Source organism: Trichomycterus rosablanca, chromosome 20, assembly GCF_030014385.1.
Source record: "Trichomycterus rosablanca isolate fTriRos1 chromosome 20, fTriRos1.hap1, whole genome shotgun sequence".
In the NCBI taxonomy this organism is placed as follows: domain Eukaryota; kingdom Metazoa; phylum Chordata; class Actinopteri; order Siluriformes; family Trichomycteridae; genus Trichomycterus; species Trichomycterus rosablanca.
In genome coordinates this window covers 8445656-8497720 of record NC_086007.1, presented here as the reverse complement: position 1 = coordinate 8497720, position 52065 = coordinate 8445656, and the positions used below count along the sequence as shown (strand labels likewise).

The window sequence follows — 52065 nt, the reverse complement described above, 5'->3', positions numbered from 1 at the left end:
TAGTACATTCCTAACAGAATATCTGCTTATTCTACACTGTAGACACCAATAGATTAAGACGTATATTTTTAATTCACAAGTACTGTTTATTTTAAACACGGTTTATGCTTCACATGCTGAGGGAGAGGTGCACACACAGGCCTTCAGAGGCCTCATTCTTATATTTACTGTCATTTTTTTAACCACAGTTTGGAAATTCAGGATTCTGTACCGCACTGATCATTCCTGTCACGAGCAAGTGTTCTCCAGTGCCGGTATGCTTTCGTGCATGAAAGGAGTCCTACATTTATGTCTCCAGAAGTTTAGCGTCTCTCATGGCTCCGGGTTTTCTGTGCTTTCACTGAGGGAGTCCACTGTAAATCTTACTCTGGAGCGCAGCGGACTCTGGAGGCACCACACTCTCTAAACGAAAAGAGAGACCATCACGAGCCGTGTTCTTCACCGCCGCCCTGCCGAAACGACATCGCAGGAGCGCACGCACATGCCTGAAGATGGACTTGCGGAAAATGATGAAGACCCAGGGGTCCACCACTGGGTTTAAGGCAGAGAAACGAAATGCCAGGAGGTTCTGCTGGTCGTTTCCCACATGACTGAAGGCATTTACAAAGCCAAAGATCTGAAAGAAAGAAGAGAGGAAGATGATGATAATGCATGCAAGGTCAGAAATAAAGAATGACATTTTTATGTGGTTGTTTTGATAAAATTTACTTTCCACAGGATTTAGAAGTGCGTCTGTTAAAATTCTGAGAAAGTAGGACTGAGATTTGGTAACTCTTTTAAACAAAAGTACTAAGAAAAGATTTCCAATGTCTTCACTGACTGACTTCATTGTATTTTATAAAGAAATGCAGAATTTGATGCCTACAACACACTTAAAAAAAGTTGGGACATGGGCATGTTTACACTTTTGCACTTTTTAATCGTTTGGACAGTGAAGATACAACAATTGCCAAGCATGTTAAGTACCAAGAGCCAGTGAAAGGCCAGACAGCCTTTATGATCTGACAGACCAGTTTAACTATGAACAGAACTCACACGAGATGGGTACTGTCAGACAAAACAAATTAAAGAGACAAATAACTGTTATTATAGTAGGATCACTGGCAGGATGTACAGCACGTAGCACTGAGCAAATGTGTTTGTGAGTTGGACAACATCTTTGGTTTAAAAGTACAGGACACAACAGACATGCACATGTGATCGTCTAGGAATATTAGTACATGATGAACTTGTTTGTTAAATCATCAGAGTATTAAGTATAATGGTGCAAACGTGTCTACGTGGTTGGGCTTTGGTATAAAGCTGCAGAACCATCTCACTTCACTCACGGGTTTTTCCCAATCATATGTTCATCAAACAATAAACACTGGCTGACACGACAATCCCAATACAGAGACTGAAACATTGCACAAAGTAAGCAAAGGAAGCTGAAGACAAACATTACAGTAGGATGTGGGCTTGTCATGTGAAACCCGGAAAGTCTTTTTGTTTCCAAATGGAATAATACAGCATTTGTATGGGCAGGGGTAGCACAACGGTTAAGCTACTGGACTGTTAATCAAAAGGTTGCTGGTTGAAGCCCTACTACAGCAGAGTCGCCAATGTTGAGCTCTTGAGCAAGACCTTAAACACTCAATTGTGTGAATTGTTTTCAGTCACATGTAAATTTGTAGCAGCAACTATGCAAATTTTTTTTTTTTTTACAAATTTGCCTTTTCTTAATGAAAGTTCAGTTGTAGTTGTTGGTGCATTTAGTCAAAGTCAAAGTCTGCTTTATTGTCAATACTGAAATATGTACAGGACATACAGAGGATTGACATTACGTTACTCTCAGACCCATGGTGCAACAATGAACATTAAATAAACACTAAACCTAAAATACATGAAAAATATAATAATTGAATAAATACACTAAAACACACTGTTTATTTACACTGTCATAAAATATGAAAAATATAGTTCCCGATATTAACAACCGAGACAGTAAAGTGACATTATGCAGATTAAATAAAATGAATGAAACCCTGATCAAGCAGAATGAACTAAAAAAAGAACACTAACCACAAATAGTAGTATGTAGATCATTTACTGCTGCATCACGAGAGCACCAGAATCAGTATTATCTACCATAATAATGAATACCGTGACTGATAAAATCACTATGTAACGAATCAGGCATATTCCTGATTACCAATCTGCACCAAAATATTAACCAGACCACAATTATTCATTTTGCTTTAGTTTGTAAAAAGGACCCTTAAATGTTTATCGATGGATACAAGCGTCTTTAGAATTTTATTATGTATGAGCTTAAAAGAAGCAGATTTTTAATTCCTTTCTGAGATGTGTTGAAATTATCGTCTACTATGCTTGTTTGTGTGATTCATCTGTGGTGAATAGGGACTAGATTGTTTTAAGGTCTTCTTTGTCGGGCACAAGGTCCCTAAGGGCTGCAAATATCCTTCCACATATGCGGTATTAAGGGAAATTAATTCAATCTGCTCTACACAGACTGGAAACAATTTAGATTGCACTAAATATTAGCTAATCCTATTTAAATAGAGGTCATTGTCCAGACATGAGCCGACCTCTTGCTCGAAGAGTGCATCAGTGTGTTCTTTACTGCCTGTGAGCTACATAGAATAATGACTAAGTTCTTCAGGCCCCACCACCTGTGAATGCGGTTTGTTTTGTTTATTCAAACTCGTACACAATTCAACTAAACCCATCAAGAGCTGGTCTTAATGTGGTCTGCAGTAGTGCAAATGCTGAGACTCATCAAGCTGTCTGGATGCTCTGCCTGGCTCTGCTCTGCTCTTTATTTACTAACCAGCGCCTTGCATACACAGTGGCAATTTAAAGTGCTTTACATAAAGAAATATAAAGGCATTAGAACATAAAATTAAAACAAATGACATGCATTTGCAATCAAAATGATTCAACCTCCATTGCAAATTAGGTTTATTAGCAAAACTTTCTAACTTTCAGCTGTTTGCAGTAAACCAAACAGGAACAATTTAAATAGCTTGGTGGTTGAACAAGTAGTTTTCCTACTGCAGTTTCAGAATTATTCAAACCCCTTCATGACAAGCATTTTTAGTACTTTGTAGAACAAAATTGTGCGGTTATGACCTGCTGCAAACGTTATGCATAGCCATACACCAGCTTCTGGCAGCATTCCTCAGAAACTGTAACTCATTCCTCATGGGCAATGGCTTCCAGTTCACCAATATTCCCTGGTTTGTGTGCTGCCTTCTTCAAATCCAACCAAATATTTTATATAGGGTTTAAGTCAGGCAACTGTGACACACACTCCAGAATCTTCCAGGACTTGGTGAACATTTGGAAGGTCCAATGATGCACAAGCTTCAGCTTCCTCACAGAAGGCATACGACGATTTAATCTTAGTATTTTCCGATACTTGATTGAATCCATCTTGCCCTCCACACACTGCAGGTTTCCAGTTCTAGCAGAAGCAAACCAGCTCCAAATCCTCACAGATCCACCACCAAGCTTCACTTTAGGCTGGGTGTTTAGTAAGCTTCATTCTTCCTCATAAAGGCATACCGTTCTTGCACTTTGCCTTACTGTGCAAACTGAAAACCTGAGTGCCTACAGTTACTCCTCAGCTGCCCACTTTCTGCAACATCCAGATAATGTAGCCAGTGTTCCTGTTACTTTGAACTTGTGTCATTTTCTTTCACAATTACCGGCCATATTGTAATGCTAGACAGGGTCAGACACATTCTAGACATTCTAGACATATTTATTTAAGAAAACTGACAATATATATTCACAGTAACAATGACAGTTGGGGTAAACAAACAGGAAACAAGACTTAAAGGCTTACAGAATAAACAAAGGCTGAAACTAACCATATTCGAAGCTAGACTAAAGCTAACGTCAATTTTAATGCTACTGACTGAAAAACAAAGAGCAGGACACTAAAGTGTCCTAACCAAAATTGGATCGAAACAAAACATACTATACCTTATGCTTACAGCTAATGCTAATCTAAGCTAGCTAGACAATACAGCACATATCAGAACAAGGACAGGAGCACAGACAGGAGCAAGAACAGATAACTAGCAAAAACTCAAACCACACTATATCCACACAATGACCAACAAGCGAGGAGTGAATACAAGGGGTTATACATAAACAGGCTAATCATAGACACAATGGCAAACAGCTGGGGAGCATAAACCAAGGGGTGAATCAAAACAAATAACACTGAATCCATGTGTTTCAGAAAGGGGCTGACATCTTGACACGTTCTGACAAGATGTTCTAACTGCGCTCGGATGGCACAGTGAGATATTGCCACACTGCCATTTGGGTCCAGAATTTGTGGATAAAGTGACCAAATCATGAAAATGTAATGAAATTAAAAGATTTTCTAGGCCTTTGGAAAAAAAATCTTCCAAAGCATCAGAGATTCTTCAGCATAGCTAATATAGTTGGGATTTAAATATATTATTATAGATTTATCATGTTTCACTCACAAACCCACATTAAGTGTTTGTTGCCAACAATTTTTCTCTCATATGTGCCAGTTTTTTTTTTTTTTTTTTTTTGCATTTTCTCCCCATTTTCCTCCCGTTTTAGCGCAGTCGATTTGTCTTCCGCTGCTGAGAGATACCCGATTGCATCCGAGGAGAGCATGTCGCTGTACACGCCTCTTCTGACACATGCACAGCCCTCCTCTTCTCACCCCTGCATTCTGCACAGGCGTCTCTTCCGCCAATCAGGGTCCTTACACAGCAGATGAAGATCCCACCCACACATAGTCCAGCCCGCACCCTGCAGATGAGATGGCCAATTAGTATCTGCTGCAGGCACTGCCAATTATGCCCGCCAGATGACGCCCAGCCGACCGGTACCAGTTAAAGATTTAATAGCATTTAACAAACTAGAGGGGTTTACAGTCGTGGTAGGATGAAAGAAAAGCCATTCTTCTGGCAAGCTTTCCAAATAGTTCACATAACGTTGTGTCTAATTTGGTTACCCAGTAACCCTAAAATGCTACCATGATTTGCAAATCTCTAACTGTTATCCTTGCCACTTCAACCACGCAACTTGCCAGTCGTGCAAGAACCATACACTTTTACTGCCCGCACAGTGAATATGAGCATGTTCAGGCATGTAACTCATCTATAGCAATTACCTTGTTTAGGAAGGTCCTCTTACCTTGAGTCATTTTATTTATGTATTTTTTAATCTTATCTTTATTCTTATTATTGTCTTGCATGGTCCCCCTTTTCCTCCCAATCTCGTCATATGCCAAACACAGACCACTTTTATTCACCAGCCAGATACTGGGCCTCACAGACAGCAGTCGGAGGCTTTTTTAAAAAAATATGAGCACCTATGGCAAAACACCCCCAGTTGTTATTTTTGATTCTCACTAACTGCTCTTTGAGTTGTGTGTTCAGACTTCTAGAAGGCATCTGACCTTTCTTTGACTCCAAGTATTCTCGTAACTCATTGTTGGCAGTTACAAAAGAGAGTGTCATTTTCTTTTTACAACATGCACCATCAGTTCACCTAGCCCATAATGCATAGCCTAGCCTGCACTGACTATAATTGGTCTGGAAAACATTAGATGTTCAAATGAACAATAGATCAGTTGGCACAAAACCATGAGCCCCTATTTTTTTCACCTGTCTGATTTGTACCAAGGCATTGGTGGATTGTTTGGACTTGCTAAGACAAATTGCCATTAATATGCCATGTTAATGCAGTTCTGTAAAATGTACATTACACTAAACGTGTAAATATTAGATACAGTTTACACTATTGTAGACCTATAAGCTATAAATTTGGGCTTTTCATATTTTGGGGCTGGCTATTTTGAGGAACACAAAAGCACAGCTGGGCAAATAAACATTTTGGGTTATTAACAAAAGAGCATGCGTACAGTGTATAAGGTTTGTAAAAGAAGAAAGAACTTTTTTACCACTCATATACTCCCATAGCTGTTCAAACAGGTTGAGATTTGTTGACTGTAAAAGCCATAAGAAATTATTTCCACATTGTTTTATACTCCTAATGCCGCTCAGTGACGGCTTCCCTTGTGCATTGAGGATAAAGTTACTGTTATCCTGGAAAGACCACTAAAGCAAACAATGAAAAACAAAGCCACAAAACCCCAAAACCCTAAAAGATTTAAGCATTTAGACCAGTATCGTTTTCTGGGTATACACATTCTTTTGCCCATTTGTCAAGAAAATGGTTTTGGTTTTGAAATGCAAAAACGGGGAAAAATGACAAACAATATTTCATGTGATAAATCTGATCATATCACATTTTTATATATTTGTAAACCACTACCTATTTTTGTGCCTCTCTTTTTGCTTTTCAAGTTCACATTACACCGATCAGCCATAACATTAAAACCATGTCCTTGTTTCTACACTCACTGTCCATTTTTTCAGCTCCACTTACCATATAGAAGCACTTTGTAGCTCTACAATTACTGACTGTAGTCCATCTGTTTCTCTGCATGCTTTGTTACCCCCCTTTCACCCTGTTCTTCAATGGTCAGGACTCTCCCAGGACCACCACAGAGCAGGTATTATTTAGGTGGTGGATCATTCTCAGCACTGCAATGACACTGACATGGTGGTGGTGTGTTAGTGTGTGTTGTGCTGGTATGAGTGGATAAGACACAGCAGCGCTGATGGAGAATAGTTCACTAACCAAAAATATCCTGCCAACAGCGCCCCATAGGCAGTGTCCTGCGACCACTGATGAAGGTCTAGAAGATGACCAACTCAAACAACAGCAATAGATGAGCGATCGTCTCTGACTTTACATGGAGGACCAACTCGGTAGGAGTATCTAATAGAGTGGACAGTGAGTGGACACGGTATTTAAAAACTCCAGCAGTGCTGCTGTGTCTAATCCACTCATACCAGTACAACACACACTAACACACCACCACCATGTCAGTGTCACTGCAGTGCTGAGAATCATCCACCACCTAAATAATACCTGCTCTGTGGTGGTCCTGTGGGGGTCCTGACCATTGAAGTACAGGGTAAAAGGTATGTAGAGAAGACTACAGTCAGTAATTGTAGAACTACAAAGTGCTTCTATATGGTAAGTGGAGCTGATAAAATGGACAATGAGTGTAGAAACAAGGAGGTGGTTTTAATGTTATGGCTGATCAGTGTATATTTGTGTGTGTTTGTGGACGGGGGTGTGGTTGTACCAGATGTTGAATGCCACTGTACTACAAGTTATTAATCATGCTGTCAGTGAGATGTCTTACCATCTGGATATATGATTTAGTCCAATTCTGGATTGTCTAGTATGCACCACCTTTGTATAACAATAAAACAAGCGCATTTGTCGTTGTCGCACGTTGTCAAAACAACTCCAGCAAACATGCCTTACTGCATTCCCCTACCTATCCTGCAAGCCTCATATGGTCCTCAGGCACAGACTCTATGCTGTGGTGGCCCACTAATCAAGTTCTGACATAACCGCCTTGGCACCAACCTTGGTACTTCCAGGCTCTCTTTACACGAGGATGTATTGATGAGCTGACTGCGGTTGCTCATGAAAAGAGCCCTTCACAGGTGAACAGGTAACCACAAGTCTGCAAACATACACCCACAATATAGGCTGTCACACACAAAGGACACAGAACGCATCCTAGTCACAAACCAAGCTTCTGCATTTCAGTTGACAAAGAAAACGTTTATAAACACAGGCTGCTGATTCTGCCCTCAATGGTATTCTACAGAGCTGAGTGCTTCTAGGTTTGTAATTATTTGGAAACAACCCTTTCAGTTTAATATGGAAATCCCTCCATGCACAAAGCAAGTAAGGTCTATAATAAAATGGTTTGTGTGGAAGATCTTGACTTGTCTTCACTAACCTCTACCACAACAGACTAATAGTTTACAGCATGGGCCACCTTGTGTCATGGAGCCAAATTAAAATAGGCTGCATTTGGATGAACTGTCCAATAGAAAATAGAACAATGGTATACACCAATTAGCCAAAAAATTAGGATCACCCTTAAAATGTGCACAACAATGCCTGTTTCATAACAGTTGTACATGTCAAGGTCAGGGAAATATTAAATGTTGGGCAGATGGTAGTTACTCACAGTACTCTAGTACACAGTACTCAGTAGGTACTCTAGTGGAATGCAGCAGATATGATTAGCATAAAGACCTGAGTAATTCTGATAAGGACCAAATCTTAATGGCATGACGAGTTGGTTGCAGTTTCTCCAAAACTGTAAAAAAATGTAAGGCATTTTACAATTTAATAAATAAACAATTTAATTAAAGCAGATTGGTTCACTAAAATTACCATACTGAGCAGGCCATTTTACTGATATTTAGCTGTCTATGGTAAAGACAATGCAGAAGAATAAAAAGAGTAATAAAAATACTCTTAGAATCAATGTTTTGATTCTGTAGATGTACTGAAGTGGGTTCATTCACATATTTATCTTCAGTAACTGCTTTACAGTAACAGTTTAGTAACAGTCTATCCAACAAGGCTCCACACAACACCAGCTTCATTCAGTTTAGTTTAAAGTATTTTGTACATATTAAATAATAGTAATAAATATAAATAATAACAATTATCATCATCAATAATTATCATTTTTTAAATTTCATTTTTATGTTTTAGTACTGCTTTATCCTGGTCAGGGTTGTGGCAAGTGCTCTACTCAGAAACACTGGGTGCAAAATTAATCAAATTAACAATTATAATAATGTTACAAAGTAAATGCACTTTTAAATGTTATTTTCTATCTAATAGGCTCACAAATGTCTTTTGTATGGGTTAATAAACACTGTGTCTTCTGACCAAGGGACACAACTTAAAATCAAAACATTGCAATATGGTCATTATGTAATTAATCACTGTGCACATAGACAAAACCTACGCTATTAACAAGATGAACCGGAATATCCAACCCTAATTATAACACACCTTCCCCTAGTGACTAAATACTTCTGATCCCCTAGTTTAACCTGAGTGGGTGTGTTTGGTTAAAATTGGAACTAACATATGCAGGTAGGTTTAGAGAACTAGGTTGGCTTTACAGTTAGTTTACTACCAGTAAATGGTTAACTCCTTTTGAGTTATTCAGTGTGACAATATCAAGTGGTTCTTGGGTCAAATTAGTCATCAAGGTACAAAAAAGAACACTCACTAATTTTAATGTGGCACATTATAATTACAGTAAAACTGCAATTTACTGACTTAAAAAACCCATAAAAACAAATATATAAAGACAAAGGTTGTAGGTTTCTTTTTCTTGAGTAAAGCACTGGTAAGTGAAAGCTAAATGCAAAGGAAACTTAAGCTGTGAGTGGACAATACTCATGTCATATGATTAATTTGTATACCTGTCTATAGAGTACTGTAATAGCTTCAAATCTACTGTTCATACATACATTATTGGTATTTTTGGGACAGGATCTAGTAGAGTATATAAGGAAACTCTTGAAAAGTTTTAATTGTGAAGGAACAGTGTTTCTGCAGCTAAGAATAAAAGCTTCCTGTTTTCATATCTGTGCTTTGGGCCAGTTTAGTTTGCTGTGTGTGGTTGTGGTTGTTCTCCTTACACATTCTACTAATTAAAATCTAGTGTGGTTGAAACCCTCTAGCATGAGCAAAACTTGATGACAAGGTCTAACATTACCATGAAGAGCAATAAACTGAGTGTAAATCTGGGTCACCATGCCTGTTTGTGTGATGTGGTTGAGCTGTAATTGTGCCATTGTCTTTTTCTTGGTAATACATATTTTCCTCGGGTGCTCTTGCATTGGGTTTTGTTTACTACTTAACCCTGGCTGACTTACATTAGTGTTTTAAATACACCAGAACATTCATGATTTTGTACACAGCTTCTGCTGCGAACATTTTAGGTACCACATTCTAGATTATTCTTTAAGTAGCTAATGCTGTGAGATTATACATCACACACTTATTGTCTGTGTTTTTGTTTAAAATGGACGATTGGGCTGTGCCATGGTCTGGTGCACTGTCCCAACTGTATTCCCAGCCTAACCTGAATGAAAACTGATTCAACTGATGCTAAATGAATTGCAATACATTGTGTGTATGAATTACTTTAAGGTAGTAAACCATTTAAAAATCATGTTTTTTTAGGTTTAGGTGTACTTCAAAGACACATGCTCATGCTTGGGGACAGTATTGGGACAGCTTGCGTCATGAGGCCAAATTAAAATAGGCTGCATTTGAAATTACTGTCAATTTGAAAATAGTATGTCTAATTAGTGCCCAACAGTGGTATACACCAATCAGCCAAAAAAATTAGGATCACTCTCTAAGAATGTGCACGACGATGCCTGTTTCATAACAGTTGTACATGTCACGGTAAGGGAAAAATTTAATGTTGGGCAGATGGTAGACACAGTACTCATAGTTACTCTAGTTGAATGCAGCAGATATGATTAGCATAAAGACCTGAATGACTTTGATAAGGACCAAATCTTTATGGTCGGACAACTTGGTTGAAGTTTTTCCAAAACGGTAAAAAAAATGTAAGGCATAAACAATTTAATTAAAGCTGACTGGTTTACTAAAAGACCATACTGTTAAAATATGCTAAAAGAACTGGCAGTTATGGTCATGAACATATAAACAAGCACCAAGCTTTAAAACAGGTTTATTCACATGCAGTTTTGTGTGAAATATATTTTCTTTTAAAACCAGAAAGCTCTACCAGTGGTCATCATTTGGAGACGTGAGAAGATAAAAAAGGAAGTGGGTTCTTGAAAGCTTTTTGTTTTAATCAAAGGTACATTAAATCTTAGTAAAAATCTACAAAGTCAGAACAAGCGATAACAAAATTAGTGAATGTGGGATAGCTATCTAAAATGCAAACTCGGTCCCCATTTCACAATTTACTAGTCGCCATGCTGTCATTTCTTAAAATGTTAAGCTAAATTTAACAGTTAAGGGTTTTGTAAAACTGTAAGAATCAGGTTCTAAGTTTCTTTGCTTTAAAAAGTTCAGCGTCAAACCCGGGTCAAAGTTTAATCAGATTGAGTCAATGAAGTGGACCTCCTCAGTCGGCGCAACTCAGGGTGGCACAGTGGCAAGGTAAGTGGCCCTGCCTTACTCCACAGGATACAATGGCACAGCCAGCTCAAAAACACTTGGCTTGTTGATTTAAATTTTGAGCCATTGTACTTGATGTGTAATGGGTTAAACCTCTTTAGTGTTAAATAGAGAAGTGTTTCGAAAGTCTGTGGGCATGGCCAGCCTTGATTTTAGCTCTGATTAGAGCCAACGTTGCTTAAACTTTTCCCAGACCAGGGCTGGCTCTGTGGGATTAGAAAACACTTTGCCTTGGCTCAAAGCTGTGCAACAGTTATTTGAAAGGGATAAACACATTAGTCCAGCTGCTCGCCTTAAACCCAAATTGGGCTGCTCGTAGAAAAATGGGTATCCAACAGATCCCAAGAGTTCTGGCAGATCACTGTGTCTTTGGAGGAAAAAATGCCTAAAACTGATTGTTTTAGCTTTATATTGCTGTTTAAGGACATGAACATGGTGTGGTATTGTGTGAGTGTGTTGGTACAAGGCACAGCTGTGTTGCTTGGGTACACTTACAAGCCACTTATTAAACACACCTATCTTGTTGGTAAACCTAGCAGGTGAACATTTTAGAGACTACACCTTGATTTATTTTCATGTACTTTGTCACCATTTCTTATTGGTGTCAGTTACTGGTTTGTTTGTTTATTAGGATCTTAATGTCATGTTTTACACTCTTTGGTTACATGACAGACACGGTAGTTATTCGTTACACAAGATTCATCAGTTCACAAGGTTATATCAAACACAGTCATGGACAATTTTGTATCTCCAATTCATCTCACTTGCATGTCTTTGGACTGTGGAAGGAAACCAGAGCACCCGAAGGAAACCCGCACAGACACAGGGAGAACATGCAAACTCCACACAGAAAGGACCCAGACCTCCCCCCTTGGGGATCTAACCCAGGACCTTCTTGCTGTGAGGTGACAGTGCTACCCAGTTACTGGTAACAGTACAAAGCTTCTATTTACATTTGTGGCATTTAGCGGACACTTTTATTCAAAGCAACTTACAGTTGTGACAGTATACAATCTAAGCAATTGAAGGTTAAGGGCCAAGCTCAAAGACCCAACAGTGGCAACCTTCTGATTACTAGTCCAGTACCTTCATCACTAGGCTACCACAGCTGTATTCAGTAGCCAACTATTAATAACCCAGCAGTGAATTTGAGGTGTGTTTTTGTATTAGGTGTGTAACAATACATAGTGACTCGATATATCACAATATAATAATGTGTTGTGTCATAAAACGAAACTGTGTATGTATTTGTGTATATTAAGCTCTGTGAAGTTGCACCCCCGCAAATTCATGCTTCTCATAGTAATCTAAAAATAATACTGCAAACAATAAGCTGATGTTAAAAACAAAACAAGTGCATATCGAAGCACTGCACACAGTTAAGTGTGTTCTCGGCAATGATCCAAGTTCTTTTAAAAATTGTTAAGAGGAGCTGGACGATGGCTTATGGTAGAGTTATTATAGATGCTATAAATGGCATTTCTTTAAGATGTTTTCGCACAGCGAGTGCTTGCACCACAGAATATAAGATTACATATGAGGGTCTGATAACAGTCTTTATCTATACTCTGTTCCAAGAAACAGCACTAGGCTTTGGTTACTGATGGAATGATGTGGTCAAAATGTCTTTTTTTTAAGAAGTATAAAGGAACACTCAATCAATAACACTTAGGTTCCATAGTCTCATGTAATATTTATTAGGTGAGTCCAGTCTGGCAGTGTACTACTTTCCTGTATTATCTGTGCACCTTGACACCAATGTATTCCCAGTGCTCGTTTCATTATTGATGGCCTCAGTTGGTGTAAATATAGTTATAACATAGACTTTACTGACTGTCCAGGCTACTGACTGTATGATTGGCTCTGCTGTGCTGACTTGAAAATGAAGGTCAATATTGGGACAAATTAACATAATTGAATTTAGCCAGTGCAATCATGATGTTAGTTGGTACCATGCCTGGTTCAATCTTGCCAGCCTAAGAATAGCTAGCCAGGTTTACACAGAGGTGGGATGCAAACACTCTTATCTAGACCTAATTAACAGATAACAGATTAGTGTCAAATATCTGAAAAACATTTTTGGTCCATGATGACTGAGGATGTGAAAATGTCTGTGGTAAGTTTTAACAACTTAGAATACAATATACAAAACCAAAATCATGTAATCTAATTTAAGAGTAAAGTAGACCCATATACACCGATCAGCCATAACATTAAAACCACCTCCTTGTTTCTACACTTACTGTCCATTTTATCAGCTCCACTTACCATATAGAAGCACTTTGTAGTTCTACAATTGCTGACTGTAGTCCATCTGTTCCTCTACATACCTTTTTAGCCTGCTTTCACCCTGTTCTTCAATGCTTAGGACCCCCACAGGACCACCACAGAGCAGGTATTATTTAGGTGGTGGATGATTCTCAGCACTGCAGTGACACTGACATGGTGGTGGTGTGTTAGTGTGTGTTGTGCTGGTATGAGTGGATCAGACACAGCAGCGCTGCTGGAGTTTTTAAATACCGTGTCCACTCACTGTCTACTCTATTAGACACTAATAGACACTTATTAGACACTAGTCGGTCCACCTTGTAGATGTAAAGTCAGAGACAATCGTTCATCTATTGCTGCTGTTTGAGTTGGTCATGAGGTATGTAGAGAAATAGATGAACTACAGTCAGTAATTGTAGAACTACAAAGTGCTTCTATATGGTAAGTGGAGCTGATAAAATAGACAGCAGGTGTAGAAATAAGGAGGTGGTTTTAATGTTATGGCTGATCAGTGTATGTTTTGCATTATGTTATGACCCTAAACAGGATAAAGTGGTGGTAATACAATACAATAAACAAAAACATTGTAGACTGTATGGCCAAAAGTATTTAGACACCCCTCCTAAATATTTCTGAATTTCACCCATATTCATTGCTGTCAGGAATATAAAATATGCTTCCAACTTTATGACAACAGTTTGGGTAAGGCAGCTGAGTGGCTTATATAGTGGCCAAATATTTTTGGTATCAGTCATAAAACTGGTATTTAGTTTCACAAGAAACAAAAGTCTCAAAAATCTAAATCAAACAGAAACAAATGACATCAGCAAAAAAGAAACAATTGTCAAAAGTCAAAGCTCACTCATAGAAAAAAATGTCACTTTACAGGACTGCTTCAAAATAAAAGCTTTAAAAATAACCACAGAATTAAAAAGCACCTTTATTCTCAATATCATCTGTATGACACCTTCACAAAAGCTGGAATTCATGGTAGTGCTGCCATTAGAAATTTGTCTTACTATTTAGGGTCAATGTACAAACCCCCATATCTGAAATAGTTGGGACATTTTGTAAAATGCAATAAAACAAAAAACCTGTGAGTTATTAATTCTATTGATTCTTAATATACCTTACAAAGTGACTTTTAATGTTTTTTGCTGATTAACTTCTCTAAATTTTGTAAATATAATCATATTTGAAATTTGATGCCTGCAACACACTTGATAAGAGAAGGAAATTACAGAATATTTAAATTACACTGTTTTGAAGCATAGGAAGGGACAAAGACTCAGTCTTTACAAGCAGTATTTTGGAAAACAGTTGCCACTTAACACAGTCCCCCACTGCATCAAAAATGCAATCTGAAACTATATTACACAAAGAGAAGTCCATACATCATTTATGCAGGAAGGCCACTGAATTCTCTATAACCAAGCTCATCTCAGATAACCCAAAAAGACAGTGGAATCATGTGTTGTGGTCAGGATCTTTTTCACCCTCAGTGTCTATGTTTACATAGAATTGTTTACATGCACATTAGAGTTCGGAAATCTTAATTAACATGCTGGTTAGATTTAATCAGAATGGTAGGTATTTGAATATACAAAGTGGTTTTTCATGTGAATGTTACCATAACAAAGATAATCGCACATGCCCCGTCACGCTTCTGTAGATATGAAAGGTATCTGGTACCTTTTTTAATGTCTGGTAGAGTTTAATTCATATTGTTCGGTTTGTTTACCAAGAGTTAAAATCTTAACTTCCATCTTCACGGTTCTTGATCCATTTACAGATCATTTGGTGCTTTGTGGCAGCAAAGATAAAAAAAAACACTGGGTTTTGGTTACCAGGACTGGTGGTTTTGCTGGAAAGTGCCTGGTGTGCACGCCATCCATATGACTAAGTCAATCTTAGCCTGAAATAGTGACATGGATCCACGTTTTTTTTTCTATTTTATTTATGCATTTTCTCCCATTTTCTCCCAATTTAGCGTAGTCAATTTGTATTCTGCTGCTAGGGGATCCCTGATTGCAGTCGAGGTGGGTATATAGCTGCTCACGCCTCCTCCGACCCGCACACAGCCCTTAGCGAAACCCTTTTTCACCAATGCATCCTGCACAGGCACCAAAACTATCTGCTAATCAGTGTCCTTACACAGCGTTTGAAGACCCCACCCACATAGTCCAGGCATCCCGCCCTAACAGAGACATGTCTGCTGCAGGCACTGCCAATTATGCCCGCTAGATGGCGCCCAGCCGACCGGTGGCAACACCGAGTAGTTCAGAATCTCAGCGCTGGTGTGCTAGGGAAATATCCCACTGTGCCACCTGGGCACTACATGGCTCCACTTTGTGGGCTCACCGCCTGTAAGGCGAAGGGTCAGAAGGGGGTCAGAAGCTGCAAGTAAAGCAGGAAAGTATACTGTAATTATTTTATTATGCTGCTGATCTGTCCCTGTGCATTAAAGATGGGAGATGGAGTAAACCTGCGTTTGGACCCAGGAAGGAATTGTGCCACAGTGCCAGCTAAAGCTACTGAAGTTTATATTTTCTCTGCGGTTGTTATGTGATACTGGTTAAAAAAGAAAATGTTATAAAATATCTGAATGTTCCCATAGATGATAAATTATTCCATCCTAGGTGGCGATCAAAGCTCTTGTTACTGTACGTCTTGTTTTTCCTCTTATGCATAATTAAACAAGTCATACCATCCCAAAAAAATCTTTATAGGTTTTATCAGAACAAGTTGAGAGCAAAATGTTTAGAGTTTTTTTATCCAGCGGGGCACAAGATGATGGGTTATTTAGGTTAAGATATACTCTGTGGAGCAGCGGTAAAAACACACGCTGGATCCAGAGCTGGGATCTCGAATACATCGTATTGAATCTCAGCTCTGCCTGCCGTCTAAGGCTAAGCGGCCACATGAACAGTGATTGGCCTGTTGTTCAGATGGGTGGGACTAAGCCGAATGGGGTCTCTCTCTCTCATGACTGGTGCAATTACGACTCTGCTGGCTGATTGATGGCGCCTGCACAGAGATGAGAAAAGAGTGCTCTCAGGGTGTGTCTGTCCGTAAACAACGCTGAGCTGCATTGCACTCGTCAAAGTGTAGGTGATAAGATGCATACGACTGCTGCCCACGTGTCGGAGGGGGCGTGGGTTAGCTTCGTTCTCCTCAATCAGAGCAGGGATTGGCATTGGTGGAGAGGAAGAATGATGCAATCGGGCAATTGGACGCGCTAAAAAGGGAGAAAAAGCGGAGAAAATGCATAAAGAAAAAAAAATTATATATATATATACAGTATATATACAGTGTATATATATATATATATATATATATATATATATATATACAGTGTATCACAAAAGTGAGTACACCCCTCACATTTCTGCAGATATTTAAGTATATCTTTTCATGGGACAACACTGACAAAATGACACTTTGACACAATGAAAAGTAGTCTGTGTGCAGCTTATATAACAGTGTAAATTTATTCTTCCCTCAAAATAACTCAATATACAGCCATTAATGTCTAAACCACCGGCAACAAAAGTGAGTACACCCCTAAGAGACTACACCCCTAAATGTCCAAATTGAGCACTGCTTGTCATTTTCCCTCCAAAATGTCATGTGACTCGTTAGTGTTACTAGGTCTCAGGTGTGCATAGGGAGCAGGTGTGTTCAATTTAGTAGTACAGCTCTCACACGCTCTCATACTGGTCACTGAAAGTTCCAACATGGCACCTCATGGCAAAGAACTCTCTGAGGATCTTAAAAGACGAATTGTTGCGCTACATGAAGATGGCCAAGGCTACAAGAAGATTGCCAACACCCTGAAACTGAGCTGCAGCACAGTGGCCAAGATCATCCAGCGTTTTAAAAGAGCAGGGTCCACTCAGAACAGACCTCGCATTGGTCGTCCAAAGAAGCTGAGTGCACATGCTCAGCGTCACATCCAACTGCTGTCTTTGAAAGATAGGCGCAGGAGTGCTGTCAGCATTGCTGCAGAAATTGAAAAGGTGGGGGGTCAGCCTGTCAGTGCTCAGACCATACGCCGCACACTACATCAAATTGGTCTGCATGGCTGTCACCCCAGAAGGAAGCCTCTTCTGAAGTCTCTACATAAGAAAGCCCGCAAACAGTTTACTGAAGACATGTCAACAAAGGACATGGATTACTGGAACCATGTCCTATGGTCTGATGAGACCAAGATTAATTTGTTTGGTTCAGATGGTCTCAAGCATGTGTGGCGGCAATCAGGTGAGGAGTACAAAGATAAGTGTGTCATGCCTACAGTCAAGCATGGTGGTGGGAATGCCATGGTCTGGGGCTGCATGAGTGCAGCAGGTGTTGGGGAGTTTTATTTCATTGAGGGACACATGAACTCCAATAAGTACTGTGAAATACTGAAGCAGAGCATGATCCCCTCCCTCCGGAAACTGGGTCGCAGGGAAGTGTTCCAGCATGATAATGACCCCAAACACACCTCTAAGACGACCACTGCTTTATTGAAGAGGCTGAGGGTAAAGGTGATGGACTGGCCAAGCATGTCTCCAGACCAAAACCAAATAGAACATCTTTGGGGCATCCTCAAGCGGAAGGTGGAGGAGCGCAAAGTCTCGAATATCCGCCAGCTCCGTGATGTCGTCATGGAGGAGTGGAAAAGCATTCCAGTGGCAACCTGTGAAGCTCTGGTAAACTCCATGCCCAGGAGAGTTAAGGCAGTTCTGGGAAATAATGGTGGCCACACAAAATATTGACACTTCAGGAACTTTCACTTAGGGGTGTACTCACTTTTGTTGCCGGTGGTTTAGACATTAATGGCTGTATATTGAGTTATTTTGAGGGAAGAATAAATTTACACTGTTATATAAGCTGCACACAGACTACTTTTCATTGTGTCAAAGTGTCATTTTGTCAGTGTTGTCCCATGAAAAGATGTACTTAAATATCTGCAGAAATGTGAGGGGTGTACTCACTTTTGTGATACACTGTATATATATATATATATATATATATATATAAAGATACACTCTATGAACAAAGGTATTGGGACACCCCTTGTAATTTTTTAATTTTTATGTGTTGCAGCCACAACTCGCTAACATGCGCAATAAATCAATTAAACAGTACAAGAGAAATTATATGCTTTTAACTTTGCAGCAACAGTTTAGGGAAGGTCCTTTCCTGTTCCAGCATGACTGTGCCCCTTTGCCAAAGCAGGGTCTATAAAGACATGAAGAAAAGCGAAACTACAGTGGCCTGCACAGAGCCCTGACCTCAGCCCTGAACTAAACAGCTTTTAAATGAACTGGAACAACAATTAAATATAACTTGATTAGATTTGTTTAACTTTAAACATTGACATTGCATAGTCAATTAAAATGCATACACTAACCAACTCTCCTAAGAAACTTAATTTTAAGCTATAATAAATATGATCTTGATGAAGAACCTGTCTGTACACATCATCAGTAATCTTAATGTGCTCGGGTGCCACTGCAGTAAAATACGCCAGTCCAGATCCAGGGTTTAAAGCTCAACCATGCTATCAGCTGGTCTTGCGTCTACACAGACATGATCGGCTATGGTTAAAGGGGGAAACAGCCTAGTCTTTGGATGTGCACTTGTCAGTGCTCTCTTAGTGTCAAATATCTTTGCACTGCTCTCAAAGTGGCTAAACTTTAAATCTTTAACACTTCACAAATGTGAAAGTAGCAGCTATAAGAAAATGCTTTTACTTCCTCTTTTACACTACTGCACTACAAACTTTCTACCTCCACTGTTTTTTTCCTAATGATTCAATTTCCAACAGCTTAACTTGACGCACTGTTTAAATCTGGTGTAATTTTACCGAATGAGGCAAAACAACTTGCCTGAGAGTCTGCCACACTGGTTACTTAATTCATTAAAGAAAAACACCACCAGAATTTGGTGTGCACCCCTCCCTTAAAGGGTTAAGTGGTGTAAAATGTCTGTGGTGAAGAGAGAAATGTACAGCCTCTTCCTGGCACTGATACACAAATGACCCAATAAGGCAGATAAGATTGCTAAGCATTACTCTGCATCGTAGTTCTGGTTTGTAATCAAATATGATCTCCAGCCCGCAATCTGGCCACTTTACACACCCCAGAGTACGACTGGCACACACTACACTGAAGAGAAAATAGTAACATGAAGCTAACAAGAGTTTACAACTATGACTATTTTTACATGGAAAGATTGCTGTCAATCTAATTAATTTAATTTTGATAATTACAACGATTGGCCTGTTCATATAGCGGCTGGGCATTAAGACGGATAAGAGTGCGGATCAGGGTGTGTCTCTCCGTACACAGATCTGATCCGCAGCTGATCTCGTCTAGTTTAAGTGAAAAGATGCATACGGCTGCTGCCCACATGTCAGAGGGGATGTGGGTTAGCTTCGTTCTCCTCAAATCAGAGCCGGGGCCGGCATTAGTGGAGAGTCGGGCAATTGGACGCGCTAAAAGTCAGGAGAAAAAGGGGAGAAAATGCATAAACAAAATACATATATATATAAAAAACTGTGCCAAATCTGGTATGTGCCATTGAGACAAATTGTTTATATGATATTTCATACAAGACTGCATCTGAATAAACTGTCAATTCTGTCCGTCAATACTGTCCGTCAATACTGAAAATGGTGTTTATTATTTCAAGCGTGGTGCTCAGCAGCACAGCCATCAATAAGCAGTTTTGGTGTGTATCATGTCACAAGTTTAAACGTTTCAGTGAGCGTCAATATTCGCCTAGCCTTGTGGTGAACAAAGTGCAAATCTTACAGTATAAAAGTATAAAAGCCTCTTATAGGAAGTGAAGAGATCTCTAAAGATATAACTGTTGAGTTCAGTGCAGCTTCCTCTTTATTTAATTACAGTGGGGTCAAAAAGTATTTAGTCAGCCACTGATTGTGCAAGATCTCCTACTTAGAAAGATGAGAGAGGTCTGTAATTTGCATCATAGGTACACTTCAACTATGAGAGACAAAATGAGAAAAAAAAAATCCAGGAAATCACATTGTAGGATTTTTAAAGAATTTATTTGTAAATGATGGTGGAAAATAAGTATTTGGTCAGTAACAAACAAGCAAGATTTCTGGCTCTCACAGACCTGTAACTTATTCTTTAAGAAGCTCTTCTGTCCTCCACTCGTTACCTGTATTAATGGCACCTGTTTGACCTCGTTATCTGTATAAAAGACACCTGTCCACAGCCTCAAACAGTCAGACTCCGAACTCAACCATGGCCAAGACCAAAGAGCTGTCGAAGGACACCAGGAAGAAAATTGTAGACCTGCACCAGGCTGGGAAGAGTGAATCTACAATAGGCAAGCAGGTTGGTGTGAATAAATCAACTGTGGGAGCAATTGTAAGAAAATGGAAGACATACAAGACCATTGATAATCTCCCTTGGGGTCAAGATCTCATCCCGTGGGGTCAAAATGATCATGAGAACAGTGAGCAAAAATCCCAGAACTACACGGAGGGACCTGATGAATGACCTGCAGAGAGCTGGGACCAAAGTACCAAGGCTACCATCAGTAACACACTACGCCGAGAGGGACTCAAATCCTGCAGTGCCAGGCGTGTCCCCCTGCTTAAGCCAGTACATGTCCAGGCCCGTCTGAAGTTTGCCAGAGAGTTTATGGATGATCCAGAAGAGGATTGGGAGAATATCATGTGGTCAGATGAAACCAAAATGGAACTTTTTGGTAAAAACTCAACTCGTCGTGTTTGGAGGAAGAAGAAAAACCCAAGAACACCATACCTACTGTGAAGCATGGGGGTGGAAACATCATGCTTTGGGGCTGTTTTTCTGCAAAGGGGACAGGACGACTGATCCGTGTTAAGGGAAGAATGAACGGGGCCATGTATCGTGAGATTTTAAGCCAAAACCTCCTTCCATCAGTGAGAGCATTGAAGATGGAACGTGGCTGGGTCTTCCAGCATGACAATGATCCCAAACACACCGCTCGGGCAACGAAGGAGTGGCTCCGTAAAAAGCATTTCAAGGTCCTGGAGTGGCCTAGCCAGTCTCCAGACCTCAACCCCATAGAAAATTTGTGGAGTCCGTGTTGCCCAGCGACAGCCCCAAAACATCACTGCTCTAGAGGAGATCTGCATGGAGGAATGGGCCAAAATACCAGCTACAGTGTGTGCAAACCTGGTGAAGACTTACAGGAAACGTTTGTCCTCTGTCATTGCCAACAAAGGTTATGTTACAAAGTATTGAGTTGAACTTTTGTTATTGACCAAATACTTATTTTCCACCATAATTTACAAATAAATTCTTTAAAAATCCTACAATGTGATTTCCTGGATTTTTTTTTCTCATTTTGTCTCTCATAGTTGAAGTGTACCTATGATGAAAATTACAGACCTCTCTCATCTTTCTAAGTAGGAGAACCTGCACAATCAGTGGCTGACTAAATACTTTTTGGCCCCACTGTATTTATTTTAAAAACAAAAAGAGCTGTGGAGGAAATGCGGAGGAGGTGGGTGTAAGGACTCATTAGAAAGGAGAGTAGGGGGTGATGGGTAAATACAACGGCAGTCAATTAGGAGTAAAGAGGAGTTTGTGTTCTTTTTTTCCCAAACTTATTTTTGCTCCATTAACTTCATTTCCAAAAATAATGTAGAAGTCATTCTGACCGTTCAACTTTTGATTCATGTGCAGCACACACAGCTGAAATGGGTTTAGATTTACAGTTCTCAGATGAGCTTGTAAACATTACAGTGGCTTTAGAAGTGATTTTAGCATGTTAAAATGTCAATACATTTATTTAGTTATTGTTTACAGTTTAATTGCAGTAGCTGAGTACTGGGAAAGCGGAGTGTCCTAGGAAGACACACACAGCATACAACCAGTACCTTTACACAGAGATCTCAATATTTAAGTGTGAACATAACCAATGTTTTAGTCGAATAGAATATATACATATACTATGTACAGTACAACGAAATTCTTTCTTTGCATATCCCAGCTTATTTTGAAAGTTGGGGTCAGAGTGCAGGGTCAGGCATCGTACGGCTCCTGGAGCAGAGAGGGTTAAAAGCCTTGCTCAAGGGCCCAACAGTGGCTGCATGACTGAGCTGGGATTCGAACCTTTCAGTTTATAGCCCAAAGCTCTACCCATAAGGCTACCACCAGGCTACCACTGTTTTGGTGCAGTAAAAGCTACTGACGACCAAAAATAAGTCTTTGCAAACAATTTAGATGATCTTGTTCCATATTAGAGACAGTGGCCTATTGATGACCAGTATTTGAGTTAAAAGCAACACACTACATGAATAGACAGACAAAAATGCAACCAAATTTGTGCAATCTAATGGAAGTGTGAGTGCTGCACAGCAACGTGGGTCTTAATGGATCATATCCCCATCTCAGATCACTGTGAGGAGTTTTTGCATGCTCTCCTTGTGTCAGTGTGAGATTTCTCTGGATACATTGGTTTCTATTCACCTTTGCTCTAGATTTCTTCTAGGCGTGAGTCAGTAAATCTCCCTGTTAGTCTCATTACAGGTGAACATTCATTCATTTATTTAAAAATGTTTTATCCCCTAATACATTCATGACAAATGCCTGGTCATGCCTGCTGCACATGCACTGAGAAGATTATCAAACAGTAAGAACACGTAACCCAACCGTCAGATCAATTCAGAAGCTGTTGTCCTTTCCTGCTGGGGATAATTACACAAAGACATGCTGAGGCAACAAGACAGACAAGGTGGACATACATTAGCATATTCAGTGGACTGGTGAAGGGAAATTATCTGAAAAGCAGGTCTGAGCTGCACTCGACTTACTGTAATGCAGCAAAGTCAGTCTGTTCTACAAGAGCTTCTGTAAGGACGGAGGCTGATGAGCCAGATGCATATTGTATGATAATGGAGTGGGGCAGAACGGCTATAACATCATAAGCAAACATGCTTTAAGGAAACACTGCTGACCTATAGGATTTATATCTGTTCTCTAAGGGTTCACAATTCTGTAACCCACTAGTTATCAGTAGGATTTATGGTTTCTAATTTGGTGTGTTTATTTTTTGTTTGTACTGGCTGGGATGTAGAAGTCATGAACAACCACACAAATGGTCTAAAAATAAATTTCTACATAAACAAAAGAGCAGAGGTGGATGCTTTATCAGTTCAGGTCAAAGTATTGAAAGAAATAGAAGCAATAAAAAAAGAAGTAAAACTAAGTTGCATTAGGATACACATTTGTGAATAAACTGTATGCAGAACTAACACTCATATATTATTAATAGGTTTTCACCATGCATTACAAATACACACAAGCATTATTTAATGATGATCGGCTTTCAAATATTTGTATAGGCATTAGAAAGCGAGAGCAACATACAGTGCAGGCAAGTACAGGCTTATGGTCTGGGTGGTATGCACTGTGGTAAATCAATAAACCCAATTCAGAACATTTATTTTCCATTAAATATGACTCAAAATTGTTTCCAAAGTGCTTTCAATGTTTATTCATGAGTCCTCCATTAGTTTTTACAAGTAAATCAATGAAGACCTCATACACAATCTTTGTTCTTACTTCCTACGTATTCATGACTCATACTTAGACATACAGAAAGAAAGTTGCCCCTTGTGTTTATGCTTGAAACACTCAGGTCCATAAGCAAGATTGATTTTGGGCTTAATTGCAAGATCATGTTGACACAGACACAATCCATCAAAACCCCAGCTTGATTGTGCAGCTTTTTTTGAAAGTCACCTCGATTAAGATAAATCTCATTATTAATCTTAATCATTTAATCCATGCATTGCATATTTACTGAAAGCTTTTACAAAGTATATAGTCTTATTGTGCAATGCCATGTTACACAATACGCAACACAATATGCAACAAGAAACATATGTCATGTCATGTCACTGCGGCATAGTCGCTTTTTTAGTGGTTGGCTGCACAAATGTGTCAGATTTCTCCAATGCTCTCCAATTTCTCTCTCGCCTGAATCCAACTAGCCCCTGATAATGCAATCTACGTTGTGATGTTGTTAATCTAGCTTATTCCTGTCGCTGTGATCACTTCTCAAACAGCTCGGGCTTATCCTTTCTCGAAAACTTGGTTGTCACGGGCACTCTGAGCAGCTTGCCATGTTGGGAAAACCAATTTTCATTTACATTCTAAACTATAAATGAGACACCAGTACAAATTTTGAGCACCTAAACAAATGATTGCACTGGCTCTTCTGACAGGTTCAGTTCTAAGAGACTTTTTATTCCCTTTAATCCCCTTATGCTTCCTTTCTGCTAAAAGCTGTTAGAATCATTCCTATTACACCCACTATTATATTCTATTACACTTTTATGACACCCCAGATTTTGACAGTCCTAGTGTTAAATCAGACTGGCAGCTGAAGATGTGGCTGTATGGCATGTGAAGCTCAAGTCGACTTCTAAAAGAGCTAAATGTTACTGATCTACTTAACGGATGCTGCACATCATACAGAACAATCATTAGTAACTAAAACAAGCATATAGCAAACTAGCTTGGAACTGGCTATGACCTCTCCATGTATGTACTCAGATAAACATGCTGAACAAACTTAAGAGAAAAAAACTCATGAGACAGTTTTAAGGGTCAAAGATGGAAAGATTCTCATACCACAACATGTCAATGTCACGGAAAGCAGGTCCACAGTCTACTCAAACTCAAACCAATATGTTTGGGAACAATGTATAGTAGGCATTTGATTATTTCAGAGCTTTTGTGATCTCATTTTCATTTTGTGTGTATCAGGAAGAACATATGAACATGCCTAACATGCGTGTGTGAGTATGCTTTCTAAACATCTAAAAATAAATAAAACAGACAACAAAACTGAACTGATCAGATTACTATTACTATTACTACTATTACTATTTTAACATTAACGGTATTAGTAAATACATATCTGATGTGCCTGAAAATGTGTTAACCTCATCACAAATGTAGACAAAAATAATGAATCAACTGTTCTACCAAACGGTGTCATAACACTATAATTGGGGTATTCGATACCATAATCAGCATTTTTGTTTTTTACCAATTCAATACCATGGAGTTTATTAACAAAACTACAAACCCCATTTCTGGATAACTTTGGATATTTTGTAAAATGCAATAAAAACAAGAATCCGTTGCAGTTTTTTAAACAGGCTTTTTGTCCATTATTTCTTAATACAGGACTTGAGCTGCTCAACAGTCTGTGATTTGATTGGCCATTGTTTGATTCTCCTTTTCATTATAGAAAGAAAAAGACGTTGCCCTCATGTCCCTCTAAAATCACATACGCTGTTGCATCAATGAAACCTTTAAACATACACAAGTCATCCATGCCATGGGCACTAATGCACCCCTAAACATGAAACATGGCTTTTGCATATTTTGCTAATACTGGGGAATGTTTTAAAAAGGTATAACCTAAACATTGTATTAACATTTTACCTTTTCTTTGTGTTTGCAATCATCAGAGTCAAACCCTAGTCATTGTTTACAGTTACAAAATGTACAAAATAAAGTTGGTCACTAAAGGCATTGACAATCTTTTCTCTATACTTCTGTCAGCGAAATAAAAGTTGAAGAGCACTAACAAATTACAGATTATTGTTTCGGTGGCATGGTGGCTCAGTGGGTAGCACTGTCACCTCACAGCAAGAAGGTCCTGGGTTCAATCCCAAGGCGGGGCAGTCCGGGTCCTTTCTGTGTGCATGTTCTCCCCGTGTCTGTGGAGGAACCGGGAGTTCTGGTTTCCTCCCACAGTACAAAAACATGCAGTCATCCAGTCAGGTTAATTGGAGACACTGAATTGCCCTATGGGTCTGTGTGTGTGTGTGTGTGTGTGTCTACCCTGCGATGGACTGGTGCCCTGTCCAGGGTGTTAATGTGTGCCTTGCGCTCATTGAAAAGCTGGGATAGGCTCCAGCACCCCCCCGATTGAATAAGCTGTTAAGAAAGTGAGTGAGATTCTTGTTTTTACTGCATTTTACAAAATGTTCCAACTTTCTGATATTAATGTTTAAAGACAAAAAACACATACGCTTCTGGTATTTACAGTTTAGAAAATATTTCTTTAAATAGTTCACAAAAGTATTTCAAGCATCATAGCAATTTCAGACGTGACCTTCAACATTGAAGTTCGATGTGGCTTTTGAGTTACTCCCAACACTAGAAGGCTTTTGTGAGTTATGGGTTACTACGTACCTTAAAGAAGAGAAAAAGCTACAGTGTTAACAGTAGTATGGCATGTATATTTATCTACTCTTAATTTGTGACGTTAAATACACTTATATTTAAAGCTCATACATAGGAATGAAAAGACAAGAAAAATGTAGATTTGAACTCTGAAATGTGTTTTCCCGCTTCTTCTGTATATGTATGGGTTTTCACAGTAGATCATTCTGGTCAGCATACCTTGTTTGTAAAACCATGTTTTATGCCGGATGCCCTTCCTGGCACAACCTTCCTTGTTTTATCCGGGCTTGGGATTGCCACTGAGAGCACACTTACACGTCCACTCCTTAGTAACTAAGCCGTTTGGCCACCCTCCTCAGACATGGTCAATCATGTCTGTGCAGAGGCCCGAACAGCCGATTCCAGCCCTGGATGTTATTTAAACCTGACTGTCCTCTTTATGTCTAATAATCTTTAATAAGAATACAAAATAATATGGCCTTAAAATAAAGCCAATTTCAGCTCAATCAGCTGTTCATCATTTTTTCTAAGTGTACATCAATATGTGAGAAGTAAAGATGCATGAGTACCGATACTGGTATCGGGTATTTGCCCGATACCGCGCTCATTAACTTGTACTCGTCCTCACAAACGAGGCTCCGATACTAAACATCCGATACCGTGTGCCTAGTGCACGTTGCTGCGTTATGCCTAGTTCACACTACACGATTTTTGCCCTGATTTTCGCTCGGCGACTGGTCGGCGCTAGATTTGCCAGCTCTGGAGCAACTCGCCGTTCGCTCGGCGATCAAAACTCGGCTCTCGATCGCTAAGTGTGAACTATCCAACAACTCGATCCGACCGGCTCGCCGACCGCTCGCCGACCGGATCGAGTTTTCTAGCACGTCAGATATCTGATCTGAGATGTGCGACTGGGAATGAGTGACATGTCGAGCAGCCAATGAGAACGCAGGATACGGTGTGAGGGGAAACGCAGGAGAGGAGTGTAAACAGGTGGGACAGGGGGATAATATAGTTTATATCAGAATACACCGGCACACACACACGTTTTACAGTATTTCTGACCTGATCGTTCTCTACAAAACATAACAACAAAACACCAACATTGCAAAAATATTTATTAACCTCTAACTCACTACAGAACAATCCATGCTATTCGTGTTGCCAAATCCACTCAGATTCATTTATTTTTCCTCCTTGATTTCATCACATCAGCGCACAAACACTTTGATCACTCGCTACTTGTTGACGTGCATTTTTGGACGTGGTATCATTAAACTTCTCGTCACTTCTCACGTGTGTTTTTGTTTTTAAAAAAAACAGTATTCTAAATAGGTATTGGTATCGGTATCGGCAAGTACAAAAATACATGTACTTGTACTTGTACTCGGTTGGGAAAAAATGGTATTGATACATCCCTAGTGAGAAGTAAACTGATACCAATTTAATCTGCTGTATAGCAACCATTACACATGTGTTGTCATTAAATAAATATATTGCTACAAGAAGTATTATAGTTTCAAATTGCAACACTAAGCCATACAATAAAAAGACAGATACCTGTTCTGTGAGCGGGAGCCAGAAAAACAGGCTGACACAAAGACACACCTCTAGATTCTTCCTGGCTCCATGACAAGAACTTAGTGGTGAGAAGCAGCAAAACATGCCCTTCATACGTTTGGGGAAACAGTCCAAGAGTTTCCTCTACTCTCTGTATAATTATGCATATATCTTATATAAAAAAGCAGAGGTTGTAACAACTTAACATTAATGAGAAAACTGAATTGATCTGTTGTTGATAGTCAGAGTGATCTTTATCTTTACTTTCTTCTGGTCACTATCTATGAAAAGCTTCGCAAGTTCTCCCCATGTCAGTGAGGGTTTTCTTATGGAAACTCCAGTTTCCTCTAACCTCATCTTTGGTACTCTGATGAGAGCATATACCTGTCTTGTACCCAGTATTTATGAATGGTGTCTGATCCACCATGACCCTAATCAGGGTAACACACTTTAAAATGAATAAAGCAGTATATCAGATTTTTCCAGCCCTTAAAGTACATGAAAAGAAAACAAGACCCAGGTGTAAAACAGACCAGAGAGGGTACAGTTATCGAGAGTTCATTTCTTTCTCTTTCTTTCTTTCTTAGTCGCTTATCCAATTAGGGTTGCCGGGGGATGGTTAGGTGGCTGTGCTGGAGCCTATCACAGCTTTTCAATGGGCGCAAGGCACACAGAAACACCCTGGAGGGGGCGCCAGTCCATCGCATGGCAGACACACATACACACACAAACACACACCCATTCACCTATAGGGCAATTCAGTGTCTCCTGACTGCATGTTTTTGGACTGTGGTAGGAAACCGGAGCTCCCGGAGGAAACCCACGCAGACACAGGGAGAACATGCAAACTCCGCACAGAGAGGGCCGGGACCGGCCCACCTGGGGATCGAACCCAGGACTTTCTAGCTGTGAGGTGACAGTGCTACCCACGCCACCGTGCTGCCCGAGAGTTAATTTAGCTAATTTAATTTCTTCAAACTCTTTGCTGATTATACCTTTTAGTAAAACCATTTAAAAATGGGCCTTGCTCAGGGGCCATGGCTGATCCTGCGGCTGGCCCTGCGCTCTGACCCCAGCTTCCAGACAAGCTGGGATACGTGAAGAAAGAATTTCGTTGTACTGTACATCTGTATATGTATATATGACAAATAAAGGTGTTTTATTCTATTCTATGTAAAAAAAGATGATCACAGAAATGTTTTTCTAGGTCATGCCACAAATCAGTTAAACAGCATGAACCACATGTATATAGTCATAATGAAATGTACTGGCCTCGATTTCAGGGAATTTCCCACGTCTGCATGATGAAAGCTTTAAATGTGGCTTATAGGATACTGCCGTTCACACCTAGTTTAGATACACATAGGACATGGTCAATGTCAACAGAGTTATGGTCAGCTGCTGATGAAGATAAACAAGCTCATAATAAGTAATAATCAGTCAACAGACTGCTCACTTTTGAAATAAAAACAGAACAATCAGCATTAAATGTCAGGGGAACTTCTATTTCTTCTACCGCTACGTGACTGTAGATAGATTATTTCCATATAAAAATAAAAACCTGCTTTTAGACGTGAGCAGTGGATGTGTTTGAAATTGTTTTGTCTATTACAACTACATGCTTGCTCTGTTATAAATAAATGATGCCTTAAACTAGGCTTCTATTAATCATCAAGTGGGAAGAAACATTAGCTACAAAATGTACTGTATGAAATGGATCAGAAAAAATGGTCTCATGAAGGAAAAACTATTTCCCATATTTCAGGCTTTTATGAAGAAATTTCTTTCCCAGACTTATTATACTATTAGATATTAAATAAGCGCTGATACCAAAGTACATTTCTTTTTTGTAAACTAGCCGGCCACTGCTGTAAGATAAGCTCCTCAGGCTGGCAAGTTCTCAAATAAGCCTATTCTACAGAGTTTTTTTTCTACATTTATTCCATGCATGAATCATAGCCAATGTGGCCTACAGGACTTAATGCATGAGGGTTTTTTTTAAACCTTGATATTAGAAAAGCTTGTTATAGGTGAGTCACTTACTAGGAATTGGGCTTTGGTCTATTTTGAAAGCCTACTTTGCAGTCATCCATACCAACCACTGTAAAATGCTTTAATACTAACTACAAATGATTTCTGTCATTGCCACTGTTTTAATCTGACTTAGTACTAGACCAGTTTAAAAGGGCTTTTGAGCTGGCTGTGCCACTGTTTCCTAAGAAATGAGGTGGTGCCACTTACCTGGCCATCGCACTACCTTTAGAATTGCAGTGTACATTTACCGCTTTGACGCTCTGTTTTTACCGCTTGCAGCTGCCCTCGAAGTTCAATCTGAGTACGGGCTGCCACTGACCTTTTTAAAGTGCCGCTAATAAAAAAAAAAATACACCATGGCCACTAGTAAACTGTAAAGTATGGAGAGCGGGTTCACATTTCAGATAGCAGGAATCACTTGTTGTGGCTTCGTAGCTCTCTAATATGATTTAATTCGCTTTTAGATAAATGAAAAAATAAAGTTTTATAACCCCAACTGTTGGAGATACATTTCATACAAAACTGCATCTAAATAAACTGTCAATACTGTAAGTCAATACTGTCAGTCACTATTGTCAATAGTGTTTATTATGTCAAGCTTGGCACAGCCAGCAGAAAGTGGTTTTGTTGTGTATCAGGTAAAAATCTTTATGGCTGTGTTAAGCAGCAACATGTGCCCAGCCTGTGAAATCCACCTTACTGTACTATTAATCTTCAAACAGCTAAGAAAACATTTATGACTTTTCCTAGAGTGACCCAAAATATTCACAACGTTTATGATGAATGACAGGCTGTTTCTTCATGCAAAATTGATTTGAGGTTCAATTAAGTTTCAGTTAAGTCAAAGGGGGGTATACACAATGATATAATCTGTAATGTACTGGTGTCCTGCTACTTTAGTTTGTTTGTTTATTTTAACATCATGTTTTACACTTTTTGGTCACCTTAATGACAGAAATGGTTGTTACTCACTACACAAGGTTCATCGGTTCACAAGGTTATATCAAACACAGTCATGGACAATTTAGTATCTCCAATTCATCTCACTTGCATGTCTTTGGACTGTGGGAGGAAGCCGGAGCACCCGGAGTAAACCCACGCAGCCACAGGGAGAACATGCAAACTTCACACAGAATGGACCTGGACCGCCCCACCTGGGAATCAACCTGCTACTGTTGGGTGCCTGTAAAAGCATTTGGGTACCAGTTTAGAAAAGCATCATGATGCTTAACCTTCTTAAGCCCTGGTGTAAAAAGAAGTAAAACACAGAAACTCATTCTCAACTGGTTCTTAAATGGTACAAACCAGTGTCATATGTGTAATGTATGCGGGTAGAGAAACAAGTGGAGGGATTATAGAAATAAGTCAAAGCAGGTGTGTGACTAAATCAGTGACTGTCAACGTGAGAAAACTGTTGCTCGTTGATGAACACAAATACACGGACTGTATAAGCCAAAATTCAATGTTTTATTACAACATATTTCAGCAGGTTAAGGTGTAAATAAAACTTATTTATACATTTGGATTGAATAATAAGTCATATAGAGTGGGGTTTATATGGCCAAGGCTGCCTCAAGTATTCTGTCTGGCTGGCGTTTTTTTCCTAGCAGGTTTGCCGGTTTCACACAGACAACAGAAGCACTTAGCGGTGGCAATCTTGAGTCTTGAATAGAAAATAAAATTTTTAGGTCCCGTCTTTAGTCATATTTTTGTACCATTACCACCAGGTTGCTACTGCTGGCCCATTAAAAAAAGGGCTATATTAACAAGTTAGTCTATGACACAGAAGGAATCACATGAAGCCTTTCAAGCTTTTGAATTTATGATTTGTCTGCAGCTGTTGCTATCCCTATCAAAACTCAGGATTAGAAAACCTAATACTGATGAAAAAAGGGTGCTATAAACAGGAGTATCGGGTCCGTCATAAATTTGTCCCTGGATGCAGAAATGAACAGTACAGGATTACGGTTGTGCAATAACAGTCAAGGCTAATGTAGGTGTGCGTTTGTTCAGCAAACAGAACCTGTAAGCTGTAAATTAAGTTCAGATGACAAATGTACAAGGCTCCAATAAAACACCTGCAGATCCAAGTCATTTTATGTTCTGCATGATTTGCTGTAATTGTGAAACTGCTGTTTGTTTTCACGTCAGCCAGTAAAGAGATGCATTAAAACACTATAACGTGTGAAAAAGGTTGACCTTTCCTTGGTGAGTGCTGAGAGTACTTCTTCCAACGGATTGACATTGGATGTGTCTACCTTATATTCTTCTCTACTACACAAAAGCTAAACAGTGTGGTTCTGATGTAAAATCTAATTTCTCTTTGCCATGAGCTAACAATGCTAAACAATGGTATATGTTTACACAGAAGCTGTACGTCACCCTGACTATACATTGACTGCGGGTAAAATTAGTGCAGAGTTCATTTTTTTTAAATTTTTTTTTTAATTTTAAACTTTAAAGCCAGGCATGTCCAACAAAATCACCTGGTTTCATCTTTACAATGATGTCTAGATAGTTACATACTGTAGATAGACACTTTATTTATCCCAATGGAAATTATTGATGACAATTGTAAATTAATCATATTCAACATGCAAATCATTTAAAAATGAGAATGAGATAAACTATGCTAGGGAGAAGACACTATACAGTCACTGTTCAGCCTGACACAACTAGTCAATAATAGTTACAGATTTTAAAAAGACAAAATCACAAAGTCACATTGTAGCTTTTTTTCTACTACTGAGTCAAAGTAATAGTAACAAAAGCCTCTAAAATATTTCCATTCACCAAGTGTACAACAATCAGCACTCAAGATAATCTTGGAAAGCAATCATCTTAACCAGGGGCTTTTTTGGTGCCTTCTATGCAAAATCCCAATCAGTAAACTATGCATCTATGCTTTTGATAGATGCACCACTGAGGCCAAAATCGACAGAAGAGTAAACAGGAAGAAGAAACAGGCTGTGTCATTACTTCCTCTTAAATGTGTTAACCGTCTCATGACCTCTGTTTTATTCCTTTTCTTGTAATCTTTCTATAGTAGATAAAGTATTTACAATAAACTGTTTACAGATATCAAGACTGAGCTGAGTTTTCGTTTTCTCCATGCTGAGTATAACTAGACTGACATTCTATAGACTTTACAGGGTTTAAAACTGAGTCTGCAATAAAGTACATTAAACTCACTACTGCTTCAGTATTTACTGATCTGTGTTACAATATCAGTATTAATTAGTAACTTATATAAATTATACAGGTAAATGTTTTTGCAATTAAATAATCAAATACATGTTTTTGTAATGAGAAGCACCTAAGATTACAACTGCTAACAGCTTAATACATCTAAACCTAAATGTTCATCAGTTGCTGTATCTCTTAACCTGTCAGTTGCAACAGAATGAAACAGTAAACCAAAGCTCATCTTGCAGACCGTATACACACAGTAATGCATTGTCATAATAGGCATATAGTATATAATGTATACTGTGGGGTGAAAATGGCCCAGGGACTTAAGATTACACCCCTCTCAAAATACCAATATTACAAAATGCTAAAACAGTTTATTGTCTACTATTTTTATTCATCATTTATCTTGTATCTGTCACCTTATATCTGGTTGTATTTGATTAAACATAGTCAAGTCTTTATTTTAGGATGTTTAACATGAACAAGAAATGTAACTTATGGGAGAAACTTAAGAAAATCTTAATCAAGCTTTTGATGAAGCCAAATTCTGAAAACAATAAGCAGTTGCCATCTGCTTACAATTTTTTTTAAATCAATTATTAATAACAGCTTTTTCATGCTAATTCCAACTGAACTAATATTTTCATAGGCATTTTTTAAACCAAAGCCCTGAATTTTATTAAAGGCTTAAAACACAAATAGTAATAAAGTTCTGTAAAAGAATTTCTGTTTAAGAACAATAATGTAAATACCACTACTACTACTACTAATAATAATCTAACATAGGTTATGTTAAAATTGTCGAACAAATGTAAAGACACTGAGCAAGTTAAATGCAATAAAAGGTGTTATAGGCCAGTCAGTCGTCTACCGAGGCATCCTTTCAGGGGTGTGTTTCTGCATTAAGCCAGGGGATTCTGGGAATGAAGTAAATGAAAAATCAGACATTTCAACTGAGGGAACAATCTTGGAAAATTGGGAACTTTGTCTCAGATTTGTCTGGAAAATTGATTGTACAAATTTTTTTCATTAAGGCTTAGCAGGCAGAAGTGATTGTTATATGTTAACGTGTTGTGTTGTGCCTAGTTCACACTACACGATTTTTGCCCAGATTTTCGCTCGCCGACTGGTCTGCGCTAGATTTGCCGGCTCGGGAGCAACTCAGCGTTCACTCGATCGAAACTCGGCTCTCAATCGCTATGTGTGAACTACTTAACAACTCGATCCGAACTGAAGAGAGATATCTAACATGTCAAATATCTGGATCTGGACCATTCGTCACTTCTCGCATGTTTTTTCGTGACAAAACGTAGTTTGGGAGACCAGAGAAGCTCGCCTGCGATTCCAGTTGGTGATAGATGGTGTAGTGTGAAACCCCCTATCGCTGATCAGTCATGTAGTGTGAAAGCCACACCGATTTGAAAGACTCACGATTACAAGAGATCCAGTTGTGTAGTGTGAACTGTACAGCGACCTGACGACTAGGAAAGTTGTGTAGTGTGAACTTGGCATTATACAACAACAAGAGGCAGGAAGTCTTGTAACCTTTGAGATTTTAAGTTTACTGAAGCACTAGCATATCACAGGAGCTACTGTGAATTATAGGGCTGCATGTTTCAATACTGGCTGTCATGGTTTGGGGTACATTGAATCATAAATCTGCATTTTAGCCAGTAATGTAAAGAATCTGTTAAAATCTATAGAATGCTGAATCGAAAACCTGAGTGGTCAAAACTTTACTTTCATGATAATAATTTTCAAAAATCACTACATACACAGCTATGACTTACTTGGAGAGGAGATCAGATTGGATGATTGCAGTATTAAATTGGCCACTGCGTGAATGTGAGTAAGATTACTTAAAAATCATTAAAAAAAAAAAAAAAAACAGCCAGTCAAAATAAATTTCTGAGCTGTATTACTGAGCTGCTGTTTCGATTATGTAATCCAACAAAAGTAGCACTACTACTTAAAATATTAAGTCACTGTCCTTTGGATTGTATTTATGCTACTTATTAATACGTAGTTTTAATCCTTTTTCAGACATCTTAACATTTCAGCAAGTCATTTGATTCTCAGCTTAGGGGTCACAGTGCTCCTAACTAGAACATTTAACATTCTACATTGGTACTGGTTTAAAGATTTTTTACCTCTACCCATTGTTGTTTACTGGGCATTGTATTGTCTAATGTCTATCTTATTGAACCATATTCACTTACCACTAATATGTGTGGCAATAAAAGAATCAATCAATTTCTGTTCTTGTATGTTTGTTCCTGAGTCTGAGCAAGTAAAAATGGATGAGTCTGAAAACAGACCTGGCAATCTACTTTAGTAGCTTGACACGGACACTTTATGGATGGTATGCTCAGTCTACCTATCCGCAGACTGCAAGTCAACATCAACAAAAAATGTGTAATGCGTGCACTTTGTCCTGTTTGTTTAATACTTTTTAATTTATCTGTCTGTATCTGGAGGTCATGCATCACCTTTTTTGGTGGTTTGTGTTTCCAACAATTTGGACTTGGTGAAAATACAGCCCATGGTACTGTCAGTGGTTTCTGTATGTGACTTCTACCAGTTAATTGTGTCTCTCACTGTATGCTGCACCCTGCTGCTATTTGCTGGAGACACTCATGGGCTTTTTTGATCTAGTGCTAAGTGCATGTTCTGGCACTGCCATGATTACTGCCTTTGTCTTATTCTAAGTGTTGTGTTTTCCTTCTGCTGGTACATGCCATGGAAAAGCTAAACCTGCTGTTTTTACAACATCCACATGTCCAGTTTAATGCATTTTCTTAAGGTCCTCTAAGCTATTATTTGGTTCCTATGTGTGAGGAGATAATTTATGTTATTTGAGTCCACCCCACATGCATTCACAGCATACATTATGGCAGGTGATTGGACCATATATTGATCCGCCTTTATCAGCCCTGAACACTGTGTATTGGTTTAGGAAATCTCTAAAATGATTAGTTATTCTGGCTGGACAACATTTAAGTGTCTAGACCCTTCCTCTTGTGTTCCTGCTGGTAGTCATGTGTGATATTTTGTTGTCATTCATGTACGATAGGTAACTGACTCATTATTACCTATTCTCTTGGTACATAACACATTTAGGTTGCCCATACAGATGTGTTTGAGCTGGCTTTTAGGGTTTTCTCATAGTGCCTCACTAAGTTCTTGATGAAGGCATGTGCTGAAGTATTCTTGTGTCAGCAAATGTTTATTGGTGTTGCTTTCATTTTTTCTTTAGGGCAATGCTAATGTAATTGCACATTTGCTTATTCAACATCGTGGCTATTATACCTAGGAGGCTCTTACACTGGTTAGTAGTTGAGTGGTGCTTTTGGAGTCTTTCATAAACATTACTGTCCTACTTTTGGTTAGATAGAAAGACTGTAGCTTTTGTAGCATTTAGAGTTGATCATTTATTGAGTCAGTAAGCATGGATTATGTAAGACTCATTAGCTGCCTATTGTTCACATTTTAGACCCAGTGTTAGATATGCTGTGTTCATGGTAAATTTTTCATTTCTGGAGGAATGTTTCCTGTGTTAGAATCCTTAGCATGTGTTATATGATGCCTCCTCCCACAATCTATTTCTATTCAGTATAAGCTATATAGTGTAAGTGAGAGCTAGGATCATGTCTCTGACAGAAGCACTTGGCTAGGAACACACCTTGATGGGGCAGCATTAGTACACTTTGTTATATATAGACTCCATTAATCGAGGCTGCTTACCGGTTTCTGTCTGGCTCCCTGCTGCTGCCCAAGTCCCAAGAGCAAATGCTCCCATAATACACAATGCAAAAAAGTCATTATCAAAGTTAACCAAAACAAATCGATTGTCACAGGCAAGCTAATGCCACTCTTGTTAACACACTCCAGAGGACTTCTTTAAAAAAGAAAAACACACACAACAATATTTTATACATGCAAGAGACAGTGTGGGCTAGTCACAGCAAGACACAAATGTAATGTAATGTCATAAATGTAATATTGGTGACCTGCAGTTATCTGCCTGAAACATCATCAAATTGCAGGCAATTCTCTTAAAAGCTCTTAATCACCACTTCAATATTAAAGCAACCACACTGTAAAGAATTGACCACTCTTATTCCCTGAAGCAAGTCTGTAGCTGTGTGTGTGTGTGTGTGTGTGTGTGTGTGTGTTTGTGCAGCATTGACATGTAGAAGACTCATTACGCAGCCCACACAGCTGCGACATTAACCTACACAGTGATCAATTTACAAAACGATCAGCTTACCAACACAGTCACTGGCCCAAAACCTGGGGCTCACCAGGTACCTAATCTTGCATTTCTGTGAACTGTGCTTATTGCTGCATTCATATTTATTAGCATACCAACTGCTGGTAGCTTGCCACCAAGTCTGCAAAGCCTGGCTATAACAACTAAGCATATACAGAATATTTTGTTTTATTTATTTGCTATATGTGTAGGGTATATCATCTATTTCTGTTTTCATTTTAGTGGTATTTATACTGTGGAAGTCATACCTACCAGAGAGATACTACCATACACCTGCTTATACAGTGTATCACAAAAGTGAGTACACCCCTCACATTTCTGCAGATATTTAAGTATATCTTTTCATGGGACAACACTGACAAAATGACACTTTGACACAATGAAAAGTAGTCTGTGTGCAGCTTATATAACAGTGTAAATTTATTCTTCCTTCAAAATAACTCAATATACAGCCATTAATGTCTAAACCACCGGCAACAAAAGTGAGTACACCCCTAAGAGACTACACCCCTAAATGTACAAATTGAGCACTGCTTGTCATTTTCCCTCCAAAATGTCATGTGATTTGTTAGTGTTACTAGGTCTCAGGTGTGCATAGGGAGCAGGTGTGTTCAATTTAGTAGTACAGCTCTCACACGCTCTCATACTGGTCACTGAAAGTTCCAACATGGCACCTCATGGCAAAGAACTCTCGGAGGATCTTAAAAGACGAATTGTTGCGCTACATGAAGATGGCCAAGGCTACAAGAAGATTGCCAACACCCTGAAACTGAGCTGCAGCACAGTGGCCAAGATCATCCAGCGTTTTAAAAGAGCAGGGTCCACTCAGAACAGACCTCGCGTTGGTCGTCCAAAGAAGCTGAGTGCACATGCTCAGCGTCACATCCAACTGCTGTCTTTGAAAGATAGGCGCAGGAGTGCTGTCAGCATTGCTGCAGAGATTGAAAAGGTGGAGGGTCAGCCTGTCAGTGCTCAGACCATACGCCGCACACTACATCAAATTGATCTGCATGGCTGTCACCCCAGAAGAAAGCCTCTTCTGAAGTCTCTACACAAGAAAGCCCGCAAACAGTTTGCTGAAGACATTTCAACAAAGAACATGGATTACTGGAACCATGTCCTATGGTCTGATGAGACCAAGATTAATTTGTTTGGTTCAGATGGTCTCAAGCATGTGTGGCGGCAATCACGTGAGGAGTACAAAGATAAGTGTGTCATGCCTACAGTCAAGCATGGTGGTGGGAATGCCATGGTCTGGGGCTGCATGAGTGCAGCAGGTGTTGGGGAGTTACATTTCATTGAGGGACACATGAACTCCAATATGTACTGTGAAATACTGAAGCAGAGCATGATCCCCTCCCTCCGGAAACTGGGTCGCAGGGCAGTGTTCCAGCATGATAATGACCCCAAACACACCTCTAAGACGACCACTGCTTTATTGAAGAGGCTGAGGGTAAAGGTGATGGACTGGCCAAGCATGTCTCCAGACCTAAACCCAATAGAACATCTTTGGGGCATCCTCAAGCGGAAGGTGGAGGAGCGCAAAGTCTCGAATATCCGCCAGCTCCGTGATGTTGTCATGGAGGAGTAGAAAAGCATTCCAGTGGCAACCTGTGAAGCTCTGGTAAACTCCATGCCCAGGAGAGTTAAGGCAGTTCTGGGAAATAATGGTGGCCACACAAAATATTGACACTTCAGGAACTTTCACTAAGGGGTGTACTCACTTTTGTTGCCGGTGGTTTAGACATTAATGGCTGTATATTGAGTTATTTTGAGGGAAGAATAAATTTACACTGTTATATAAGCTGCACACAGACTACTTTTCATTGTGTCAAAGTGTCATTTTGTCAGTGTTGTCCCATGAAAAGATGTACTTAAATATCTGCAGAAATGTGAGGGATGTACTCACTTTTGTGATACACTGTACATACATGCTTATATACTGTGCTACATTACGCTTTACAGTACTGATGGTAAACATAAGGAAAGATATTTGTGTGTTGGGTGTGTGTAAGGAAAATCTAGTGGTGCAGCGAATTTGCTTATATGATAACATCCAATATTGACTTGTGTCTGGGAGCAAAAACAAATTCCATGCACAGGTTTAATCACTGCTTTACTCATATTTCTTATTTCAAGCTCTTATGGAGCTATTCGTTCAGTAGTTAAGTGTTAGTTAACAAGCAAAACGAATACTCATCTGAAGTACATTTACAGTTAGACTGTCCAAACAGGTAAAACAAGTACAGAGACAATGGGGGGCACCTCTGTTGTTGGTTCTGGCTCTGGGCCTAGAACTGATTTGTGTCTGGACAAGTTTGATCAGTATATTGTGTGTTTTTAATCATCTTTAGTGTCAGTGAGAAATGGAATTAGAAAGAAAAACCCAACTAAAGAAAATAATAATAGATTACAGTGGTTCAGCACATCACTTAATCCTTTCTATCTATAAAATATGATCCACAGTCTCAATCCACTTGAAGCTTTCTCACTAAATTCTTCAGTTACTTTAGCATCTCATTTACATATGTAAGTGCTTCAAGACCTTAGATTTGTAATATTCACAAGTGAACATCAAGTAAATACAAATTTATTTAAGTTTAAAAGGAAGAAAATCTGATAGCATTTTAATATACAAACGTTTGTAAATACATGCCCGATATGTCCTCAACAGATACATGCCAGGCTTGTCAGACCTGTAATGAAGCTTCCAGGTAAAGGCTTAAAAAGATACAAGTAAGTGTTAAGCCGTTTTATTCAAGGGCTTTTAGCATTTGTTATGTAAGGTCTCAGGAGGCCAGGCACACCTACAGATAATGTAGATACTAAAAACTCTAAGACAATTTTTGTACCATTGTGGGCTATGCAGAATTGAACGAAGGTACAAAAATAATGTCAGGGCTTTTTGTTACAGTTTCACTGATCATTTTCTGCTGTCAACATACAGTTAAACCCAAAAATGACATGCACTATTGAGACAGGTTTAGAGAGTTTCAGGCATTTTAAATGCTTACAGACTAAACAACTCTTAACTGGTACGAATTTACCATCACTTCAAAAGAAAATAACTACAAAACACAGTCTTTTAAAATTGAGCAACTGCATTCCAAATTGGCCAATTATTCAGCTTCATTAATAAAAGGGATGCAGTGGGACAGGGATTACAAATAAATATGAGACAGTAACCATATCCATAGGATCTGCATCTGGGGTTAAGCAATGTGGCAGAAATATTGTACTGCAATACTTTAAGACATCAGGACACACGATGTATTACAAAATTAATATTTGCCAAGGTTTTATATTTATAACAATTCATATTTTTCAACAGATGGATAAAATAGAAAAAGAGGGGTATAAATAGATTTAGAACACATTTTCCCAAATTTCTTCTTCATTACATTTCATTAATGAATTTCATTAAGTTTATTTGGTGCTAGCCATAACCAAGACATAACCAAGTTATTTACTCACAGTAAGAGGCAGGGAGCAGACGACAAAGATGATAGTCATGGATGCCAGCAGCACAAGGTGGTCGATCTCCTCATCGCCTTGACCAAACCAGTTGCCAAGCCTTTTCTTGCGTCCATTTGAAACCACAGATCCACGGCGTGTAAGTTGGCTACGATGCATGCGGCACAGACTGACGATGACTGAGCCATTGCACACAAAGACCACAGCAATGAGCAGAGCCATGAGTAGTGAATAGGATAGTGAGTAAGCAAGTGTGTGGTACTTCTCATCCTCAATATCATCGTCTGTGACCTCCATTTTAATAAAGCACCATGTGCCAGGGCAATACTGCTTGTGGCGGCCAACGCCAAAGAAGGGCAGTATGCAGAAAACACATGTGAAAAGGTAGATAAGGACAAGAACAACCTTGGCAAAGCTTCGCCGCACATGCTTTGAGTAAAAATATGGGTGGCTGATGGCCAGGCAGCGCTCCACTGCCATGGCACACAGGATGAACATGGATGCCAAGCCAAAAAAGGTCAGGGCAAAGGCAAAGAGGTCACACAAGCGCATGTTGTCTGTCAGGCCAACCAGAGAGGTGGCATGAGCATAGCACACAAACACAGGTGGACTAAGCAAGCATGTCCCTGCCAGATCTGTCACAGCAAGTCCAGTTACCAAGATACAAAACACTGAGGATTTGGTTCGACGTTCCTTTTGATGAACCCCGAGGATGGCCAGTGCTGCCAGGTTACCAACAACACCAGCCAGAAACATGATGGCACTAACCACCAGGTTTCCTGGGTTTGCATGCACTTGGATATGCGTGATGTTTGCACATGTCTTGTTTGAGTCCATCATTGGGTCACCCTTACCCTAAGGCCAAAAAAAGTAGAGTCAAATATTACATTTTTGTCTGCAACCAGAGGTCTGAAATAAACTCATGACTTTTAACTAACAGTATAAATACAATTTTCAATTGTATATTTTTTGTTAGCCAAAATAGCATTATAGCACTATAAATTAGGTTAAGACTATGTAAACAGTGAACTCTTGAGGCAGAGGCCTACTTATGTACCATAGGCTGTGCAAAGTGGTATCAGAAGGACAGTTGTAACATGATATGCATCTTCTTTACACAAGCCTGTATGGCAATATTCATATTCTTTAGTTCAGTAGTTCAGTATCTGCCCCAGTATTAATACTTTGAATTGGTTTATGACATCCCTAAGAAAAGCACAGATTTTCTTGGATACTATATAATAGTGCAGAGTAGTATTTAATTATTACAATTGCTACAATTTATAGTTTAACGAAATGAACGTTACAACTGTCCCTGGTCTGAGTACTGCAACAACTATACACCTTAAACACGTATTGTAGAAAATCTTAAAATATTAATTACTTAAATTTGAACCCTGATTTGTTGGTATGATTATACACAAAGATTTAGGCACCCCTGGCAAAATGAACACAACCTTTGCAACAAACCAGCTACTGTTAGGATTTGTTAGGCAGGCTGATAATTATTAGTAGGAATTGCTGATGATCGTTTCAGAGCATGATACATTATCTGACTTCTTAAATTCTAGACCAGATCTTGTCAAACAAACACATTTTAGACAGAACTGTTTGTATGCTGGCCAGAAAGGTGAAGCAAACCCCATATTAGGACAAAGAAATTGCAGGAGGGGTAAGCGGACAAGACTGTGGTCCACCATTCTACTGGGCAGCATTGCTTGCACAAGCACAATCTGGAACAGTCACCATAAGATAACTTTACCTACAAGCTCATCACAAACATCAGTTTTTTTTTTTTTTTGTTTGTTTTTTTTTGCCCACAATCACCAAAGGTATGTTTGAAGAAAAAACAGAAGACATTGTCCACTATTAAGCATGCAGTAGATTTTAGTAATAACTAATGTGGGTTGTGTGGCAGTCAGTGACACAATAACAGATTCACTGAATATCAGCTTAAAACTGGTTGGCTTCTACTGAAGGTCTAAATGTAATAAAAAGCCTTTTAGCTGGATATAATAGTGTAAGTTGATGTAACCAGAGTGTCCAAACCTTTACACATCTACATGCTTTTTAGAACCTTTTTATTTCTAGTGTATTTGTGATTTTTAATAGTTTGCTGCAGAAGTTGTGTTTAGTTGTTTATGTTTCGTTGTTTCCAGAAACGAAACCCCCAACTTTGCTCTATCTAAAACTCGATTCTAAAAACCAAGAAACATTGCAACTTGTCCTCTGTACATTCTACAGACTTTACACTTTACAAAAAGTTGAAGTAATCTGTAGGTTTCATAACCAGCAGTCACATTTTTAATACATACTTGCTTTAGCTTGGTTAGGATGAGGACTGAAGCCACGCACCTGTCAGTGGAATGTCCATGTCTGTGTCTCTGAGGTTAATGATAAACGCCGACCGGTGCGGTTACATCAGGACTCACTGCTCACACATCCGTCCAGAAAATGTCAGCTTAAACAAACCTCTTATCCAGTAAAATCCAGAAGTTGAGACGGTGTAGATGATGAAGATAAAAGCCCGACACGGAGAGTCATTTCCTCCTCGGTAAGTTTGATCCCGTATCAGTGAGAGAAGCTCCACAACTCTCTCGCGCAGCTTTCACCTCAGAGAACAAACCAGCCAAATCAGTAAATAAAATCAGAAAGTAACTGCGAGAGGAAAAGTTGTTTTAGTAGTTTTCACAGTAAAGAAAACAAAAGTAAAGCTGAGAACGATACAATCTTTCAGCTGCCTCCTTCTGTTTCTCAGCGTAATGGCTCGTGTCGAGTGGTGGAGTATTATAAGTGAAAAAGGAAACAGGGAGGAGAGATGTGATAGAGCAGAGGAACCGGTGTGAGACAGTGGTTTAATAATACACACAGCTTAGTGCAGCCACATGGTTCATGGAAATAAAATCACTAACTATAGTTTACTCTATTTCATACTTCAGACACACTTGTTACACTTATTGTACCTCCAGTTCTCAGGTTCAGCTTTTCCCCCTCACAATTAGTGCTTTTTTCCTAATCTGGTAGTATTATAGTCCATTCTTCTAATCTATTGTTAGGCTGAATTGCAGTGACCAGCAAAACTGACTAAATGCTGTTCAGTGACTAGCTAAAGCAGGCATAAAAACAACAAGTGTATGTGGGTGATCAGCAAAAAACTGTGTAAATGGGTATAAAATCAGCATTAGATTAGTGCTGGTTGCTTGTTTGCTTTCTTTTCCCCTCAAAGAATTAGAATCAGATCTATTGGCCAAGTATGTGAATACACACAAGGAATTTGGTTCCGGCTGGTGGTATCTCTCAAGCAATGTATACCTTAAACATTAAACACAAAATATACAAACAAACTATTATATACAAGCAATATACAGATGTGTAAGTTAGCAGCATGTTATATATTTACGAAAACAGTAAAGTGCACAGCATGTACGTAGAATGAGCACTACAAAGTGTTGTTAATTGGCAGCAGATGAATATTGTCGCTGGTTCATTTTACATTTACATTTTCGGCATTTAGCAGACTCTTTTGTCCAGAACTGTGACAGCATACTGTCAAAGCAACTGAAGAAACCAGCGACCTTCCAATTACTAGTCCAGTACCTTACCCACTAGGCTACAACTGCCCTAGAGGTAGTAGGTAGTAGAGGTAGTAGAGGTAATGTAGTCTGCTTTTAGGTACAGGGCTGTGAGAAACTATTTGTCTCCTTCTCAATATCTTTTGTTTTTGCGTATTTGTTACTTTTATGCATATTTGTAACTTATATTTGTACTGATATGTACAAAGATAACCGAATGAAAAACAAAAATTAAAAATAATAATTTTGTTTATTGAAGATAAAATGCTGTTAAGCCGTACCTAGCCTCATGAAAAGGCCCCCACTTAAGCAACCAGTTAACCAAATTTAATTGACAATTGGGTTTTACGTTTACTAGCCACAACCAGGCATGATTACTGTCAGACCTGTTGAATCTCATTTAAACTCATTTAGAAGATTGGTGGCACGGTGGCTCAAGGGGGGGGCACTGTCACCTCACAGCATGAAGGTCCTGGGTTCCCCAGATTAGGCGGTCTGGGTCCTTTCTGTGTGGAGTTTGCATGTTCTTTGTGTGGGTTTTCTCCAGGAGCTCCGGTTTCCTCACACAGTCCAATGACATGCAAGTGAGGTGAATGGGAGACACAAAATTGTCCATGACTGTGTTTGACATTGAACTTGTGAACTGATGAATCTTGTGTAACCAGTAACTACCGTTTCTGTCATGAATGGAATCAAAGTGTGTAAAACATGACATTAAAATCCTAATAAATAAATAAATAAGATAAATGTCAGACCTGTTGAATCTCATTTCAGCGCATTCAGGAGATCACAAAAGAACCCAGACAAACTGCAGGCCTTATTTGTCTCAGTTAAGTCAATGTACATAATTCCACAATAAGTTTTGAGTTTCAGTAATTAGTGCTTCTTATTTCTCTTAGGGAACACAGTTTATATAAGAACATACCCATGGATTTAGGGAAGAAAGTTAAGAAATCATTAGTTAAGAAATTAACCATTTCTGCTCAAATAGCATGCTGTACATTAAATGTTCCTATAGTAGAAATAAATTCACTAACTGTTACTGTTAGCCTCTTGTTCTTGCTTCCTTTGTACACTTAAAGTAATTTAATTATTGTTACCATAAATCTTTCTCAATCTAATTGACCTCAGAGCTTTTCTAACTGTATTTCCTGAGCCCCATTCTGGGCACCCAAATAGATTTTTCTAAACTTGGTGCTTTCATATCTGTTTTGGTATTGTGTAGTCTGTTTTTAAGGTTAATTAAGGCCATTGTCTGGCATTATCTCCATTATGCCTCACTAGACACAAACAACAGCGATGGTGGTTTGCTAATGTGGTGCACTTAAGGGAACAACATAAAAGAAAAATAGAATGCCATCTGTTTACTCGATGTAATCGATTGGTGAGTCTGCGCATCGATCAGTGCGAGGACTGAGGGGAGGGAAAACTAGAGGGCACCCGCAGCACCTGTATCATTATAAAGTGATGCGGCTGTGAACAGTACTCAAAGTGTCCTGTGTCTTTTTCCTTTTTATAATTTTCTATAATCCCCTCTCTCAGGGGCGTAACACTAACACCTTCAAGTGACCAGTTTGGCAGAAGTGCAGAGGTACATCTTCACAGATTATACCATTAGCTAGCGGGTGTTTTTAAAATTCCTTATAACAGGACAAGTTTAAAATAAAACCAGTCAAAAGTTAGATGCAGGTCTAAACCAATGATTAACAATAAAGGAATTTAACCATGTTTGAGTATAACCATTACAGTAAACATAAGGGTTTATTTGAGACTTTTATTTACATTTTGTGCTGCTAAACAAACATAAGAAGGAACATGACCTATATTCTGTTTGAAGATCACAATACCAAGATTAAATGAAACATAAGTGCTAAACATATATCTGTTCCAAACTTTTTGAGTGTGTTGCAGGCAACAATTTGTACATTTGTTTGTATTTATAAAATACAATGAAACTGGTCAGTGAAAACTGTGTAAATCTATTCCTTGTACTTTTGTCAGTTAAATCCATAAGACCCCTAATAAAGAGATGATGTTTGGGTGGTGGACCAAGCTCAGCACTGCTACGACACTAACATGGTAAGGATAGTGTTAATGATAGTGTTTCTCATTCGAATATGAGTGTGGCAGTTTTGGGATGTTTAAATTTACTGGCCTTTTTATTAGGAACACATACTCTGTTTTTTTTATCCTTATCATTGTAGGAGTCTAGTTGGACACTCAACTCATTTTCTTTTTTCATGCACAGTGTGTGTTAGTCTTCCTCCAGTCACTTTCCGATCAAAGCATGCTGTTGGGTTTATATTTTAGTTGCTGCACCAGTCTTCTCCCAGGACTTACAGTGAGGTGTTTAAAAAGCAAAACACTACTACTGCACCCATTACACTCATAACGGTGGTAAGATTAGATCACCACCCAAATGACATCTGTTCAGTGGGGGTCCTATTAGGGTGTGTTTCGATGTGTAAATATTAAACAGACAGGTGACAATGTATACAGTGCAACAGATGGGCTACAGTCAGTAATATAACTTCTGAAGTGTTTGTTATAATTGGCAAAATATCAGGACCTAGATGTGCACAACTGAATGTAATTGCAGCTAAAGTGTGTTTAGCAATGTATTGAACAAGGGATTTGAATACTAATGCAATCAAAAAATATTATGGGCATATTTGGTATCAGTCCAAAGCTCACAAGATTAAGTGGTGCAGCTCTAGGCAGGGAACAGGTTTCATCCTTAATTCTGAGATGCTTTAATGGCTCTTATTATCAGCTTGTTCCAGATGCTCACACGTTTCTGGTTACAGTAAAAACGAACATCTCAGTTTAATGGTCGAAGGTCTAAGTGTTATATAGCATTCCACATTTGCTTCTGTTGGTAAACAAGGAAATAGTGTTGTAAAAATGCTTACACTATAAAAAAGTGGAAGTACTGCTGTGGGTGGCTGTAGTCCTCTTAATTACATAAATCTGTCCAGTTTTCCAGGAGGCATTGTAAATCTGCCTAAAGTTTCGGCTTATGTTATGCTATTGCTGATAGATAATTTTGGGCTATAAAGCATGAGGTGTTTGGAATTGCTGACCCCATTTTAGTCATAGTACACTGATAAATTCCCTCCAATTCACAATACAAAGTCTGTTATTTTATCTGTTATGCATTGGTCTGACTCAGATCCAGGTGTTTTTTTGGGGATTTATAGAGTGCTGTGGGCTTTTTTCCCTGTACTTTATTAGGAATCTGGATTTATCATCCCCATCATTTTTATTCATCAGCTGTAGGGAAAATTAAGACCCATGTTTGATCCTTGTCCCCATTTACTGTTTATATGGAGTTGTGTATGCTCTCAGTGTGACTGTGTGGGTTTCCTCTGGGGGGCCTTTGTTTATCCCAATCTCCTGACAGTAAGTCAGTGTGTGATTCCTTGCGATAGATTGGCACCCTGGCCAGAGTTCATAAGTCACCAACCTAAAATATGAGGTTCATTTGAGGGTCACCATAAATGTCGTAGTTATACAGTTCTAAGTGACGTGCCTGGTTAGTCTCTGTTGGACTTGGTCATGTTCTTCACATGTGGGTTACCTCCATACACTCACGTCCCACAGGCAAGTAGTTAAGTTTGCTACTTGAAATTGCTTGTGGTGTAATTAAATAGCTTGCCAGTATCTATGTATTGCTAATTTATTTTATTTATTATTTATGAGGTTAGAGCTCCTTCTGGCTAAAATGTGTTATTGCAACAACTCAGCAGTGTCCTCTTTATTTACACTGTCTCTTGATTGATAAGCTCACAGCAAATCAAACAAGCAAGATAAAGAATTAATAGTAGTTTTAATGTTTTACCACCACTTCATTATGCTCAGGGTCATTACAGGTCACCAATATTTGGTGTTGTTTTGTTCTTAAAGGAAGGATGCACACAATTCCAGATGCAAGGATGCCTATTAATCACCCACAACATGCTATCACAAACATCTATCAGGTTATGATTCTTAATAATAGGCTTAGTTTATTTTCAGAACACACATACTGAAACTAAAAGTCAACAATTTACCAAACTTAAATTCACTTCAACAAATAATAAAATAAAATATCACAATAAAATATAATGGAACTAAAACTGAAAATAAAAGAACACGGATATTTACATTAACTTAAAGATAGCACTCACCTATCTTTTGATAGTGGAGAAAAATGCTAAATAACCTTCTGTATTCCTGAAGAATATCAAGGATGGTTTATATGAGCAAATCCCAACCACCAAAACAGACTGGTGATTTTAAATAAACAGCACATGAGCTGTCTGTGGATTGTGCTCCATGTGTCTGGCCTCAAAATTGTCAGAAGAAGCCTGGGCAACAAAATAAATATTGCAGCAATTTGCAAGTAATGATTTAAGCAGCTCTTGCACTCAATGCTGTTTTGTGTGATTATTAAACTGATGTACCTGGCTTTCCAATTTTCCTAATTTCCTGTCCTGATTTTCTGCTTGCAGAGGGTAAACAACAACTGTGTCTTTCTTCCTGTGCTGTCCTGTTTTTTGTAGGTAGTGAAAAGTAAAAAAAATTGGACTCTGGATAATTTAATTAAGTGTAGTGACTAAGGATGTTGCTGCTAACTTTGGACAGTTCTTACAGTTAGTGATGTAACAAGAAGAATATTTGAGTAGTTGTATTCTAAGCCAAAACCTGAGCATCAGCAGTGCTAAATGAAGGCTCCAGATTTTTGCGTAGAATGTCCAGTGTTCCACCTGAATGTCCACCTGTGAAACAACCTCCTTTGTACTTCGGTTTTCTCCCACATTTTTAAAACATATAGAATGCTGATTGACTAGGTAAGCGCGAGTGAGTGAATAGCTGAGTGTGTAATACCCTGCAATGTCTTGGCATCCTGTCCAAGGTGTAATTTTATCTTTCAGGTTTCAGGTTACTAGAGTTTTTAAAAAATATACCTGTAAGGGTTTCTAAATTTTGCAACCTAAAAGCTTTCAGTCTGTTATCCCAAGGTTCAAGTTAAACCTGAACTAACCTGAATTTATTTCAATAGACAAGGGCAGTGCGCTCCTCCAAGGCATGAGCCATCTAGTAAAAGAAACAGATAGCCTCTGCACCTTGAGGAAAGCAAATAGCCCTTATCTGCATGAATTAACAGAAAACAGTGGGCAAAAAGAAACATTTTTTTTAATTGGGGAAAATTGGGTTAAAACACGATTAAATAAAATGACCATAGAATGACCATGACCGTAAATAATTCTGTATTTTCAATACAAAACTTCCAATCTCCAACAAATTAACTGGTATCCCAAGTTCACGGAAAAATTTTATGTGGAGCGCTGTAGGGAAAAGTGCTCCTTACTGATTTGTTAGGTGCTGTTACAATATTAAACTACATCAGAGGGGTTTAAACTAACTATGGGACCTATTGGGAGAAATGTGTAACTGTTAAGTTAAAATGCCAGCTGTATTGTTTTCCTTTAAGCCTACTTACACATATGAAAAAGTATTATTATATGAAAAAGTATAACTGCATTTTCAATATTTTGGCCGGAAGGTCGCTAGGTCACTAATTTCAATACTTCATTTTTGTATTTCACATACACATCCTGCAATAGAAAAAAGACAGTTGAAAAGTAACAGGAAACCACAGTCCTTTGATGGGTGAGTGCATGGTATCATGACTGATGCTCTAAACTACTTAACTAGAGATGACATGGTCACAGTGTTTCAGATTATTTTAGAATTAAAATTATCTATTTATTTTTCTATTTTTACAAACTTTACCCTTGTTGCAGTGGGTTCTTTATCTAAAAAACACTGGGCGCAATGCAAGAATACATTCTAGACAGGGAGTCAGTACAACAAACACATGAACTGTATACATGTTTTGGGTAGGTGGGAGAAAATTGATTACTCACAGACAGTGAAAATCAAATCCATATCCCCAGGACTAATGCTTCTGCAACAGCAACCACTCTGTTAGCTGTGCACAAAGTCACTCCTAATTACATTTGTGGTAAATCCGATTTATAGAAGCATGAAAGTGAATAAAGTGTGAGATTTGAATGATGTAATTTGGATTATAGTTCTACTAGGGTGTAGTTTTTAAATGTGAAATAAAAGCCTTGTTTCTATTTTCTAAATTTCTAATCCCTTTTTTTAGGATTTACCCTTACATGTACAATGCATTTAAAGTTTCAACGAATATTTTTTTAATTATTGTTATTGTCTAATGAAGTGTAGTGCACATAAAATTGCAAATGAGCCTTTCTAAAAGAGCATTACTAAATTAATTCACATACTGAATGTCTAGAAAAAGGTATGGAGAACTGAAACTTCACACATCAGCATAAAATACAAACGTACATAATTTTGTAACATCTCTGCATTAAAAAAGAGTAGTTTGAGGAACAACCGCTTAAACTTTTAAACTTTTTAATAGCTCTCATAGCTGTGACCCATTAGTTGTCAAGCATGTGTTAAATTGAAATTCAAGCAGAATAATAAGCAGAATTATTGTAAAGGCCATCTTGGTCAAGACAAAAATAGATTGAGATCACTTGAGTTCAGGGTAGTTCAGTGGTGTAGCTACACCGATCAGCCATTACATTAAAACCACCTCCTTGTTTCTACACTCACTGCCCATTTTATCAGCTCCATTTACCATATAGAAGCACTTCGTAGTTCTACAATTACTGACTGTAGTTCATCTGTTTCTCTGCATGCTTTGTTAACCCCCTTTCATGCTGTTCTTCAATGGTCAGGACTCTCCCAGGACCACCACAGAGCAGGTATTATTTAGGTAGTGGATGATTCTCAGCACTGCAGTGACACTGACATGGTGGTGGTGTGTTAGTGTGTGTTGTGCTGGTATGAGTGGATAAGACACAGCAGCGCTGATGGAGTTTTTAAACACTGCACTGTCACTGCTGAACTGAGAATAGTTCACCAACCAAAAATATATCCAACCAACAGCACCAGTGGGCAGCGTCCTGTGACCACTGATGAAGGTCTAGAAGATTAGACCACCTCAAACAGCAGCAATAGATGAGCGATCATCTCTGACTTGACATCTACAAGGTGGACCAACTAGGTAGGAGTGTCTAATAGAGTGGACAGTGAGTGGACACTGTATTTAAAAACTCCAGCAGCACTGCTGTGTCTGATCCACTTATACCAGCACAACACACACTAACACACCATGTCAGTGTCACTGCAGTGCTGAGAATGATCCACCACCTAAATAATACCTGCTCTGTAGTGGTCCTGTGGGGGTTTTGACCATTGAAGAACAGGGTGAAAGCAGGTTAAAAAGGTATGTAGAGAAATGGAGGTGGTTTTAATGTTATGGCTG

The 52065-nt window shown here is 38.8% G+C and overlaps 1 protein-coding gene across 1 annotated transcript; it reads right to left on the bottom strand.

The window, feature by feature from the left end:
- Positions 1-337: 337 nt before the first annotated feature.
- ptgir (prostaglandin I2 receptor) lies at positions 338-41982 on the bottom strand. The gene is made up of 2 exons (XM_063017005.1): positions 41146-41982; positions 338-616 (listed from the first exon to the last, which is right to left on the bottom strand). The coding sequence occupies exons 1-2, from the start codon at positions 41980-41982 to the stop codon at positions 338-340; spliced, it is 1116 nt and encodes a 371-aa protein (XP_062873075.1).
- Between the last annotated feature and the right edge of the window lie 10083 nt (positions 41983-52065).

Excerpts from the sequence above, each read along its gene's own strand:
- ptgir (XM_063017005.1), bottom strand. The coding sequence starts at position 41,982 with ATGGACTCAAACAAGACATGTGCAAACATCACGCATATCCAAGTGCAT. Across the intron at positions 617-41,145 it reads TCTGCTCCCTGCCTCTTACT|ATCTTTGGCTTTGTAAATGC; the intron begins GTGAGTAAATAA and ends TCTTTCTTTCAG.